At 44.9% G+C, this 72089-nt stretch overlaps 2 protein-coding genes across 3 annotated transcripts in view; one reads left to right on the forward strand and one right to left on the reverse strand.

Annotated features, from left to right (window-relative positions):
- Window positions 1-687: 687 nt before the first annotated feature.
- LOC133485264 (uncharacterized) lies at window positions 688-53717 on the reverse strand. Of its 2 annotated transcripts, XM_061788695.1 has the most exons (7): window positions 53530-53717; window positions 51769-51882; window positions 44759-45951; window positions 39442-39978; window positions 34233-34337; window positions 984-1356; window positions 688-900 (listed from the first exon to the last, which is right to left on the reverse strand). In XM_061788695.1, exons 2-7 carry the CDS (start codon window positions 51869-51871, stop codon window positions 722-724), a joined length of 2490 nt encoding a protein of 829 aa, XP_061644679.1. In that variant the 5' UTR covers window positions 51872-51882; window positions 53530-53717; the 3' UTR covers window positions 688-721. The 2 variants fall into 2 exon arrangements, with proteins under 2 accessions (XP_061644679.1, XP_061644680.1); XM_061788696.1 differs by lacking the exon at window positions 39442-39978.
- A 17932-nt stretch (window positions 53718-71649) lies between these two features.
- The window catches only part of LOC133485120 (equilibrative nucleobase transporter 1-like), a 16992-nt gene continuing 16552 nt past the window's right edge, over window positions 71650-72089 (forward strand). Inside the window, exon 1 of the mRNA XM_061788494.1 lies at window positions 71650-71864. The gene's annotated coding sequence lies outside the window, so the exon portion shown is untranslated. The remainder of the gene's footprint in view (window positions 71865-72089) is intronic.

Consider the following 72089-nt stretch of genomic DNA (forward strand, 5'->3'; position numbering starts at 1 on the left):
AATTTATCGGTTCGGGAACAAACTTTCATGTTCATTTTATTTATCGAACGATAACCCGCCGTACTCTGCCTCTGATTGTCTAGCAGCTGTTGGTCGGACACATACTTTTGGATTACTCCTTGGAATTGTTGTGCATGGAAGCACTTCAACAACACACACATATATACGTAGGGCTAGTCTTAAGCCATGCTTTGCGCCCATGGACACATATCGATCATACATTATGAGTCCTTGCTAATTTTTGTGCATCGCAGAAGCAGGACGCACATCAAACGAGATCCCTGCAACTGTGTCGCTAAATATGGGTTAAAGTTTCCCTTCATGTACACACTTTTGCCTGTCAATTTTTTTTTTGATAGGTAACATACTTTGCGCCGTAAGTTGCGATTGCATCTTTCAGGTCCTTTTTTGTGCATATGCAGCGTTGATAAATGATGCCCCAGAGCAGGGAATTGAGCTACAGTACTTTCCATAGCTGACATGTTCTTCAAATTACGACAATCAACAGCGCTTATACTGGTTGCAGCCAATCAATATATTCCATTCCATTCTGCCATAGTTCCATTGTTCTAAAAAATGACAATGTGATTCAAACAGCTACTGACTCATAAATTTATAAACAAAAGTATCAGAAATCAATAGTACCTCTATTTCTAAGTGGTGTGTGGGTACAAAATCAAGCGTGAGGAATCAAAGAGAACTTTTATTGTAGCAAAACTGGTCAGATAGAGATAGAAGTTAAGTTTGCCTCTCCTATTATGTCGATCTCCTCGTCGACCTCCTCCTCCTCGCTCACTGAAGACAGTGACCAGGTGATGGAGACCGGATCGGGGATGGATTCCAACCCTCCAACCACGTCGATGTACTCCTCCTCTTCACTTCCTCTTCCCATGCTGACCTCTGTTGATGAGAATAAAGACAAAACGTCACTCTGCTCTGAAAGCTTCCTTTTTCTGCATCTTCCCTGCAGTCCGAGTAAGCACCTGTGTTGGTGTTGGTGTTGGTGAGCTCTTTGTTTTGTTCGATCACCCTTGTCTCTTCTATGTATACTGTATCTCCTGCGCTTGCCGGCATGGCGGTCTCTTCAGACGACTTCACAAGAAGCAGAGCCTTTGGCTCAAGGTGTTTCTTCTTGACTTCACTGCCAATATCCTCGGTCTCTTCTTCTGGCTGGGCTCGCCTCTTGGCCGCCCTCTTCACAACCTCCTCCTCCTCCATTGCATTGTTTTCACATCTCTCTTGATTCTCCTCAAGTGGGTCACCATCATCTGCAGGAGTTCCAGACATTGTTGAGATTGGACTTTCACCATGAAGCTGTGTCTTCGTCTTGGGTCGTTTTGCCGGGAGAGGCTGATCCTTTAGAAAAGACAATGCCATTTCATTTAAGTGGTCAAAAAAATATTTATTCACTACAAATAATATATCTTTGTTCATCGATATGTGCCACTGGTATACAGTGTAATGCAAATGCTCTTCCACTAGAGCAGTGATTCTCAAAGTGTGTTAGTGGTAGGTAGTATGTGTCAGAATAAAAGTATATAAGTTATCCTCTAATCCTATTTCAAAGCATGCGTTTAGCGTTGACCCGACTATTTTAGTTTATAGGACCTGGACTAGGCGGCACGGTGGCCGACTGGTTAGAGCGTCAGCCTCACAGTTCTGAGGACCCGGGTTCAATCCCCGGCCCCGCCTGTGTGGAGTTTGCATGTTCTCCCCGTGCCTGCGTGGGTTTTCTCCGGGTACTCCGGTTTCCTCCCACATCCCAAAAACATGCATGAATTGGAGACTCTAAATTGCCCGTAGGCATGACTGTGAGTGCGAATGGTTGTTTGTTCCTATGTGCCCTGCGATTGGCTGGCAACCAGTTCAGGGTGTACCCCGCCTCCTGCCCGATGACAGCTGGGATAGGCTCCAGCACGCCCGCGACCCTAGTGAGGAGAAGCGGCTCAGAAAATGGATGGATGGATGGATGGACCTGGACTATGGACGACGTCAAAAAGACCGTAGAAGGACTGACACCACATAAAGCAGACATAAACCAGTTTGTGGAGGCGAAAATTTAAGGCGATCATATTATTTAAATGGTGCGGAAATCCAACAAGTGTGGATGACGGCCATGGGTCCAGATTGGCATAATATTAGAGGACCATGGAATCCAAGAGATGAAAATGGGATTTTGGCCCATGATAGTCGCAAATTGGGACACCGGGTGCAAGGATTAATTAACAGAGCAACCCAGCGTTTCAGACAGAGAGTAAATTACACTGAAATAGCAAGAGTAAAACAAAAGGATGATGAGCCTTTTGAGGAATACAGAGTAAGAATGACAACTGTATTCAAGACTCACGGTAGCCTACAGGAGGATGGAGATGTAAATGAGCCATTTCAACAGCAGTTGAAGAATGCTCTCCATGCAGGTTTAAAAGACGCAATTCGCAGCTGGGTTAACAAACATTACATTGGCCTGCCTACAGGCACCTTGGAGGAGTACGGAAATCACGCCCTCCATCCTGAAAATAAATAAATAAATAAATGAAAGATAAAAAGAATCAGTAACAGCATTAATGACTGAAGGGAAAAAGGTGATCCCCAAATTACAAGACAAAATGTCAGAGAATGATTTGCATATTACACTCTAGTACAAAGGTACACCTGGTCCAGATGTGGAATATGAGAGAAAATTGGCAAAAATAACACCAGCCAGAGTCACTGTGACTTATTTATACACTGATACAGAAAGTAGAGCAGTTGCAGGAGTGACATTAAATGAAAAGATGGAAGCACTGTTTAGAATGTGGACTCCGCCCCACATCTCATTGTACAAAAATAGACATAAAAAATGGAAAGACTTAGGGAGAATAGTTGAACAAGGTGAGGAAGCAACTGATTGGGTTACCTTTTCAACCAATACAGAAATAAGTGCCTCAACATGATTAGAAAGAAAGGTACTATTTTGGACAATTCAGGCACAAGAAGGGATACACCTACATTCTCAGCAAAAATGAGACTTAATGCTCACTGAGGATGAGGAAGATTTGTTGAAGGAAGTGTCAGAGAAGTTATGGTCTAAAGGTCCTACAGATGTTGGGTTAATAAAAGGAACCTTACCAGTACAAATCAGGCAGAATACTGAATACATGTGTGAGACTGTGTGAGACAATAGCCATTGAAACAGGATGCATATGAAGGCATCAAACCAGTAATTGAAGATTTGATTGCTGCTGGAGTAATAGTAAAATGTGATGACTCGCCATGCAACACTCCAATATTCCCACTAAAGAAAGTGCCACAATCTGTAGGATGCCGCATGGTGCAAGACTTACAAGCAGTAAATAATGCAGTCATTCAAAGAGCTCCATGTGTGCCTGACCCTTACACTTTGTTGAATACACTCAGGCCAGATGCTACAGTCTTTACTGTAGTAGATATCAGCAATGCATTATTTTCTATACCCTTAGATAAGGATAGTCAGTTTTGGTTTGCATTTACATTTGGAGGTTTAAGATACACTTTTGCTAGATTGCCACAAGGCAATAAAGCCCCCACACCTCCAGGCATTGACCACATCCTTAAAAGGTCATGGAATGTGATACCACCTACTCAAGCCTTAATAAAAAGAAGCAGCTGCAGGACATACACATGTGTTAGCAGTAGAAGATAACAAATTATTGTAGTATCTGGGTTCAAAATTATGCGGAAATCACTGCGCACCTGAGTAAAATGATGTATGAGGAAGACCTCAAAATGACATCACCCTTAAAGTGGATTGATGAAGCAGAAAAAGCTTTTTGTGAAATAAAACATGATTGTCAAGAGTTAGCAGAAACAACAGCCAAAAGCAGAAGTGACCTGAAAGATTAGCCTTTAGGAAAAGGAGAGGTCCTATTTGTAGATGGCTCATCTAAGAAAAATGAACTAGGGAGAACACAAACAGGTTATGCAGTAGTGACTAAAGACCCTATAATAAAAGCTGAGCGGTTACCATCAAATTATTCAGCTCAGACAGGAGAATTAGTAGCGTTAACAGAAGTGTGTAAAATAATGAGAGGAAGGGATGTTACTATTTACACAGATAGTCAATATGCATTTGCCACAGTACACACCTTTGGACAATATTGGAAGAATAGAGGCATGATATCATCAACAGGCAAATTGGTTACACATGCAGAATTCTTATCAACATTACAAAAAGACATCTATGTATGACAAAATATAATAAAACTATCCTACCAAAAAATCTATACAAATGGGCTGCTATATTGAGTCACGGTGTAACACGTTTCAACAAGAGGGATGGTGGGGCAGATACATCAATATTATACAACTTATGGTTTTAATTCTTCTTTGTAGGGCATGTTTGACATGTGCAAGGCACAATCCACAAGGTAATTTGAGACTACGTAGAGGACGCTTCCCTACACCACAATACCCGTTTCAAATTATCCATATGGACTTTATTGAATTAAACCAAAGTGAGGGAAAAATATGTTTGGTCATTATATATGCATTTTCAAAATGGATAGAAATCTTCCCAATCAAATATCCAGATGCATTGACAGTGGAAAAAGCACTTTGTAAGGATATCATTCCAAGATATGGTATTCCTGAAAAAATATACAGTGATAACGGTACCCATTTTGTTAACCAAATTGTGAAAAAGATAGGAGTGATGTTTCACATTGAGCTAAAGAATCATTACCACCCTCAGAGCGCTGGATTAGTGGAAAGGATGAATGGAACAATAAAAAACAGACTAAAAAAGTGCATTGAAGAAACAGGAAGGCCGTGGACACAGTGTTTGGAATTAGTAAAGCTGTATATAAACATAACAAGTACTTCAGGCCTAACATCCTATGAAACATTGTTTGGAAGGCCTTATAAACTACGTCAATTTAAGAACCAATGGAAAACAAATGATGAAGCTAATTTAGCTGACTACATGCGTAAAATGTTAGAAAAACAACAACAAGCACAAAAACAAGTAACTCAATGTGCTTTACATGATTAAAAGCATTAAAAAACGAACGAAAAAACAGCTTATAAACATTGAAATCAAAGAGGAAAAAAAGTACAATTATAACAGCGTACAGTGCAAGAAATATAATTTAAAAGAGGAAATGCTCTAAAAAGCATGAGAAAAAGAGAGTTTTTAACCTGGATTTAAAAACATTCATACTTGGGGCTGACGTCACTTCTGTTGGGAACCTATTCCATTTGTGTGCAGCATAATAGCTAAATGCTGCTTCACTGTGTTTCCTGTGGACTCTGTGTTCCACTATTTGACCTGAGTCTGTCAATCTCAGAGCCCTACTGGGTTTATATACCATTAGCATTTCTGTCATGTATTCAGGATCTAAACCATTTTGTGATTTATAGACCAGTAGCAGAACTTTAAAATCTATTCTACAGCTGATTGGGAGCCAGTGTAAAGACTTTAGAATTGGAGTAATATGCTCTGACCTCTCTGTTCTGGTCTGCAGCATTCTAAATGAGGTGCAGCTGTTTAATGCTGTTTTGGGGGAGTCCAGTCAGAAGACCATTACAATAGTCAAGTCTGCTTGAGATAAAAGGATGGATGAGCTTCTCCTGGTCTGCTTGGCACATGCAAGCCTTGACTCTGGATATGTTCTTCAGATGGTAGTAGGCAGTTTTAGTAAATTATTTGATATGACTGTTGAAAGTAAGGTCGGAATCTATCAGCAAGGTTTCCGACTTGGTCTTTGATTTTTAAAGACAGTGACTGCAGGTATTTACTAACAGCAATCCTATTTTCTTTATTGCCAAAACCAATTATCTCAGTTTTGTTGTGGTTTAACTGAAGAAAATCATGGCTCATCCAGTTATCTGTTTTAGACAGTGACACAACATCTCAATTGAACTGTAGTCATCTGGAGACACTGCTAGATATAACTGTGTGTCATCTGGATAGCTATGATAGTCAAAATTAAAGTTCTAAAGAATTTGACCCAAGGGTAGCATGTGCAAGCTGAACAGGAGGGGTCCAAGAACTGACCCTTGAGGGACCCCATAGGTGATTGCCATTCGATGAGATTGAACACTTCCAATGGTTACAAAATAACTTCTTTCCTCCAGGTAGGACCTGAACTATTTTAGGACTGTTCCATTTAGTCCTACCCACGTTTCCAACTTGTTCAGCAGTATATTACGATCTACCATATCAAAAGCCGCACTGAGATCCAAGACCGGAATTGACACCTTTCCCGAGTTAGTATTCAACCTTATATCATTTAGCACTTTGATAAGAACAGATTCTGTACTGTGATGAGTTCGAAAACCTTATTGAAATTTGTACAGTGTTCCCTCGCCACTTCGTGCTTCACGTTTTACCGCTTCAGTGCTTCGCGGGGTTTTCCAAAATATTCATTAAAAAAAAAAGAAATAAATACAGCCATATCGCCACAAACATCCGCAAAACTCCTTCAATAACCTTCAATAAGGAAGCGAAACGTGTGGTAACTCCGCATAATAAGAGAATTGTGAAAATGGAAGCGGCATTGGCATTGTGGATTGCTGATTGCAGGGAAAAGACAGTGAGTTTGGACACTAATATTATCAGGACAAAATTACTGTATAATAAATGTTAATTCCTGTATAAGGTTTTATAATTAAAGATTTAAGTTAATACGTGTGCTGTTGTAATCTTTGTCTCAATTATGTAAAGTATAAATTCTAATGCAGCCCTATGAGGGGCACAAGTCAGTGCAAACTGTAGGCCGGTCCCAAGCCCGGATAAATGCAGAGGGTTGCGTCAGGAAGGGCATCCGGCTTAAAACCTTGCCAAACAAATATGAGCGTTCATCCAAAGAATTCCATACCGGATCGGTCGTGGCCCGGGTTAACAACGTCCGCCACCGGCGCCGTCAACCTGCAGGGCGCTGTTGGAAATTCAGCTACTGTGGGTCGAAGTCGAAGTCGAAGAAGAAGAAGAGGTGGAAAGCGGGTTCTTCGGCAGAAAGAGAAGAGGAAAACACAGAGCCTAGAACTGAATGTGGGGACTTTGAATGTTGGGACTATGACAGGAAAATCCCGGGAGTTGGTTGACATGATGATTAGGAGAAAGGTTGATATATTGTGTGTCCAGGAGACCAGGTGGAAAGGCAGTAAGGCTAGAAGTTTAGGGGGAGGGTTTAAATTATTTTACCATGGTGTAGATGGGAAGAGAAATGGAGTCGGGGTTATTTTAAAAGAAGAGTTGGCTAAGAATGTCTTGGAGGTGAAAAGAGTATCAGATCGAGTGATGAGGCTGAAATTTGAAATTGAGGGTGTTATGTGTAATGTGATTAGTGGCTATGCCCCACAGGTAGGATGTGACCTAGAGGTGAAAGAGAAATTCTGGAAGGAGCTAGATGATGTAGTTCTGAGCATCCCAGACAGAGAGAGAGTCGTAATTGGTGCAGATTGTAATGGACATGTTGGTGAAGGTAATAAGGGTGATGAAGAAGTGATGGGTAAGTACGGTATCCAGGAAAGGAACTTGGAGGGACAGATGGTGGTAGACTTTGCAACAAGGATGCAAATGGCTGTAGTGAACACTTTTTTCCAGAAGAGGCACGAACATAGGGTGACCTACAAGAGCGGAGGTAGAAGCACACAGGTGGATTACATCTTGTGCAGACGATGTAATCTGAAGGAGGTTACCAACTGTAAGGTAGTGGTAGGGGAGAGTGTGGCTAGACAGCATAGGATGGTGGTGTGTAAGATGACTCTGGTGGTGGGGAGGAAAATTAGGAAGACAAAGGCAGAGAAGAGAACCATGTGGTGGAAGCTGAGACAGGACGAGTGTTGTGCAGCTTTTCGGGAAGAGGTGATACAGGCTCTCGGTGGACGGGAAGAGCTTCCAGAAGACTGGACCACTGCAGCCAAGGTGATCAGAGAAGCAGGCAGGAGAGTACTTGGTGTATCTTCTGGCAGGAAAGGAGAGAAGGAGACTTGGTGGTGGAACCTCACAGTACAGGAAATCATACAAGGAAAACGGTTAGCTAAGAAGAAGTGGGACACTGAGAGGACCGAGGAGAGGCGAAAGGAATACATTGAGATGCGACACAGGGCAAAGGTAGAGGTGGCAAAGGCAAAACAAGAGGCGAAGTAAAACAGAATATATGTGCATGAATGAGAGGGGTGGTGGGGGAAGAATGAGGCTACAGGGAGAAGAGATGGCAAGGGTAGAGGACTTTAAATACTTGGGGTCAACCGTCCAGAGCAATGGTGAGTGTGGTCAGGAAGTGAAGAAACGGGTCCAAGCAGGTTGGAACGGGTGGAGGAAGGTGTCAGGTGTGTTATGTGACAGAAGAGTCTCTGCTAGGATGAAGGGCAAAGTTTATAAAACAGTGGTGAGGCCAGCCATGATGTATGGATTAGAGACAGTGGCACTGAAGAGAAAACAGGAAGCAGAGCTGGAGGTGGCGGAAATGAAGATGTTGAGGTTCGCTCTCGGAGTGACCAGGTTGGATAAAATTAGAAATGAGCTCATCAGAGGGACAGCCAAGGTTCGATGTTTTGGAGACAAAGTTAGAGAGAGCAGACTTCAATGGTTTGGACACGTCCAGAGGAGAGAGAGTGAGTATATTGGTAGAAGGATGATGAGGATGGAGCTGCCAGGCAAGAGAGCTAGAGGAAGACCAAAGAGAAGGTTGATGGATGTCGTGAGGGAAGACATGATGGCAGTTGGTGTTCGAGAGGAGGATGCAGGAGATAGGCTCTCATGGAAAAGGATGACGCGCTGTGGCGACCCCTAACGGGACAAGCCAAAAGGAAAAGAAGAAGAAGAAGAAGATAAATTCTGTTTAGATATTTTAAACATTCTGGTACCCACATACACATCCACGAAAATTCCTGGGGGGGCAAATCCTACTTCGCGGTTTTTCACCTTTCGCGGGGGGTTCTGTTCCCCATCAAAAACGAGGGAACACTGTACATTTAAGTTCTAGAAATTGCTGAGTTGATTAAAAATAACTTTCTCATCAATCTTGGCTATGAAAGGGAGATTTGAGATGGGTCTAGAGCTTGCTAACATGGAAGCGTCCAGCATTCTATTTTTTAGCAGAGGCTTAATTGCAGCTACTTTAAGAGCTATAGGAAACTCGCCTGACTAAAGTGAGCGATTGATTATTTGCTGCAAATCAGCTAGCACAGATTTCACAATAGCTTTGAAAAAAATCTTGTATTGAGTCAAGACAGCTCATTGATGGTTTCAACATCAATTGATCAATGATCAATGAGGGAGGGGGGGTGTTGTGACTTTGTCAACCACAGCAAACAGAGTGCGAGTATTGTTGCAGTTCTTACTGATGATTTCAGAAAAGTGTTGCTGTCTAGCCCTGAATGACGCTTGGTTAAAATTACAAAGTCTGTTTTTAGAGGTCGTAGTCAATTTGGAGTTTAGTTTTTCTCCACTTACTCATACTTATTTATTTCTATGTTTATTTATTTAAATTTTTCTTTATTTATTTATTTTTTATTTTGGGCACTCGTGGTCCCGTGCGCATCATGAAATGTAAATGTATAATGTGTCTGTCATTCTCTGCCATCAAACTCAGTGGGCAGGAGATAGGCAGGACTATCGCCGATTCAGATCCAATCAAATCGCTTGTTCCAGCATGAGCTCTTCTCTGGGGCCGGTGTTCTGTCAAAACAAATTCAGTGCCAGCCCTCCCAGTTAACGTGCATATTTGAGGTACTGTATATAGTATGTTTCATGCGCCTTCTGATTGTCCCCTTTGAAAGCCCAAACAAGACACGATGCTCTAGAACAGCCGTGGTAATGTCAAAAGCTAGGCACAGTGGTCCATTGGTATGTGTGTGTTTGTTGTGCTCCAGTACGGGTGAAGCGCTGGAGAAGTTCCTCTGCAAAAATTCTTCAGTCAATATCTTGGTCAGATAGATATACTCCGAGTCTATAATTTTTGCAAGGCCTAAAATGTTTGTTATTAACTCGCACATGAACTGCATGAAACATACTGGTCTAGAGTCTGCCACACACTGCGTGAGGTGGTCGAACACGACTGGACAGGACCATTGCATTAAAATAAGAGTTGCCGACGCATCCCCACACATTGAGTGATCGTTTACGTGGACGCCCTGAACAGCAAGCCTGTATAGGTGTTTCATGCTGTATATACAGTGTTTTGTACTTTATCACATTTCTTAAACCATAAAAAGACATTAATGGAGAGAGAGTGTCGACAAGAATTGAAGCCTCAATAAAATTGAGTCTGCCTGATCCTGGAGGTGACGTCAGACACCACTCCAGACGCTGCTCCAGTCACATGACGCTGTGAATGTCCGAGAGACGAACTCTTCACCCATTCCCCTCATTTAATTACCATCCATCCATCCATCTTCTACCGCTTATCCAAGGTCGGGTCGCGGGGGCAGTAGCTTTAGCAGGGACGCCCAGACTTCCCTTTCCCCAGCCACTTCATCCATCTCTTCCGGGGGGATCCCGAGGCGTTCCCAGGCTAGCCGAAGGATGTAGTCTCTCCAGCGTCTCCTGGGTCGTCCCCGGGGTCTCCTCCCGGTGGGACGTGCCCGGAACACCTCACCAGGGAGGCGTCCCGGAGGCATCCGAATCAGATGCCCCAGCCACCTCATCTGGCTCCTCTCGATGTGAAGGAGCAACGGCTCTACTCTGAGATCCTCCCGGATGACCGAGCTTCTCACCCTATCTCTAAGGGAGAGCCCGGACACCCTGCGGAGGAAACTCATTTCGGCCGCTTGTATCCGGGATCGCGTTCTTTCGGTCACGACCCACAGCTCGTGACCATAGGTGAGGGTAGGAACGTAGATTGACCGGTAAATCGAGAGCTTCGCCTTTCGGCTTCTTTACCACAACGGATCGATACAAAGTCTGCATCACTGCAGACGCTGCACCGATCCGCCTGTAGATCTCCCGTTCCATTCTTCCCTCGAACGCTGAATGGTTGACACAGATGTCTGTGATACCGTCGTACCTCGACCGGTAAATTGAGAGCTTTGCCTTTCGGCTTAGCTCCTTCTTTACCACAATGGACCAATACAAAGTCTGCATCACTGCAGACGCTGCACCGATCCGCCTGTCGATCTCCCGTTCCATTCTTCCCTCACTCGTGAACAAGACCCCAAGATACTTGAACTCCTCCACTTGGGGCAGGATCTCATCCCCGACCTGGAGAGGGCACGCCACCCTTTTCCGACTGAGGACCATGGTCTCAGATTTGGAGGTGCTGATTCTCATCCCAGCCGCTTCACACTCGGCTGCGAACTGCTCCAGTGAGAGTTGGAGGTCACGGCTTGATGAAGCCAACAGAACCACATCATCAGCAAAAAGCAGCGATGCAATACTGAGGCCACCAAACCGGACCCCCTCTACGCCTCGGCTGCGCCTAGAAATTCTGTCCATAAAAGTTATGAACAGAATCGGTGACAAAGGGCTGCCTTGGCGGAGTCCAACCCTCACCGGAAACGAGTCCGATTTACTGCCGGATATGCGGACCAAACTCTGACTCCGGTCGTACAGGGACCGAACAGCCCGTATCAGGGGGTTCGGTACCCCATACTCCCGAAGCACCCCCCACAGGACCACCCGAGGGACACGGTCGAACGCCTTCTCCAAGTCCACAAAACACATGTAGACTGGTTGGACGAACTCCCATGCACCATCGAGGACCCTGCCAAGGGTGTAAAGCTGGTCCACTGTTCCACAGCCAGGACGAAAACCACACTGCTCCTCCTGAATCTGGGATTCAACTTCCCGACGGACCCTCCTCTCCAGCACCCCTGAATAGACCTTACCAGGGAGGCTGAGGAGTGTGATCCCCCTGTAGTTGGAATACACCCTCCGGTCCCCCTTCTTAAAAAGGGGGACCACCACCCCAGTCTCCCAATCCAGAGGCACTGTCCCCCGATGTCCACGCGATGTTGCATAGGCGTGTCAACCAGGACACCCCTACAACATCCAGAGCCATATAATTACATTTTGACATTTTACTTTTACCTTCGTTTTAACTTTTTGAATTTTTGAGAGCGGAGTAGCCCCATTTTCAAGTTTCAGTTGCACCACTGCAGGACACCAAGGAGGATCTTCGGCTGTCCCACAGACTTCGCCTTCCAAACTCCGACCAAAATAAACATGCGTATGGACTCATGCACCACTTGCATCCTTCTCCTTGAGAGGCTTTCCCTCCTAGAGGGACGTATCCGCCAACTACAGCAGAATAGTTTGGTAACTGTAAATGTGGCAGGCACACCTGATAGCCACCCTACTAGCCCTGTTAGCATTAGCCTCAAGTGGCTAGCTAACCATAGTGAGCCTATTCAGACACAACAGATTCACTCTTTTAGCTAGTACCATTTCTACTCAGTCTACTGGCTCCTACAAGTTAGTCATAGGTGACTTCATCACTCATAACATCAAGTTTAAAAAACCCAGGCACTGTAATGTGTATTTCTGGGGCCATAGCACTCAACATTGAAACTAGCCTTAGAGAGCTGACTCGCATTAGACCGAGACACCAGCGTGGGGCTACCAAAACTAGCTAATCGGATATAGTGATACATATCGGCTTCAATGGTACAAGCCACCCAGGAAAAACTCTATTGTCAGAATTTGATACAGTCGACCAAAGAACCGTCGAGAAAACAGTTCAGCAGCTGAAACCATCAATGAGCTGTCTTGACTCAATACCATCTGACTTTTTCAAAGCTATTGCGAAGTCTGTGCTAGCTGATTTGCAGCAAATAATCAATTGCTCACTTCAGTCAGGCGAGTTTCCTAAAGCTCTTAAAGTAGCTGCTATTAAGGCTCTGCTAAAAAATAGAACGCTGGCCGCTTCCATCTTCTTCTTCTTCTTTTCCTTTCGGCTTGTCCCGTTAGGGGTCGCCACAGCGCGTCATCCTTTTCCATGAGAGCCTATCTCCTGCATCCTCCTCTCGAACACCAACTGCCATCATGTCTTCCCTCACGACATCCATCAACCTTCTCTTTGGTCTTCCTCTAGCTCTCTTGCCTGGCAGCTCCATCCTCATCATCCTTCTACCAATATACTCACTCTCTCTCCTCTGGACGTGTCCAAACCATTGAAGTCTGCTCTCTCTAACTTTGTCTCCAAAACATCGAACCTTGGCTGTCCCTCTGATGAGCTCATTTCTAATTTTATCCAACCTGGTCACTCCGAGAGTGAACCTCAACATCTTCATTTCCGCCACCTCCAGCTCTGCTTCCTGTTTTCTCTTCAGTGCCACTGTCTCTAATCCATACATCATGGCTGGCCTCACCACTGTTTTATAAACTTTGCCCTTCATCCTAGCAGAGACTCTTCTGTCACATAACACACCTGACACCTTCCTCCACCCGTTCCAACCTGCTTGGACCCGTTTCTTCACTTCCTGACCACACTCACCATTGCTCTGGACGGTTGACCCCAAGTATTTAAAGTCCTCTACCTTTGCCATCTCTTCTCCCTGTAGCCTCATTCTTCCCCCACCACCCCTCTCATTCATGCACATATATTCTGTTTTACTTCGGCTAATCTTCATTCCTCTTCTTTCCAGTGCATGCCTCCATCTTTCTAACTGTTCCTCCAGCTGCTCCCTGCTTTCACTGCAGATCACAATGTCATCTGCAAACATCATGGTCCACGGGGATTCCAGTCTAACCTCATCTGTCAGCCTATCCATCACCACTGCAAAAAGGAAGGGGCTCAGGGCTGATCCCTGATGCAGTCCCACGTCCACCTTAAATTCTTCTGTCACACCGACAGCACACCTCACCGCTGTTCTGCTGCCCTCGTACATGTCCTGTATTATTCTAACATACTTCTCTGCCACTCCAGACTTCCGCATGCAGTACCACAGTTCCTCTCTGGGTACTCTGTCATAGGCTTTCTCTAGATCTACAAAGACACAATGTAGCTCCTTCTGACCTTCTCTGTACTTTTCCATCAACATCCTCAAGGCAAATAATGCATCTGTGGTACTCTTTCTAGGCATGAAACCATACTGTTGCTCGCAAATACTCACTTCTGTCCTGAGTCTAGCCTCCACTACTCTTTCCCATAACTTCATTGTGTGGCTCATCAACTTTATTCCTCTATAGTTGCCACAGCTCTGCACATCACCTTTGTTCTTAAAAATGGGCACCAGTACACTTTTCCTCCATTCCTCAGGCATCTTCTCACGCACTAGAATTCTATTGAACAAGCTGGTCAAAAACTCCACAGCCACCTCTCCTAGATGCTTCCATACCTCCACAGGAATGTCATCAGGACCAACTGCCTTTCCATTTTTCATTCTCTTTAATGCCTTTCTAACTTCCCCCTTACTAATCATTGCCACTTCCTGGTCCACCACACTTGCCTCTTCTACTCTCCCTTCTCTATCATTTTCCTCATTCATCAACTCCTCGAAGTATTCTTTCCATCTACCTGGCACACTGCTGGCACCAGTCAACATATTTCCATCTCTATCCTTAATCACCCTAACCTGCTGCACATCCTTCCCATCTCTATCCCTCTGTCTGGCCAGCCTGTATAGATCCTTTTCTCCTTCTTTAGTGTCCAACCTGCCATACATGTCATCATATGCCTCTTGTTTTGCCTTTGCCACCTCTACCTTTGCCCTGTGTCGCATCTCAATGCATTCCTTTCGCCTCTCCTCGGTCCTCTCAGTGTCCCACTTCTTCTTAGCTAACCGTTTTCCTTGTATGATTTCCTGTACTGTGAGGTTCCACCACCAAGTCTCCTTCTCTCCTTTCCTGCCAGAAGATACACCAAGTACTCTCCTGCCTGCTTCTCTGATCACCTTGGCTGCAGTGGTCCAGTCTTCTGGAAGCTCTTCCCGTCCACCGAGAGCCTGTATCACCTCTTCCCGAAAAGCTGCACAACACTCGTCCTGTCTCAGCTTCCACCACATGGTTCTCTTCTCTGCCTTTGTCTTCCTAATTTTCCTCCCCACCACCAGAGTCATCTTACACACCACCATCCTATGCTGTCTAGCCACACTCTCCCCTACCACTACCTTACAGTTGGTAACCTCCTTCAGATTACATCGTCTGCACAAGATGTAATCCACCTGTGTGCTTCTACCTCCGCTCTTGTAGGTCACCCTATGTTCGTGCCTCTTCTGGAAAAAAGTGTTCACTACAGCCATTTGCATCCTTGTTGCAAAGTCTACCACCATCTGTCCCTCCAAGTTCCTTTCCTGGATACCGTACTTACCCATCACTTCTTCATCACCCTTATTACCTTCACCAACATGTCCATTACAATCTGCACCAATTACGACTCTCTCTCTGTCTGGGATGCTCAGAACTACATCATCTAGCTCCTTCCAGAATTTCTCTTTCACCTCTAGGTCACATCCTACCTGTGGGGCATAGCCACTAATCACATTACACATAACACCCTCAATTTCAAATTTCAGCCTCATCACTCGATCTGATACTCTTTTCACCTCCAAGACATTCTTAGCCAACTCTTCTTTTAAAATAACCCCGACTCCATTTCTCTTCCCATCTACACCATGGTAAAATAATTTAAACCCTGCCCCTAAACTTCTAGCCTTACTGCCTTTCCACCTGGTCTCCTGGACACACAATATATCAACCTTTCTCCTAATCATCATGTCAACCAACTCCCGGGATTTTCCTGTCATAGTCCCAACATTCAAAGTCCCCACATTCAGTTCTAGGCTCTGTGTTTTCCTCTTCTCTTTCTGCCGAAGAACCCGCTTTCCACCTCTTCTTCTTCTTCTTCTTCTTTGACTTTGACTTCGACCCACAGTAGCTGAATTTCCAACAGCGCCCTGCAGGTTGACGGCGCCGGTGGCGGACGTTGTTAACCCGGGCCACGACCGATCCGGTATGGAATTCTTTGGATGAACGCTCATATTTGTTTGGCAAGGTTTTAAGCCGGATGCCCTTCCTGACGCAACCCTCTGCATTTATCCGGGCTTGGGACCGGCCTACAGTTTGCACTGACTTGTGCCCCCCATAGGGCTGCATTCCATGTTAGCAAGTTATAGACCCATCTCAAATCTCCCTATCGTAGCCAAGATTGTTGAGAGAGGTATTTTTAATCAACTCAGCAATTTCTTGAACTTGAATGGACTTTTTGACAAATTTCAATCAGGTTTCCGAACTCATCACAGTACAGAATCTGTTCTTATCAAAGTGCTAAATGATATAAGGTTGAATACTGACTCGGGAAAGGTGTCAATTCTGGTCTTGTTGGACCTCAGTGCGGCTTTTGATACGGTAGATCATAATATACTGCTGAACAGGTTGGAAACGTGAGTAGGACTAAATGGAAGTCCTTAAATGGTTCAGGTCCTACCTGGAGGAAAGGAGTTATTTTGTAACCACTGGAAGTGTTCAATCTCATCAGAATCAGAATCAGAATCATCTTTATTTGCCAAGTATGTCCAAAAACACATAAGGAATTTGTCTCCGGTAGTTGGAGCCGCTCTAGTACGACAACAGACAGTCAATTTACAGAACACTTTGGAGACAGAAAGACATTGACAAAAAAAAAAAAACAGTCACTGAGCAGTAAAGGGTTGTTATCTGGTAATGCCGGAACATCTTTTTTTTTTTTGACAATTTCTGCAATTAAACCACAATAAAACAGATAATTGTTTTTGGCAATAAAGAAAAGAAGATTTCTGCTCGTAAATAATAAATAAATAAATACTAAATAAAGAGTCACTCTCTTTAAAAACCAAAGATCAAGGCCGAAACCTTGGTGTTCTGATAGATTCCGACCTGACTTTCAGCAGTCATATAAAATCAATTACTAAAACTGCCTTCTACCATCTGTAGAACATATCCAGAGTGATGCCTTGCATGTGTCAAGCAGACCAGGAGAAGCTCATCCATGTTTTTATCTCAAGTAGACTTGACTATTGTAATGGTGCTACTGGTGTATAAATCACCAAACGGTTTAGGTCCTGAATACATGAATTAAATACAAACCCAGTAGGGCTCTGAGATCGACAGACTCAGGTCAAATAGTGGAGTCCAAAGCAAACATGGTGAAGCAGCATTTAGCTATTATGCTGCACACAAATGGAATAAGTTGCCAACAGAAGTGACGTCAGCCCCAAGTGTGCATGTTTTTAAGTCCAGGTTAAAAACTCTTCTTTTCCCCCATGCGTTTTAGAGCATATCCACTTTTAAATGATATTTCTTGCACTGTACGCTGTTTTATTGTACTTTTATTTTTTTCCCTCTTTGTTTTAAATATGGCGGCACGGTGGCCGACTGGTTAGAGCGTCAGCCTCACAGTTCTGAGGACCCGGGTTCAATCCCCGGCCCCGCCTGTGTGGAGTTTGCATGTTCTCCCCGTGCCTGCGTGGGTTTTCTCCGGGTACTCCGGTTTCCTCCCACATCCCAAAAACATGCATGAATTGGAGACTCTAAATTGCCCGTAGGCATGACTGTGAGTGCGAATGGTTGTTTGTTCCTATGTGCCCTCCGATTGGCTGGCAACCAGTTCAGGGTGTACCCCGCCTCCTGCCCGATGACAGCTGGGATAGGCTCCAGCACGCCCGCGACCCTAGTGAGGAGAAGCGGCTCAGAAAATGGATGGATGGATGTTTTAAATATTTATAAGATTTTTTTTTCTTTGTTTTTAAATGGTTTTAATCGTGTAAAGCACATTGAGTTACCTTGTGTATGAAATGCGCTATATAAATAAATTTGCTTTGCTTTGCTTCCCCGGTTTGTTCTACCTATGACAAGTCGAGAAATAACTACCAGATTCCTGCAGTATTAATCTCTCGCCACGCCCACAGCAACTCGAAATATGGGGTCTCGATAACGCAATTTTTATTAATATTACTTCTACGAATAGGCGGCATGGTGATTGACTGGTTAGCACATCTGCCTCACAGTTCTGAGGACCAGGGTTCAAATCCTGGCACTGCCTGCGTGGAGTTTGTATGATCTCCCCGTGCCTGCATGGTTTTTCTCCAGGTAATCCCTTTTCCTCCCACATCCCAAAAACATGCATGGTCAGTTGATTGAAGACTCTAAATTGCCCGTCGGTGTGAATGTGAGTGTGAATGGTTGTTTGTTTATATGTGCCCAGTGATTGGCTGCCGACCAGTTCAGGGAGTACCCCCCCTCCTGCCCGAAGATAGCTGGGATAGGCTCCAGGACGCCCGCAATAAACGGTATAGAAAATGGATGGATGGATGGACTACTACGAATACTTGGGGGCAAATAGCACCGATCAGCCCACTTGAATGGAAATCGGTCTTATGAATATTAGATCACTTTCCTCAAAAGCTTTGCTCATCAATGATCTTATCAGAGACCATAATCTTAAACTTTCAAGACAGCCATTATTTTACCCTTACTCAAAAAACCCAACCTGAGTAACCGTGCAATTCATGGTAATGTGACCTCTGAGTATTGTAATGTCACTTGTGGAGTCCTGCAAGAACTCGACCCTGTTTTGTTCAGTATTTATATCCTGCCACTTGGCGATATCATACGCAAATAAAAGATTCGATTTCACTATTATGCCGACGATACTCAGCTATACATTCCATTAAAACTAATTGTCCAAGCGATTGTTCTAATCTGGAGTCGTGTTTTGCTGAGATTAAATAGTGGATGTCCTGTAACTTTTTTCTCCTTAACCCTGAGAGAACTGAGGTGTTTATAACTGGCCCTGCTAAACATAGCCACTTGTTTAAGGACACCACTCTGACTTTTTACAAAAACGCCATTACTCAAAGTGAGTCAGCAAAAAATCTCGCCGTAATATTTGACTCAACTCTCCCCTTTAAAAAGCACATTAAAGGTCAGATGACAAAGATGTTATGGGCTTAGTTAAAATTCATATTTGCATTGTTTATATGTTATGCAATACATGCACGTAACTTCCAGCAAGTTTTCAACTATAGTTTTGCTAAAAATTACTTTTTTATTACGCGTATTGAGCACTCCCTGAACATACCCGAAGCGCAAGCGCACCGGGGTGGGGTTACTCTATCCACCGCAAGGGCTACCAGACGTGACGTTGCAATTGACAAACACAGCGCGCTACACTCTATACGCAATGGCGGGAAACGTGCTGGAATATGAGGAGGAGGATTTCGACGTACAGGAGCACCCGACTGAAATTGGCAACATCAAACCGTACATGTTTGAGACGATCAGGAGGTCGAAACCTGACAGTGACGACGACAAGCAGCCAAGTAGCAGCTGCACAACAGAAAAAGAGAGCGGCCACTGGGTCGATGTGTGACAGTATGTCAAAAACCTTTTTATAGTCATGGATATACGGACACTGTCACATCCTATATCAGTTTCTGTGAAGAGGTCTGTGTACCAACAAAATCATTTCGCACATTCAACAACAATAAGCCGTGGTTCACTGCTAAACTTAAGCAGCTTCGCCAAGCTAAGGAGGATGCATATCGGAGCGGGGACAGGGCCCTGTATAATCGAGCTAGAAACCAGCTGACCAAAGAAATTAACATTGCAAAGAGGATCTATACAGCAAAGTTGGAAAAACAGTTTAGCGCAAACGACTCTAAATCAGTCTGGCATGCATTCCAATCGCTGACTAATTACAAGCGACGATCCCCCCAAGCTGAGAACAATAGCACACTAGCCAACGACTTGAATACCTTCTACTGCAGATTTGAAAAGGACAGTTTCACACCACACACCAAGCCGGCCGCACCCGCGACCACAATCACACCTCTGACCTCTGCGTTAACCATCCATGAACAGGATGTGAGACGCATCTTCAAACAACAAAAGATTAACAAAGCTGCAGGCCCGGACCACGTGTCCCCATCCTGCCTCAAAGTCTGCGCGGACCAGCTCGCTCCAGTCTTCACTCAGATCTTCAACAGATCTCTGGAACTGTGCGAAGTTCCATCCTGTTTCAAACGCTCCACCATCATCCCAGTCCCCAAGAAACCTGCAATCTCGGGTCTGAATGACTACAGGCCTGTCGCTTTGACATCTGTGGTCATGAAGTCCTTTGAACGTCTTGTGCTGGACCAGTGTCACAGGTCCCCTGCTGGACCCCCTGCAGTTTGCCTACCAAGCGAACAGATCTGCGGATGATGCAGTCAACATGGGACTGCACTTCATCCTAGAACACCTCGACAGTGCAGGGACCTACGCGAGGATCCTGTTCGTCGACTTCAGCTCAGCGTTCAACACCATCATCCCTGAACTCCTTTCATCCAAGCTTCTCCAGCTCAGCGTCTCACCTGCCATCTGCCAGTGGATTTACAGCTTTCTGACGGGCAGGACACAGCAGGTCAGGCTGGGGGAGGCCACCTCATCCACATGCAGCATCAGCACTGGGGCGCCCCAAGGTTGTGTCCTCTCTCCGCTACTCTTCTCTCTCTACACGAACGACTGCACCTCAGCGAACCCGACTGTCAAACTCCTGAAGTTTGCAGATGACACCACTGTCATCGGCCTCATCAAGGACGGTGACGAGTCTGCATATCGACAGGAAGCGGAGCGGCTGGAGCTGTGGTGCGGCCGACACAACCTGGAGCTGAACACGCTCAAGACTGTAGAGATGATCGTGGACTTCAGGAGGCATCCTTCGCCACAGCTGCCCCTCATGTTGTCCAGCTGCCTTGTGTCAACCGTCGAGACCTTCAAGTTCCTGGGAATTACAATCTCCCAGGACCTGAAGTGGGCGACCAACATCCACTCCGTCCTCAAAAAGGCCCAGCAGAGATGTACTTCCTGCGCCTTCTGAGAAAGCACGGCCTGCCACCAGAGCTGCTGAGACAGTTCTACACAGCGGTCATCGAATCAGTCCTGTGTTCTTCCATCACAGTCTGGTTTGGTGCTGCTACAAAAAAGGACAAACTCCGACTGCAACGGACAATCAAAACTGCTGAAAGGATTGTCGGTACCCCCCTACCCACCATTGAGGACTTGCACGCTGCCAGAACTAAGACAAGGGCATGCAAAATCCTCTCGGACCCTCCCCACCCCGGTCACCAGCTCCTTCCCTCAGGTAGGCGCTACCGATCAATGCAAACTAGAACTAGTAGACATTCCAACAGCTTCTTCCCTCTTGCAATCAACTGTAGATCATAATATACTGCTGAACAGGTTGGAAACGTGAGTAGGACTAAATGGAAGTCCTTAAATGGTTCAGGTCCTACCTGGAGGAAAGGAGTTATTTTGTAACCACTGGAAGTGTTCAATCTCATCAGAATCAGAATCATCTTTATTTGCCAAGTATGTCCAAAAACACATAAGGAATTTGTCTCCGGTAGTTGGAGCCGCTCTAGTACGACAACAGACAGTCAATTTACAGAACACTTTGGAGACAGAAAGACATTGACAAAAAAAAAACAGTCACTGAGCAGTAAAGGGTTGTTATCTGGTAATGCTGGTACATTTTTTTTTTTTTTGACAATTTCTGCAATTAAACCACAATAAAACAGATAATTGTTTTTGGCAATAAAGAAAAGAAGATTTCTGCTCGTAAATAATAAATAAATAAATACTAAATAAAGAGTCACTCTCTTTAAAAACCAAAGATCAAGGCCGAAACCTTGGTGTTCTGATAGATTCCGACCTGACTTTCAGCAGTCATATAAAATCAATTACTAAAACTGCCTTCTACCATCTGTAGAACATATCCAGAGTGATGCCTTGCATGTGTCAAGCAGACCAGGAGAAGCTCATCCATGTTTTTATCTCAAGTAGACTTGACTATTGTAATGGTGCTACTGGTGTATAAATCACCAAACGGTTTAGGTCCTGAATACATGAATTAAATACAAACCCAGTAGGGCTCTGAGATCGACAGACTCAGGTCAAATAGTGGAGTCCAAAGCAAACATGGTGAAGCAGCATTTAGCTATTATGCTGCACACAAATGGAATAAGTTGCCAACAGAAGTGACGTCAGCCCCAAGTGTGCATGTTTTTAAGTCCAGGTTAAAAACTCTTCTTTTTCCCCATGCTTTTTCCCAAGAGTGTCACAGGTCCCCTGCTGGACCCCCTGCAGTTTGCCTACCAAGCGAACAGATCTGCGGATGATGCAGTCAACATGGGACTGCACTTCATCCTAGAACACCTCGACAGTGCAGGGACCTACGCGAGGATCCTGTTCGTCAACTTCAGCTCAGCGTTCAACACCATCATCCTTGAACTCCTTTCATCCAAGCTTCTCCAGATCAGCATCTCACCTGCCATCTGCCAGTGGATTTACAGCTTTCTGACGGGCAGGACACAGCAGGTCAGGCTGGGGGAGGCCACCTCATCCACACGCAGCATCAGCACTGGGGCGCCCCAAGGTTGTGTCCGCTCTCCGCTGCTCTTCTCTCTCTACACGAACAACTGCACCTCAGCGAACCCAACTGTCAAACTCCTGAAGTTTGCAGATGACACCACTGTCATCGGCCTCATCAAGGACGGTGACGAGTCTGCATATCGACAGGAAGCGGAGCGGCTGGAGCTGTGGTGCGGCCGACACAACCTGGAGCTGAACACGCTCAAGACTGTAGAGATGATCGTGGACTTTAGGAGGCATCCTTCGCCACAGCTGCCCCTCATGTTGTCCAGCTGCCTTGTGTCAACCGTCGAGACCTTCAAGTTCCTTGGAATTACAATCTCCCAGGACCTGAAGTGGGTGACATTCCAACAGCTTCTTCCCTCTTGCAATCAACTTCTTAAACAGCTAATTTATAATTCCATTACAACAAGCTGGCAATTTTTAGACTTGAGTTCGTTGTCACATTTCTGTGGGGCCAATTATGTATTACTCGTGCACTCACTGTAGTTGTCTCGCCGTGCTGCACTATTTGCATATACTGGCCACTCATGCCAGAGTAGCATCTGCTCCATTTGCACACTGATTGAGGAGTATCTGTAACATTTGCACAACCATTGTCCCAGATTATCGCACTACTCGTCACTTTAAACCGCATACACTCCTTGAAGTCTCAGTGCCCTTTTCACAATGGTCATTGCACCGGACTATTGCGATATTAGCCATTCGAACTGCTCTAAGTGCTAGAGGACTCTGCATCTTTTTGCACAATTGTTTTTTGTCAATGTCTTTATGTCTCTAAAGTGTTCTGTAAATTGACTGTCTGTTGTACTAGAGCGGCTCCAACTACCGGAGACAAATTCCTTGTGTGTTTTGGACATACTTGGCAAATAAAGATGATTCTGATTCTGATTCTGGGTAGAAATAATGGCACCCCGAGGGGGGGGACAATATTTTTAAGCATGACTGTAAGTATTACATATTCATATATGTTTCAGTGACACGGCACAAACTTTTACATAGTATGCAGTATTCCTATATATTCTGTGCCCCTCGCTCAAGTAGCTTTATAACACGCCACACAGAAAGTCTTTGCCATGTCTGTTGGCTTGTCATATAGGCAAAAGTACAGACGAGAGTCTGTACTTTGTGGGTCTTTTTTAACTACTGCCCAGTGCATAATAACCATAACAGAGTCGTAGGTATATACAAGGAAATCCTCACCTCTTGTCTGAGCCGCTTCGCCGCTGCACCGTGACGGCTGCGAGTTTTAGTTCTCTTGCTGGCTGTTGAGGTCCCGATGGCTGTAGGAAAAATAGTTGGCACGGCAGCTGGTTTCAGCGTCTGCCAAACTACACTTGCTTATCCAATGCTTTCTGCTAAATGTTTCTCAAAACACGCTGGTTCAAAGTGATCAGCACAGAGTTTGGAATGCTTGCTAGGCATCCATACCCGACCACGTTTCTTCCCGTCGATTGACATTGCCTATCCACTGGTCACGTATTACTTTTTCACTTGGAAAGCCAATAAACTCTTGCTTAAAGTCCTGAACCATTTGTACAACCTAATGCCACACAATAAACCATCGTGACATTGCTAAATCATACGACAAGGACGGGAACAACAGCATGGAACAATAGCACATAACGCCGAATGAACAGGCTGTTTGGCTCGTGTTACGTCACAGCGCCGGATAGACCCGAAGGCCGGAAGGCGCTCGATGCAAAAAGCAGAAGGCGCATTCTGAATCATATTTATCGATTTAATTGCTGTGTAGCTGCTATATAACCACTTTGAAATGGCAGCTGTGGTTTGTAAAGGGTTTCTAGAGTTATCAAGAAAATTTCAAACATCTTTGTCCTCTGACCTTTAAGAATATTACCAAAACTCCGTTTTTTTTCATCTTCGCAATATCAGTAAGATATGGCCCATCCTATCAGCTAGTGACGCAGAGATCATAGTCCATACATTTGTTATGTCTCACCTTGACAATTGTAATGTGCTTTCTGGTCTTTCCATGTCTAATATTAAAAGCCAGCAGTTAGTACAAAATGCTGCAGCAAGACTGACGAGGACGAGAAAGTTTGATCATATTACCCCCATTCTGGCAAACTTGCATGGGCTCCCGGTCTACTTGAGATGTGATTTTAAGGTCCTGTTATAAAATATTACACGGGTTAGCACCCTCGTAGCTCGCTGAATTAGATGTACTGTATGTTCCGTTCCGAAACCTACGCTCGCAAAACGCTGGTGTTTTGGTGACTCCGAGAGCCAGAAAGGGGTCCGCAGGCTCTCGAGCATTTTCTATTCACGGACCAGTGCTCTGGAATGACCGACCTGCAGATATTACAGCTACTACCTCAGTAGAAATGTTTAAATCAAGACAAAGACTTATTTCTACTCTTTGGCATTTAGTTAAAGTACATGTAGGCCTGTTTTACTGCCGCTTGTCCCATCTACTCCATCCTCATCTACTGCTCGGAGAGAGGGTCATTACCGAATCTAAGGGTGTTACTGTTAGGGTTCTGCACCGACCAAGTGGGACAAGAGCTGAGGTGGACCTCCTCCCTCAGAGTTGTTGCCATGGAGGATTCCGCTCTGACCGACAGGCCCAGGTCTTGAGGCAGAACCACCAAAGGAGTTTACCCTGTGGCGCCTTTTCTCTTTAAATTGACTCTTATGCATTTCTTAATGAACATTGTACAGCATCTTTCATCGTAATTAACATTGGAGAGCACCAGACTATGGGATAAATCTTGCCCAGTCGACATCCATTGCAGCCTGGTCATCCTTGTAGGGGGATCTCCCCCATCTGCGGTCCCTTCTCGAGGTTTCTTATTTCCCGAAAGGGGGATTTGAGTTTTTCCTTGCCCGATTGGGAGGGTTAGATTAGGGGATGTCGTCAATCACTGCCAACTGTGGGCCTGTGAAGGCCCTTGAGACTCTTTTGTGATTAAGGACTATACAAATAAACTTGACTAAAAGCGAAAGTGTGGATATTTGAAAGGAGGCTCGCATTTGAACATACCCAGCGTTTACGTACACTCGTGTACATTCTGGTCACAAGCTTCGCTTTTTCATCCACAGGCACATTATACATGTCTATAGTTAAGTAGTGATGTAAAACACAATATTTGATGTTTTATATAGTATTTACATGGCTTGAGGCAGCGCGGAGGACTCATATTTGGAAATGCTGTCGTAGCAGCCAACCAGGTAGTAAACAGAACGTTTTTTTCTGCTGAAGAAATAGCTTGCACCTCGGCAAGATGTTGCTGTCTTTTTCGCATCATTTTCAAGAGGAGGAGGAGACGAGCTGCAGGAAAAAAAAGGATATGGGTTCATCCCATTGTAGTGGCTCGTCGGAACCTCAGAGAGTTTCGGCTTGTTCGAGAGCTACAAGTTTACCAAGACTTCTTTGAGGTATATTTCAGGCTGAGCAGAGATTTCGGGACAAAGAGAAACCACATGTATTAGAGCGTCCTCCATTTTCCTCTTGTCATTTACAGTACAAGTCCACCAAATAAGCACTCAGAAATCACTCTGCCAGCCTCTCTCCGATTGAAGGCGCTTTGTGATGTCGCCGTGTCAACTTGGCAGAATAGAAAATTTTTCTATCCGATAACGTGACGCAAAGTGTCAGACGCCATCTACATTGACACTCGGTGTCACGTCAAAACGCGCTGACGCCCCCTCAACACACACACAATGATTGGGAAAGTCGAGGGCATCAGTGGCTTTGCCAAATGCAGTGTGAAAAGGACTTTAAGGCGGGGATACAAATTTTTAATCGCAGCAAAACCAGTGGCAGATTGATCGGCCACTCATGAAAACAGTTGTCAAACCACGCACGCTGCCCAACAGTTCTGTCAGGTTTGGCGACTTTGCTCGGTGTACAGCAGGCTGCAGCCATAAGTATTGATGATTAACTCAGGAAGCGCTCATGCAGGAACAAGCAATTTGATTGGAGCTGAATCAGCGCGAGTCCGGCCCACTGAGTTTGATGGCCGAGAATGACAGATATACGTTTACAAATTTGTCTGACTTTCCATGTGTTTTTTAAATGATGTCAAAGAACATTACTATGGAGGACCAAGAGTGCCAAAAATAAATACAGAAAAACTGAAATAAATGAACAAAATTGAAATAAGGGACGACTGGTTAGCACATATGCCTCACAGTTCTGAGGACCTGGGTTGAGTTTGTGTGGAGTTTGTATGTTCTCTCTGTGCCTGCATGGGTTTTCTCCGGGTACTCTGGTTTCATCCCATTATTCCCAAAACATGCATGGTAGATTAATTGAGGATTCTAAATTACCCATAGGTGTGCATGTGAGTGTGAATGATTGTTTTGTCTGTAAGTGCCCTGCGATTGGCTGGCGTCCAGTTCAGGGTGTACCCCGCCTCTCGCCCAGAGTCAGCTGAGATAGGCGCCAGTACACCCGCAACTCTTGTGACATATGCTGCTATCCAAGCAACATCTTTTTAATGGACGCCCCTGCTTATTTCAGTAAGACAATGCCAAGCCACATTCTGCACGTGTTACAACAGCGTGGTTGCGTAGTAAAAGAGTGCGGGTACTAGACTGGCCTGCCTGCAGTCCAGACCTGCGTCCCATTGAAAATGTGTGGCGCATTAAGAAGCGTAAAATACGACAACGGAGACCCCGGACTGTTGAACAGCTGAAGCTGTACAAGCAGGAATGGGAAAGAATTTCACCTAAAAAGTTTCAACAATTAGCGTCCTCAGTTCCCAAACGTTTATTGAGTGTTGTTAAAAGAAAAGGTGATGTAACACAGTGGTAAACATGACCCTGTCCCAGCTTGTTTGGAACGTGTTGCAGCCATAAAATTCGAAGTTAATGATTATTTGCTAAAAACAATCAAGTTTATCAGTTTGAACATTAAATATCTTGTCTTTGTAGTGTAGTCAATTAAATATAGGTTGAACATGATTTGCAAATCATTGTATTGTTTTTATTTATGTTTAACACAACGTCCCAACTTCATTGGAATTGGGGTTGTAGATGGCAGGAAGTACATACAGTAATTCATTATTCACTTTTTGTGAAAGTTTTGTTTGTTGGTGTGCCGTGAGATTTTTCAATTGTAAAATATGTCCATAAAGGTTGGAAATCACTGCTCTATTCAGATCATATATTCTAATGCAGCCCCATGGGGGGCACAAGCCAGTGCAAACTGTAGGCCAGTCCCAAGCCCGGATAAATGCAGAGGGTTGCGTCAGGAAGGGCATCCGGCTTAAAACTTTGCCAAACAAATATGAGCGTTCATCCAAATAATTCCATTCCGGATCGGTCGTGGCCCGGGTTAACAACGTCCGCCACCGTCGCCGTCAACCTGCAGGGCACCGTTGGAAATTCAGCTACTGTGGGTCGAAGTCGAAGAAGAGGTGGAAAGCGGGTTCTTCGGCAGAAAGAGAAGATAAAAGCACTGAGCCTAGAACTGAATGTAGGGACTTTGAATGTTGGGACTATGACAGGAAAATCTCGGGAGTTGGTTGACATGATGATTAGGAGAAAGGTTGATATATTGTGTGTCCAGGAGACCAGGTGGAAAGGCAGTAAGGCTAGAAGTTTAGGGGCAGGGTTTAAAATATTTTACCATGGTGTAGATGGGAAGAGAAATGGAGTGAGGTTATTTTAAAAGAAGAGTTGGCTAATAATGTCTTGGAGGTGAAAAGAGTATCAGATCAAGTGATGAGGGTTAAACTTGAAATTGAGGGTGTTATGTATAATGTGATTAGTGGCTATGCCCCACAGGTAGGATGTGACCTAGAGGTGAAAGAGAAATTCTGGAAGGAGCTAGACGAAGTAGTTCTGAGCATCCAAGACAGAGAGAGAGTCGTGATTGGTGTAGATTGTAATGGACATTTTGGTGGAGGAAATAGGGGTAATGAAGAAGTGATGGGTAAGTACGGCATTCGGGACAGAAACTTGGAGGGACAGATGGTGGTAGACTTGCAAATGGCTGTAGTGAACACTTTTTTCCAGAAGAGGCACAAACATAGGGTGACCTACAAGAGTGGAGGTAGAAGCACGCAGGTGGATTACATTTTGTGCAGACGATGTAATCTGAAGGAGGTTACCGACTGTAAGGTAGTGGTAGGGGAGAGTGTGAGTGTTAGACAGCATAGGATGGTGGTGTGTAAGATGACTCTGGTGGTGGGGAGGAAGATTAGGAAGACAAAGGCAGAGCAGAGAACCATGTGGTGGAAGCTGAGACAGGACGAGCGCTTTGCAGCTTTTCGGGAAGAGGTGAGACAGGCTCTCGGTGGACAGGAGGAGCTTCCAGAAGACTGGACCACTGCAGCCAAGGTGATCAGAGAGGCAGGCAGGAGAGTACTTGGTGTATCTTCTGGCAGGAAAGGAGAGAAGGAGACTTGGTGGTGGAACCTCACAGTACATGAAATCATACAAGGAAAAAGGTTAGTTAAGAAGAAGTGGGACACTGAGAGGACCGAGGAGAGGCGAAAGGAATACATTGAGATGCGACACAGGGCAAAGGTAGAGGTGGCAAAGGCCAAACAAGAGGCATATGATGTATGGCAGGTTGGACACTAAAGAAGGAGAAAAGGATCTATACAGGCTGGCCAGACAGAGGGATAGAGATGGGAAGGATGTACAACAGGTTAGGGTGATTAAGGATAGAGATGGAAATATGTTGACTGGTGCCAGCAGTGTGCTAGCTAGATGGAAAGAATACTTCGAGGAGTTGATGAATGAGGAAAATGAGAGAGAAGGGAGAGTAGAAGAGGCAAGTGTGGTGGACCAGGAAGTGGCAATGATTAGTAAGGGGGAAGTTAGAAAGGCATTAAAGAGGATGAAAAATAGAAAGGCAGGGAGTTTTTGACCAGCTTTTTCAATAGAATTCTAGCGGGTGAGAAGATGCCTGAGGAATGGAGGAAAAGTGTGCTGGTGCCCATTTTTAAGAACAAGGGTGATGTGCAGAGCTGTGGCAACTATAGAGGAATATAGTTGATGAGCCACACAATGAACTTATGGGAAAGAGTAGTGGAGGCTCAGGACAGAAGTGAGTATTTGCGAGCAACAGTATGGTTTCATGCCTAGAAAGAGTACCACAGATGCATTATTTGCCTTGAGGATGTTGATGGAAAAGTACAGAGAAGGTCAGAAGGAGCTACATTGTGTCTTTGTAGATCTAGAGAAAGCCTATGACAGAGTACCAAGAGAGGAACTGTGGTACTGCATGCGGAAGTCTGGAGTGGCAGAGAAGTATGTTAGACTAATACAGGACATGTACGAGGGCAGCAGAACAGCGGTGAGGTGTGCTGTAGGTGTGACAGACGAATTTAAGGTGGAGGTGGGACTACATCACAGATCAGCCTTGAGCCCCTTCCTGTTTGCAGTGGTGATGGATAGGTTGACAGATGAGGTTAGACTGGAATCCTCGTGGACCATGATGTTTGCAGATGACATTGTGATCTGCCGTGAAAGCAGGGAGCAAGTGGAGGAACAGTTAGAAAGATGGAGGCATGCACTGGAAAGCAGAGGAATGAAGATTAGCCGAAGTAAGAGAATATATGTGCATGAATGAGAGGAGTGGTGGGGGAAGAGTGAGGCTACAGGGAGAAGAGATAGCAAGGGTGGAGGACTTCAGATACTTGGGGTCAACTGTCCAGAGCAATGGTGAGTGTGGTCAGGAAGTGAAGAAACGGGTCCAAGCAGGTTGGAACGGGTGGATGAAGGTGTCAGGTGTGTTATGTGACAGAAGAGTCTCTGCTAGGATGAAGGGCAAAGTTTATAAAACAGTGGTGAGGCCAGCCATGATGTATGGATTAGAGACAGTGGCACTGAAGAGACAACAGGAAGCAGAGCTGGAGGTGGCGGAAATGAAGATGTTGAGGTTCGCTCTCGGAGTGACCAGGTTGGATAAAATTAGAAATGAGCTCATCAGAGGGTCAGCCAAGGTTTGATGTTTTGAAGACAAAGTTAGAGAGAGCAGACTTCGATGGTTTGGACACGTCCAGAGGAGAAATAGTGAGTATATTGGTAGAAGGATGATGAGGATGGAGCTCCCAGGCAAGAGAGCTAGAGGAAGACCAAAGAGAAGGTTGATGGATGTTGTGAGGGAAGATATGAGGGCAGTTGGTGTTCAAGAGGAGGATGCAGGAGATAGGCTTACATGGAAACGGATGACGCACTGTGGCGACCCCTAAAGGGACAAGCCGAAAGGAAAAGAAGAAGTCAGATCATATATTATAATCAGTCAGGTCAAACCAACATTACAACATGACAGAAACAATGGGTTCTAACTTACTGTAATTAAATTATTTTATTGTAATTAAATTACTTCACACACACCAAAACTTTATAGAGCATGGTTCAGAACGCTTGCATGTTCGCTTACAACCGTTAGTGCTAGCACTAGCTTGCTAGGATACATAACGTTTTGTTGCCTGCTTGCGAGCGATATCGTATTAAAAGTATGTGAACATACCCCTAGCAAGCCTTAAATGAACGTAATCTCCCGAACACCGGTGACCCCCAACACACGGTTTTCCCCATTTTGTTCTTATAAACACACAGCATGATCCATTGTTGTTGTTGTTATTGTTGTTGCCTTGGTAATGAGTGTATACGGTCACTTTTGAATTGACAAGATGTCAGATGACAAGATGACAAGATGACAAGAAGAATGACTGACAATTGACAAAAAACGGGATGTGGTGGTATTGGAATACAAGATTTTATTGCAGTAGTCTGACATAGTGCCATTGTGAAAGAGCAAATTTGTCTTGTAGTCTGATCCAGGCATTACATGTTGTCTGTCCCACACCGCCGACATGATTTTTTAAAATAACTTTATTGGTGGTCAGATATTTACAGTTCTACGTCAAAAGACATGCGACAAGGTTAAAAATAATATAGCTTTTAGATTCAAATATACTGTGCACGATAGTGACGCGGAGTAAATGTCTTTTGCGGAGCCGATCAATGACGTCATTGATCAGATTGGCGATTTATGACATTAAAGCCTATCAGCATAAAATATTAATTATCGGCCGATACCGATCAGGCCGATCAGAATCAGTAAAGTCTATTAGGGATGTCCCTATCCAACTTTTTCACTTCAGATCCGATACAACATTAGAGCCTTGAGTTTTGGCCGATACCGATATCGGTCTGAGCCGATATTATATCACCAATAATCATACAGAATTTACTACTTTTGTAGAATGGAATGTTAGAAAAGGCTTCGTCATGTCATGATCGGTGCCCTGCAGTTCCTCTTTTGGAGCTTGGGTGGACCTTTGTGCTCTGCTCTCCCCTCTCTCTCTCCCTCCAGCAATTACCACCTCCTTGCCTGCGCACCTGTTCCCAATCAGCACTCATCACTGCCCGTATTCAAGCCTGCCTGGCCCAGGGATGCGGCACCAGAGTATTCTCGCTCCCACGCGGTACAACGGCCTACGCATTGCTCCTTGACAGTAAGATTGATTAGCTGACTCCCGTGCTTGTACTTGCTCCCTGTTGTTTCTCCTCCTTCAGTGCCTTCCTGTGTTCCCTGCCACGACGCTCACTCCGGCCGCTTTGCCAAGTTCACTCACCTGCTCACACCCCAGCCCTCCGCACGATCCCTGCTCCTACAGACCACCATGACGCCTTGGAATTCCTGACATCGCACTTATCCCAAATGAACCATTACCAACTGCTTCCGCCGCCTCCGTCTGCTTTTGGGTCCAGTCCAAAAACCGTTTGATACAAGTCATGACAGGTCAAGTGATATTACTCAGACAGAGAACAATAATAAGAAACAGTAGGTATGAGAAAAACTGAACCATTTATTATTAACCAATGGGTTACATGAAGTAACTTTAAAAATAAGAATGTACTACAATTGAATAAAATAAAAATTATATTAGAAAATCCTGAAAAATAATTTCAATAAAACCAATAACAAAAAATAGATATATTTAAATTGCAAAATAACCATTACTTATCTTAAACATAAGCATATTCTAAATTTAAATAGATAAAATTAAAAAAATGTGAAAACCATGAAAAATAACCTCAATAATTAACAAATAAAAATTATACTTTAAAAGTACAAAATAGTTCAATTCAGTAATTTTTTTACTGTCAGTATATGGTGGGAACAGCATTTCCTTTCTCCACAGGTGCAGCAATACACTTTTGAACTTCTTGATGCATTGAAGTTTAGTTTTACTGACATGTCATGGCGGATAAGAAATTAGGAATCATGTATTGAGTCAGGCGGCACAGTGGACGACTGGTTACTCACAGTTCTGAGGACCGGGGTTCAATCCCCGTCCCCGCCTGTGTGGAGTTTGCATGTTCTCCCCGTGCCTGCGTGGGTTTTCCCCGGGCACTCCGGTTTCCTCCCACATCCCAAAATCATGCATGGTAGGTTAATTGACAACTCTAAATTGCCCGTAGGTGTGAATATGAGTGTGAATGGTTGTTTGTTTATATGTGCCCTGCGATTGGCTGGCAACCAGTTCAGGGTGTACCCCGCCTCTTGCCCGATGATAGCTGGGATAGGCTCCAGCAGCCCGCAACCCTAGTAAGGAGAAGCAGCTCAGAAAATGGATGGATGGATGGATGTATTGAGTCTCGAGGTGCTTAGCTGTCTCTGTGTGCCTTGTCGGGAATCACTGTTTGGGCTCTGCACGTCTTGACCTCTGAGGGGCAGTGTGGTGCACGCAATGAGATACACACTTGCAGTAATAAAGTAGAAGTCACGATCGAATATTGCTAATATAACTTGGTTTTCAGTTTGAATATATGCCAAAGAGTATTGTTATACTTCCTGTTTGTATGTATTTATACTGCGTTTGTGTACCAATATTCATTATTTTGAGAAATATAAGTAATGCGAGTTCTATACTAATTTTCGTTAGCTCCTCAATGGTGTTTTTCATTTCAACTGGAGTGTCAATAAATGACCTTAAGCAAGCAACATACACGCTTACTCCTTGCTACTATGTTAGCACCTTAGCAACCTGTTGTTGTGATCACGTGGGCTCTGCATGCTGTCCAGGTGCTGCTAAATAGAAGTGCTGGAGTGGAAAATTGAATGGACTGCTTGTACAAGAGTGGTAAAATCAGTGACTTTACAACCAGTCCAGTTTTTTTGCTGACATTGGACCGATTTCCGATGTCAAAGATTGGGTCGGGACACCCGTAACGATTATTGCTGATATCGTATTGGACCTATAAAAGTATAGGTCAAAACTCAAGGCTACATTAACGGTATCGAAAAAGAAAAAGTTGGATCGGGACATCCCCAGTATTGAGCTCACACTGCCATCTATTGGCTCACACATCCAAAAGCAGAGTAACTAAAAAAAAAAAAAAACATAAATGCCACAGAATCTTGGACCAGATAAATGAAAATTGGACCAGACAAAAGAAAAATCCTGGGTATATTTTACTACATTAACAACAGTGTTACTATTACTCAAATGAAACGGTTACATTAAACATTACTTTCTTATTGAAAAGAGCTAGAAACTTGCCAAATTGTGTTAAATCTTCCTTTCCTCTTGGATGGAAGACTCATACTGGTGTGATGAGTTCAACTGAGGTTAAAATGTTACAAAAGATCTGTGCTTTTCTGACAAGAAACAAAACTGTTAAAAGTGTACAATGTTTTGGATCGATAGATTGATTTATTATTATTTATTATCTATTTAGATATCAGACATCATAATTTTCGGCTCTCCCCCAAAGCACCTAAAATGCAGCAGAATGTAGGAAATCACATCCACAATATTGCGTCAGGCCAACGCTCCCCCCAACCCTCACCACGTCATGTACCCCTCTGGCTGCCTGTGGGGCTGAGCCCCCCTCCAAAAGTCCGAACTTGGAACTGCACCCCCGCACTGCATCACATCCCTTCCTCAAACAAAGATCATTCACTGCAACAGCACAGGTAAAAGTAGGTGATAAGCCAGCTCACCGTGATGTGGGGTATTTTGGATCGACTCCTGATAGGATATGTCTTTCTGATAATTGAGACTTGCTGATGCGCTGATGACGAGCTTGTCTTCGATTGTGCAGGATTCTAGAGAGAAATCACACCTTGATCAATTAAAAAAAAATGTTTTCACATGTATACCGTATAGATATCTATCTATATATATAGAGAGAGATACACACATACAGTATATACACACACATACAGTATACACACACACACATTTATATAAATACATATATACACACACACATACACAGCGGTTGAAATAAGTATTTAACATGTCACCATTTTTCTCATTAAATATACTTCCAAAGGTGCTTTGCTCTTGGACAACTCTTCTAATTATTCTTTGCACTCCTCTGTCAGAAATCTTGCGAGGAGCACCTAATCGAGGCAAATTTATGGTGGTATGATTGGCTTTCCACTTACGTATTATGGCCCCAACCATGCTCACTGGAACGTTCAGAAGCTTAGATATGCGCCTGTAACCAATGTTATTGTTATGTTTTGCAACAGTTAGTTTGTGATGGTCTTGAGACAGCTCTTTCATCAGATGTGTCTTGACACACTCCTTGGCAATGAGACGTTTTTTTAGGCCATCAATTAGGACTGATGTATGTATTGATTACTTGGGTTGTTCCCAACATCTGGTGAAAGTTTTATGTCAATAGCACCTTTGGAAATATAATTGAGGAAAATAGTGACATGTGGGAGGAGACCCCGGAGACGACCCAGGACACGCTGGAGAGACTATGTCTCTTGGCTAGCCTGGGAACTCCTCGGGATCCCCTCGGAAGAGCTGGAGGAAGTGGCTGGGGAAAGGGAAGTCTGGGCTTCCCTGCTGACGCTGCTACCCCCGTGACCCGACCTCGGATAAGCGGAGGAAAATGGATGGATGGATGGAAAAATAGTGACGTGTTGAATACTTATTTCAGCCGCTGTATATATATGGAACTGTGGCGCAATACAGGCAGAGAATGGGATTGACGTCTTTCAAACACAGATATACAATATAACTAGATGCAATTCCAAAAGACGTGCCTCCCATGCCTACGTGTCGGCCATGTTGAATGTGGGGCATTGACATGGCGGCCATGGTGACGATGATTATATCTATTGTCTTTTGTGTCTAGAGCGCTAAGCAGAGAGAGAGCAGCATGGCATTGGTGTTACCTCTGAGGAATACGAAAGTATCTGGAGTCTGCAACATGCTATTTTTGGTAGAGTAATTTTTTTTTGTCAAGCCACTCATCTGTGGCATTGGATTCGGAACTAGGAAGAACACTAATTCCTTGTGGCTCATGAAAGCTACTCGCCTATGATGAGTACTGTACGTCAACATCCCCAGTAAGTTTGGATAAAATTTAAAACTTTTGAAAACTAACATTTTCAAGCTTTTTTATATTCACGATAACTTTGTGCTGTACTGGGTGTTTTAGGCCATGAAAATAAACACCACAAAACAATATTTACTGTAGAGTAATATGGGTGCATATGGCCACAAAAAAAAAACTGCTTCAATGTAACGGACAATCGGCTATAACGGACCCCCGCCCCCCCAGCTATAACCCCCCCCTTTAGTATTAGTTGAGGTTCCACTGATAATATACAGTATCGTGTGTCCCAAAAAATTTACTCACTCTTTGACTGCCCATTACTCATGTATTTTTTGTTCGCGTTCATGTGCAAATAACCGTGAATAATGGCAAACATACAATTAACTTAAGTACAAATGTACTTACGGAAATACAAAAACAAGTGCAAAGACGGAATGAGGAAAAGTTTGGCTTGGATCGAGGTAGCGTTGAATTCCCTGCATGTTCTCCAGACCTCACGTCAAAGTTTTTTTTTATGGGGATATCTCAAAGATATTTGCACCGCAAAACCAGCAACAGTCAATGAGTTAAGGGACAATGGGCTCTATTTTCGTGACTAGCGCAAATCCAGCGCTGCAATTGACGTAACGGCGAGGAGCCGGGCGAAACAGGGTTTTGGTCATTTCATGGACTGGCGTAACCCCAGCATATTTCAAAATGGGACATCTGCACTGGTGTGGGCATTACTATAGCCGACTTTGCAGATCACGCCCATTAAAAGCAGCGCAATAGTCTCGTATGAAGACCTCTCTGTAAAAGAAGGACTAGGTGATCTGTGCATGACTGGAGCATTACCACTGCTCTTGGCTGATGTGGCAACAGGCAACATGATTAAATGCAGTGTGAGCTTGTGATAACCGTGGGTGACATACATATCAAATCAAATCAATCTTTATTGATAGAGTGCTTTTATAAGTGCTTTACATAGTTAAAATCAATCCCCTGGCTTCCACCACTCATCTGCACACACACACACACACACACACAGGGTTAAAAAATAAGAAAATAATAATGACCTATGACTGAGAACAGAGAAACTAATATGTCCACAGACCTCATGTACAGTATCTATCCCCACTCATCGTTTGTTTATCCCCCATAGCAGCATGCATTCCAGTGGGATGGTTTCCTTCCATTATTCCCAAGACATGCATGGTAGATTAATTGATGATTCTATCTTGCCCGTAGGTGTGAATGTGAGTGCGAATGGTTGTTTGTTTATATGTCCCCTGCGATTGGCTGGCAACCAGTTCAGGGTGTATCCCGCCTCTTGCCCAAAGGTAGATGGGATAGGCTCAGCACGCCCACAACCCTAGTGAGGATAAGCGGTACGGAAAACTGTAATAATGATGATAATAATAATAATGGGCGGCACGGTGGCCGACTGGTTAGAGCGTCAGCCTCACAGTTCTGAGGACCCGGGTTCAGTCCCCGTCCCCGCCTGTGTGGAGTTTGCATGTTCTTCCCGTGCCTGCGTGGGTTCTCTCCGGGCACTCCGGTTTCCTCCCACATCCCAAAAACATGCATTAATTGGAGACTCTAAATTGCCCATAGGCATGACTGTGAGTGCGAATGGTTGTTTGTTTCTATGTGCCCTGCGATTGGCTGGCAACCAGTTCAGGGTGTACCCCGCCTCCTGCCCGATGACAGCTGGGATAGGATCCAGCACCCCCGCGACCCTAGTGAGGAGAAGCGGCTCAGAAAACGGATGGATAATAATAATGGGATCACTGGATTCAGAGGGTTCGATGTCGCTGTTCACATATTAATGAATGAAATACATCTATCCACCACACGAGCTTGTTTATCTGCCGGCCTGTACATTGATCAAATTCACTAAAATCAAGGTAGCCTAGCTGCGACAAAAGTTAGACGTAGTCTGAACATGTTTAAGTTTAGACTGACTTTGTCACCAAATTATTAATGCGCTGGCCGGATTTCAAAGGACACACCCTCGTTTCATCGATACGCCCATCTTGGTGCAAGCCGGTCGGCCAAATTCACAAACACGCCAGCGAGCCTGACACTTTCCCGAAAATCAATATACTGTACAGTATGCCACCCTTTGCGCTTCGGCGCATGTTGCGCAGTCTACGAAAATAGAGCCCAATGTCTAGCAACTCCAAAACGAATGTTCCATAATGAAACACGTTTGAACATTTGCGAACATGCACAAATGGGTACACTAGACCAGTGATTCCTAACCAGGGTCCTGATTCACATTATTAAAACGTGGGCGATTATAAGGGGTGCTGCTGAAAATTACAACATTTCATGAAATTTCTCAGAAAATTATTTATTAATTAATTTATTTATTTAATTAATTACCTTTGTTCATCTATTTCTTTTATGGCATTAAATGATCTAAGATTGACTGGTATTTTTTTTCATTTAACACATTTGACTTCTCTCTATGCCAATGGACACAGTAATGGCCAGTCAAAGAGTATTTTTTGGGGGAACAACCTGTATATATATACAACCCCAATTCCAATGAAGTTGGGACGTTGTGTTAAACATAAATAAAAACAGAATACAATGATTTGCAAATCATGTCCAACCTATATTTAATTGCATACAATACAAAGACAAGACATTTAATGTTCAAACTGATAAACTTGATTGTTTTTAGCAAATAATCATTAACTTAGAATTTTATGGCTGCAAATGTTCCAAAAAAGCTGGGACAGGGTCATGTTTACCACTGTGTTACATCACCTTTTCTTTTAATAACATTCAATAAACGTTTGGGAACTGAGGACACTAATTGTTGAAGCTTTGTAGTTGGAATTGTTTCCCATTCTTGCTTGATGAACACCTTCAGCTGTTCAACTGTCTGGGGTCTCCGTTGTCGTATTTTACGCTTAATAATGCGCCACACATTTTCAATGGGAGACAGGTCTGGACTCCAGGCAGGCCAGTCTAGTACCCGCACTCTTTTACTACGAAGCCACGCTGTTGTAACACGTGCAGAATGTGGTTTGGCATTGTCTTGCTGAAATAAGCATGGACGTCCATGAAAAAGACGTTGCTTGGATGGCAGCATATGTTTCTCCAAAACCTGTATGTACCTTTCAGCATTAATGGTGCCTTCAGAGATGTGTAAGTTCCCCATGCCATTGGTACTAACACAGCCCCATACTATCACAGATGCTAGCTTTTGAACCATCCGTCCATTACAGTCCGGATGGTTCTTTTTCCTCTTTGGCCCGAAGGACACGACGTACACAATTTCCCAAAACAATTTGAAATGTGGACCACAGAACACTTTTCCACTTTGCATCAGTCAATCTTAGATGAGCTCGGTCCAAAAGAAGCCAGCGGCGTTTCTGGTTGTTGTTGATAAATGGCTTTTGCTTTGCTTAGTAGAGTTTCAAGTTTCACTTGCAGTCATTTCTCCAGATTCTCTGAACCTTGATGAGCATTCCACAACTTTCTCAGTCTTTTTTGCCACCTGTCCCAGGTTTTTTGGAACGTGTTGCAGCCATAAAATTCCAAGTTAATGATTATTTGCTAAAAACAATAAAGTTTATCAGTTTGAACAGTAAATAGCTTGTCTTTGTAGTGTATTCAATTAAATATAGGTTAAACATGATTTGCAAATCATTGTATTCTGTTTTTATTTATGTTTAACACAACGTCCCAACTTCACTGGAATTGGGGTTGTATATCAGTTGAGCCTCATAGCATGAGTTGACTGTCTTCGATGAGGCGTTCAGCAGCAGAGCGTTACTCTTTAGTTCCACCACAGGCATCCGTTGTAACCTCTTGTCTCCTTGGTCATAATCTCTTTTATTCATCATGTCCCTTACTGACTCATGGATCCGCTCCTTAGCTTGTAGAGGACGCCGTTTCTTTCTTCTTCTCTTCCGTGCAGCTTTAACTCTCTTAGTGGCATTGCAAGAAGTTGCTGTTTGCGTGATTGAGCGTGAGGACGTTGATTCCTCTTGTCTATGCTGTGGGGAGTGAATGCGACCATCATCTTGCTTCTCTTGTGCCTTCCTGATAACACAGCTGCCACTCTGTTGCTCAAAGGACTGCAGGAACTCTTCCAACACAGCTTTAAGATCTGCATCCGCCCGCGGCTCCAGAAGGACCAGCTCGCTATTTGCTCGTCCCGTAGCAACAACCTCTGTGGCGCTATGAATACACGAGCCAGCAGGATAGCCAGAGTCACCACCACAGGAGGCGACGGTGCAGCTGCAGCTCTGGGGTGGTGGAGGTGGCTGGTCGTGTGGAGCGCTGCTGCTCGTTCTAACATCCGTGTCCCTCATCACTTCATCGAAGAGACAATCTAAGTGCTCTGGTGAATCCACATGAGACGAAGGACGTGGGGCAGTATGTGGCACCTGGGAAAAAACGTTTGTTATAAATGTCATTGTTTTTACAGCTCTTGTGTTTAATCATATACAACTTGTACAACTTGCTGTTCTCTAACAAGGAGCTGAACAGCAAAATTCCCAACATCTGTTTGATCCATTGAACATTGGACATAAACATTCACACGGAGCAGCGCAGAGTGTTAGATGCTTATTTTTTGTATGATAACTATTAATGAGGACAGGGGAAACAATTACATGCCTGCATTTACTGTATCACTCATCAGAATGTGAATGTATGTCGCAACAGATTATACTTGGGGGGAGCCTCGGCATTATTGAAAGGACAAACTCAACAACACGCTTTGCTTAAACTAATGAAGGGACAAACGTGTACACATCCATCTTTCACCATCCATCCACCCATTTTCAACACCACTTATCCTGGTTAGGGTCGCGGGATGCTGGAGCCTATCCCAGCTGACTTCGGGCGAAAGGTGGACTACACCCTGAACTGGTCGCCAGTCAGTCGCAGGGCACATTTAGACACGGACAACCATTCACACTCACATTCACACCGTCACTGAGTGGGAACTGAACCCACGCTGCCCGCAGTTAACTAATGCACTCAAATATAGAAATGCTAATGCGTATGTTAAAACATAGGGGTAAAATAATACCGTAATTTCTCGTGTATTATGCGCACCCATGTATAATACGCATCCCCCAAAGTTGACCTCAAAATTCTGGAAAACCTTTCTACCTATGTATAATGCATTTTTACAATGCATGATTTTGCTTCTAGCCATATGATCAAAACAAAGTATTATCTGTATTTTGTGAGTTTTTTCTAAGAATTATTCTGAAGTTAAGCACTTTATTTGAACATGTAATTCTTTCTTTTTATTTACTTTCTCTTATTTTGAAATTCACAGCCCTACTTTTATTGAGTAAATTAGAAAACACACAGTTGTGCTCATATATTTGATTACCCAGGCAGAATTTGTAAGATGGGTACAATTATTTAAAGAAAAAATACATTTAATTTTATTTTAATGGGATTCAAATTAAACGGTCAAGCATTTCAGAAAAGCATTATCATTAAACAAAACATAACACAAAGGAAATTAATGATGGTTGGTGTTCAGTCATATATCAGTCATATTTACAAAAAATATATATTTCACAAATTCTGCCAGGGTATGAAACTTATGAGCACAACTGTACATATATGCAATCATACGTACCCCTGTCATGTTGGAATGAAAGTGTACAGCTTTTTCAAAACCACTAGATGGCGGGATACATTTATAAAATGTGATTTTTTTTTTCTCTCTCTCCATTTACCCCTATACCCATGTATAATGCGCACTATTGACTTTTGACAATTTGGGGGAGGGGGAATGCGAATTATACACGAGAAATTACAGTAGACCCCTCTTTGAGCCGTCACCTTGTCGTGGTGGAGGGGTTTGTGTGTCCCAGTGATCCTAGGAGCTAAGTTGTCTGGGGCTTTATGCCCCTGGCAGGGTCACCCATGACAAACAGGTCCTAGGTGAGGGACCAGACAAAGCACGGCTCAAAGACCCCTAATGATGACGACAAACAATGGACTTCGTTTTCCCTTGCCCGGACGCGGGCCACCGGGGCCCCCCACTGGAGCCAGGCCTGGTGGTGGGGCTCGAAGGCGAGCGCCTGGTGGCCGGGCCTGCACCCATGGGGCCCGGCCGGGCACAGCCCGAAAGGGTAACGTGGGTCCCCCTTCCCATGGGCTCACCACCTGTGGGAGGGGCCATAGGGGTCGGGTGCAGTGTGAGCTGGGCGGTGGCCGAAGGCGGGGACCTTGGCGATCCGATCCCCGGCTACAGAAGCTGGCTCTAGGGACGTGGAATGTCACCTCTCTGGCAGGGAAGGAGCCCGAGCTGGTGTGTGAGGTCGAGACGTTCCGACTCGATATAGTCGGACTCGCCTCCACACACACCTTGGGCTCTGGTACCAGTCCTCTCGAGAGGGGTTGGACTCTCTTCCACTCTGGAGTTGCCCATGGTGAGAGGCGCCGAGCAGGTGTGGGTATACTTATTGCCCCCCGGCTCGGCGCCTGTACGTTGGGGTTCACCCCGGTGGACGAGAGGGTAGCCTCCCTCCGCCTTCGGGTGGGGGGACGGGTCCTGACTGTTGTTTGTGCCTATGCGACAAACAGCAGTTCAGAGTACCCACCCTTTTTGGAGTCCTTGGAGGGGGTGCTGGAGAGCGCTCCCGCTGGGGACTCCATTGTTCTGTTGGGGGACTTCAATGCTCACGTGGGCAATGACAGTGAGACCTGGAAGGGCGCGATTGGGAGGAACGGCCTCCCTGATCAGAACCCGAGCGACGTTCTGTTATTGGATACAAGCGGCCGAAATGAGTTTCCTCCGCAGGGTGTCCGGGCTCTCCCTTAGAGATAGGGTGAGAAGCTCGGTCATCCGGGAGGATCTCAGAGTAGAGCCGCTGCTCCTCCGCATTGAGAGGAGCCAGATGAGGTGGCTGGGGCATCTGATTCGGATCCCTCCCGGACGCCTCCTTGGTGAGGTGTTCCGGGCATGTCCCACCGGGAGGAGACCCCGGGGACGACCCAGGACACGCTGGAGAGACTACATCCTTCGGCTGGCCTGGGAACGCCTCGGGATCCCCCCCGGAAGAGCTGGATGAAGTGGCGACCCGACCCGGATAAGCGGTAGAGAATGGATGGATGGAAATTACAGTAGATTGATTAAAAAATCTAATGGTGTTACAAATATGCTGATGAGTCTACAGTATAAATGGGCAGAAATTATTTTAACGTCATGTATGGCTGGACTATTGCTCACCACTATTATAGCGTATATTAGTTGAATAAAAATGTTATTAATTTAGGGCAAAAAAATAAACTGGAAGCGATACCTGCGTTACTTCCGGTTTAGCATAAATTACAGTGTTATAAATCAAGCAATTTTATCTAGTAAAAGGGGCACCACGTCACTTTTTACGTGGCTAAAATTTAGGGAAAGTGACGAGAAACCTTTTTATCAGTCTCGTAATCTGAAGGTTGCTACACTTTCTGAAATTTTGATAAGAGACGACCAGAGGTTTCTTTCCTCGAAACCAAAGACACACAACAATACAAGTTGCGAATTTTATGGAAATTTTAATGGTCTAACATGAGGAATCTACAGGGAAGCTATACAGAAAAACACAAAACAAAGTACAGACGAACATTGGTAAAGGAAACTGACTTGTGATGTGAGGGTGGAATGAGCATGTAGTGACAATGCATATAGCTAGGGATTCCTGTTCGCGTTAAGTTAAACCCAAATATGCACTAATCTGTATTTTTACTCAACCGCAATGTTGGATTTACATGTCTTGAACACGATTGTGGCAAGCAGGTCGAGCTTCCGAGTGTTCGGCCGGCCCGGTCCGCAGGGGGAACAGGTGGATTTGTCGGAAAGGAGGAAGAAAAAGGAAAAAGGGAGCACAAAAAACTCCCAGGCAGAACGGCCGGAGCACGGGCGTCTCTGCTCGCAAGACGCTTGGAGCGGACAGGTGGTGCCCGCTTCCGTCCCCACGGGGTGTGCTCAGGCCCCCAAAAAGGGTAGCTCGGAATCCTTGCAGGATGCCCCCCAACTGGTGGAGGGCTGCAGTGATGGTTGACTTTCTAGAAATTTCTCCCATCTCCTGACTGCATCTCTGGAGCTCAGCCACAGTGATATTTGGGTTCTTCTTTACCTCTCTCACCAAGGCTCTTCTCCCCCGATTGTTCAGTTTGGCAGGACGGCCATCTCTAGGAAGGGTTCTGGTCGTCCCAAACGTCTTCAATTTAAGGATTATGGAGGCCATTGTGCTCTTAGGAACCTTAAGTGCAGCAGATTTTTTTTTGTAATCTTGGCCAGATCTGTGCCATGCCACAATTTTGTCTCTGAGCACTTCAGGCAGTTCCTTTGACCTCATGATTCTCATTTGCTCTGACATGCACTGTGAGGCGTAAGGTATTATATAGACAGGTGTGTGCCTTTCCTAATCAAGCCCAATCATTATAATCAATCACAGCTGGACTCCAATGAAGGTGTAGAACCATCTCAAGGATGATCAGAAGAAATGGACAGCACCCGAGTTAAATATGAGTGTCACAGCAAAGGGTCTGAATACTTATGGCTCTGTGATATTTCAGTATTTCTTTTTTAATAAATCTTCAAAAATGTCAACAATTCCGTTTTTTTCTGTCAATATGGGGTGCAGTGTGTACATTAATGAGGAAAAAAAATAACTTATGATTGATTTTATGATTTTAGCAAATGGCTGCAATATAACATTAAGTGTTAAAAATTTAAGGGGATCTGAATACTTTCCGTACCCACTGTATAAACAAACAACCATTTGCACTCACATTCAAACCTACGGGCAATTTATTCTTCAGTCAACTTACCATCCATGTGTTTGGGATGTGGGAGGAAACTGAAGTATCCGGAGAAAACCCACACAGGCACAGGGAGAACATGCAAACTCCACACAGGCGAGGCCGGGATTTGAACCCCAGTCCTAAGAACTGTGAGGCAGATGTACTAACCTTTCTTACCCCGTGCCGCTGTTTATTTCACGGTTTCTAATTTATTATTCACATTAAATCAACATACTGTAAATCACAAATGATCTAATGAGTGTAAAAATATCCAAATGAATTAATATAGTCCTACCTTTGCTACTATAACATCCTCCACTCATGGGTTTGTGTGTGTGTGTGTGTGTGTGTGTGTGTGCGTGTGTGTGTGTGTGTGTGCGCATGTGCCCACATCACCTGTGTATCCTGCTGTATTTTGCTCCTCTTTTCAGGCTTCTTGTTGTCCCCAACCCCCATCCAGCTGGAAATCTGACTTGGTCCACCCAGGCTAAAATCCATCGCTTTGGGCCGCCCTCGTCTCTTCTGGGGGCTCCAGGGCAAATCCAGAATGTGTCTAGTTTTTAGGTACAACTTCCTGCCTGTGGCTCCTCCCCCCTGCCCCGTCCTCATAGTGGTCGGCATCCCGCACCTCTGCAGGAATGACTTGTGCTGCCTACTCACGCCGACTTCCTGCACATCCACTGTCTGCATCCACCCACCTCTCCGCATCCCCCCTCTGCGAGCTCGCGGGCTCCGCGCTTGTCTCTCAGCTCCTCCGCGTTGCCTGGCCCTGCCTGTTCCTCGGAACGTCCTCTTACCTCGCCCCCTCTGTGACGCCTCCTCGGGATCCATGTTTAAAAAGTGGCTGATGAATCCTGGGATGTTGTCACAAAACTGCTCAAACTGCTTGTGCCCCCCTTTTTCACCTCCTAAAATTCTGGCTTCTGCCTGGTGACTGCTGGACAAGTAGCTCTGGGAGTCAGCAATCCACAGCGTGTCTGGGTGTCCAGCCACAGAGGATGTTTGAAGATTTTGGGCTTCATCTCGCGAGCAAATGAGGGGAATTGGAACGTATGGATGAACGAGATGATTGTTGGCCAGTCCTAAGCTCTCAAACTGAGCCATGTCAATGGTCTCATAGGCAGGCACAAGCTGACAGGAGGGGTCGAAGCTTGCTTGGATTTCTTCTGTCTGAGTCAGTGCGTCTTTTTTGCCGGTTGACAGCGTCTCTTTCCACATGATAGTGCTGCCGTCACTAACCTCCCACCTCCGCCATGTGACGTCCTTCTCCCCGAGCTCCACCATATCAGTCTGCACGCCAACCTCAGTGCCCACGCCACCTCTCCCCAACCGCCCCGTGACCTCCACCAGCCCCACGATGCCAAGCTTGGTTGCTGCCGACACAGCCTCCTGCTTCTCACTCTCCCCCTCCCCAGCCATCTCCCCCGAGTACAGCAGTCTGACCACATGGAGCAGCGAGCTGGCGCCCATGGTCCCAAATTCCACCAGCTGCTTTTGTCCAGCTGGGGGCACCGATGAGGAGGACAGAGCAGTGGACAGCTGAGGGCTGATGGCTGAAAGGACACAACTGTGTGCTGGCACTGTAACACCTGGAGGGACAAATTGACGTTGAAATCAGAAGTGCTGGACAAGAGTGACGACCAAATATTTACGGATACTGTCCAACTATTATTTAATTTATGTTAAAAAGGCATTTGGTGAAAATAAATGCTTGTAATATCTGTAAGAATGTGAAGGGGAAAAAAATGCAATTTTGGTCCAGATTTTCTGACAAAACAAAAAGAGCAAATTCATTCCAAAAAATATTAAGAAGACACTTTATTTTTGCTTTAGTAGGCTGAAAAAAAGGATGTGGCGAGCTGGATCTAGCTCCCAGGCCTTGCGTTTTACACTTGTGGCTTAGGGTGTTTGTATTCCTCTTACAGATGGCAATGTGGTCAAAATCATCCCTGTTCACATAAAAATGGACTGAAAATACTCCAATACGAATGCCAGGCCAGTAGGCTCGTTGGTGAGGTGTTAGGAATGGGACAAACTATAAATATTGCGATATATCGCATTATCTTCCAGAGTACAGAATCAACACAGCAGCCGCAGAGGTCTACACTGGTATTATTCGGCATCCAAGTATCGGGTATCATGCGACCTTTTTTCCAAAGTGTGCGAGTGGTCGCACTCTCGCGAGTGCATGTTTTAATGCTGGAAACAAGCCCAATGAATATAAGCATTCATGGTTTCACTAAAGTCAAATGTATTGGATTTCTTTATAATTAATTAATTTATGATTGATTAGGATTACATGTTTTTAAAATACATTAACATGAATCAATAACATTTTATCAAGTGTAACAGCAACCTAGGATCTTGTGCTGTTTGAAATCACCACTGATTTTTGTTTTGTTAAATGTACAGATGTATAGTTTGGCTTTCTATTCTGGGGACACTACTCCTGACTTTTGTGGTTATCTCCTCTAAAGGCTTCTTTATACTCGTGCGGACGGCGACCGCGTTGACGTCACTGCGGCTATCTCGCACGCAGTTTGCCTTTATACGCAACCCACGTGCGCTGTTTTGAAAGTGTGCTGCAGTTCTCCTCCAAGTCGGGGGTGTCGCTACGGTTGATATTGGCTAGGACGCCACAGGGTGGAGTTTCCTCTGCCTTTTGTGGCCATTTCCGGTAGCCGTTTTTACTTTACTTTCCGTAACAAGGAACAAAGCAACAACAATGGCGACCGTGGAACAGAGTCTCCGAGAACAAACGGACCTAGATGAACAGATGATACGTTTAATTATGCTGCAAAATCGATCGAGAAGGCGGCAGCGTAGGTGCTGTGTGGAACCGGGAGGAATGCTGATTACACCATCCCATAATGTGACTCAAAACGGACCAATCACGAGGGATGATCTCCACGGCGTTCTACGCGCAGCAACAATTTTTGCCGTGTGGGCATCAAGCTACACAGAGGAGCCGTGCGGGTCAATTTGTCGGTCACGTGATGCAATGCGGGCGTTGTCGGCCACGCGACAGCGGGAGTATAAAGAGGCCTTAAGTAAGAAAATAAATATAACACCTTGAGGCTAATCAATTGGATCGCTATCTTTCAGACTCTACACACCATGATGGCATCATGCTGTATATCCCTCCGCCTTGTGCTATACACATAATATCGTACCATTATATACACTCCACTGATTGAATTTACTGACAAGCTCCTTTTCGCTGTTAGGCATGGCTCAACGCCTGTCCAATAGGAGTAGTTTTGTAGAGTTCAGATAATGTTGCAGGATTTATATCCAAATTTACTTCCTTCTTGTGTGTCTCCGCGTGGTTGTGCTTGTCAACATTAGTTTTCTTGCGCCTTCTGGCTGCAATACCAACAAACTTCGGCTACTCATTCTGGCAATATTTAATTTGATTTGCATGCTGGCGACAAAGGGAACAATGCAGCACATCTACGGCACCCTCTTTGACTGTAAAAGGAAGCCACGTGTGGCTTTTCGCCCAGTTTTCGACCCTCCGTGGCTTGGCATGTCGCATTTTGTCGTCTGCTCGCTGCCAGCACTGAACGCCGACTGACTTTTGACCAATCAGCGATCGTCTTTCTATTTACCTCTGCCTGCCACACAGCTTTCATTTCTGTTATCAATCCACACTCTTTTCATCGAGTTACGAAAAATAAACAGTTCAATCTTTGTTTTGAGAGTTGCTAAACATTCAGAAAAAGGTTTTATTTACTGCAAACTTTAAAAATATGCATCATGAATCCGTGTCCTTCTTCCCTTACTGAGGTAACATAAGCGCGCTGCCACATTAAAGGTAACCATGGGTGTCCTTGGAGCATTACAGAAATGCCTTGGAGAACCAAAAATGGTTCTCCAAGGCATCCTCTGTATTTTTTTTTTATAGTGGTGCTCCAATTAAGGATTCGTTTCAGCCCTACAGCCCTATATATTGTGGAAATCTTTGCTTGAAAATTGAATAAATGACGATAGAAACGATACAAGACAAATGACACGATAGACAACATCCTCACGATATGCAGTATATCGCCATATCGCCCAGCTTTACTTGGCATACTACCGAATAAAAAATTACGAATGGATATGAACCTTATACCTACCTATATTTCTCAAATAAGCAAATACACGTAACATATGGAGATGTTTCGCTGTAAGAGCCTTTTCCAATCAACAATTGAATGGCTAACACTTGCATGTATGCGTCATGAGAGCTCATTAAATCTTTTGTTCATGCTAAAATTATAAGTTTTCACTCAAACACATCCCATCAGTCAGACCAGGTGGACAGATTTGTGCTTCGTAAGCGTGTCTCTTTGTAGGTGCCATTTTTTGGGGTTCTTAGCCAAACCGATGTTGTTTTGCACAATGCACATAGTGGCGCGGCACGGTGGACGACTGGTTAGAGCGTCTGCCTCACAGTTCTGAGGACTGGGGTTCAATCCATGGCCCTGCCTGTGTGGAGTTCGCATGTTCTCCCCGTGCCTGCATGGGTTTTCTCTGGGCACTCCCAAAAACATGCATGGTAGGTTAACTGACAACTCTAAATTGCCCGTAGGTGTGAATGTGAGTATGAATGGTTGTTGGTTTGTATCTTCCCTGCCATTGGCTGGCAACCAGTTCAGGGTGTACCCCGCCTCCTGCCCGATGATAGCTGGGATAGGCTCCAGCACGCCCGCGACCCTAGTGAGGAGAAGCGGCTCAGAAAATGGATGGATGGACATACCGGCGCTATATACCTACTGGGGGCGTGCCTTTAGCGTCCTTTTTCATGTGCACCCTTCCCCCTTTAACGGACACATGCTGTCCTCAGCCATGTCCGCTTTTCCTCTGTATAAGCAGCGTGTCGGCAGGAAATGCTCCCAGTCAGTCAAGCGGAGCGCTCATCAAACAACAACATTTATAGATTTTGGAACTCAGCGCACACATAAGGCGCGCCGCATTATAATGCGTCCCGTCAATTTTGGAGAAAATTTAAGACTTTTAAGGGCGCTTTATGGTTGTGAAAATACGGTACGGTTACTTGACAATTATGTGACTCCAGGAAAAGTAAAAAGTAGTCCTCCAAAAAAATTACTTGACTAAGAGTAAAAAGTACAAAGTGAAATTATTACTCAAGTACTGAGTAAATAGTGAGTAACTTTACCACAGCATGAACATCAATTTAAAAAAAATTACAAAATAAAATGTGAATGTGCAAATTCTGATGTTGTTGTGTGTAAGTGTGTGTGTGTGGATGCACAGTCAAAACTCCCAAAAAACATCTGCAATTTCCTGCAGGATGTTTTCTCAAGTTATAAGGGAGCTAAAATATCCACGTTTGGGCAGACGGTGCCAGACAAATACTACAATACATTAAAGCTGTTGTTTTTGTTCGTCTAAATGTAAACATGAGTAGCGCACCGTTGCCTTCATGGTAATGACGACCTTCCCAACATGGCCGCCATGTACGCACGACGATCAGCGGGGCAGACTTATCTAGTTTTAATACCTATGTCCGGGAAGCCCAATGGAAGAGGTTGTGTGAAGACATGGGACTTTCTTGAAGTTGTTTGATGGCTGAACTAGACTTAAACGTCAGTCCCGGTTAAACTGGATTGGCGTAAACAGCGCCCGATGCGGACATCAAAGTCATAGTCTCACGCACGAAATAGTTGATAAATAAGCAATAATTGATAAAGAAAAGTAGCGAGGGACATTTAGATAATTGTAACGGAGTAAAAATACCTTTACTTCTTAACAGTAGAAGCGGCGGAAGTTTTTTTCTGGTCTCATCAACTCCTGTGAGTTACCCAAACCAGGTTCCGAGTGCACAGGCAGAACCTCAGGCCGCATATTAGTCTGCCGCGGAGTAATATTCACAATTACATCTGTGTGTGGATGGTGAATGTGTGGAACTGATCTAGCTGCCAGCTTTCAAGGAGTACAAAACAGCCTATGACGTCATCGACGGCGACCCCTCCGCCCCTTCCAGGAAAAATTCATCGGATCTATACGATTCACGTAAATGGCCTATTTTGAGTTCAGAACAGCGAATTGTATTATGCTCATTTTTCCCCCAAATTGTCAAAAGTCAATAGTGCGCATTATACATAGGTATAGGGGAAAATGGGGAAAAAAACATTCCCATTTTATAAATGTATGCCGCCATCTAGAGGTTATAAAATAGCTGTACACTTCCATTCCAAAATGCCACCGCCACCTAGAGGTTATGAGAAAGCTGTACACTTTCATTCTAATATGCCACCGCCACCTAGTGGTTATGAAAAAGGTGTAACCTACACTTTCATTCCAATATGACAGGGGTGCGTATGACTGCAGATATGTACAGTTGTGCTCATAAGTTTACATACCATGGCAGAATTTGCGAAATATTGTTTTTTTATTTTAAATATGACTGAGAACTGAACAACACCCATCATTAATTTCTTTATGGTTATGTTTTGTTTAATGATAATGCTTTTCTGAAATCCTTGACCGTTAAATTTGAATCCCATTATTATTAAATTAAATGTGTTTCGCCTGGCCCTTTGTGTTTTCTTTAAAGAATTGTACACATCTTACAAATTCTGCCTTGGTAATCAAACATATGCGCACAACTGTGAGTTTTCTCATTTACTAAATAAAAGTAGGGCTGTGAACTTTCAAAATAAGAGTAAGTAAATAAAAATAAAGGATTACGTGTTCAAATAAAGTGCTTAACTTCAGAATAATTATTTGAAAATACTCACAAAATACAGATAATACTTTATGTTTTGATCATATGTGTAGAAGCAAAATCATGCATTGTAAAAATGCATTATACATCGGTAGAATGGTTTTCCAGAATTTTGAGGTCAACTTTGGGGGTGGTATTGGGGGTATAATACATGGGTGCACATCATACACAAGAAATTACGGTACGTAACGATGACGTTTCGCGAACGCTCCCATTGCAGTGATAAAAGTATTTTGGTCCGAAAATGCACTTTGGGAGATTTTCAGCAGGCAAAATGTTTTGGTGACTTAGAAATTTGTACTGCGGGCCAGAGTCAATAGGTACGTGGCGACTGACACCGCGCGAGATGACATTATGCTGGAAAATGAAAGCATTGTTAAGGAGAACTGCCATTGTTGGAGGTGTACAACTCCAATGGAATCGGCCACTTGGACCTGGTTTTAAATCAGAATCAGTTTTTGATTCCCACCACTAATCAGCACTAAATTGTACATCTTGATAGATACCCCTCTTCTGAATTTTGTTCTTACAATTCATTGACAACATCATATTAACAGAAGTGCTTAGTAATTGGGCCACAAAAAAAAATAAAAGTGAGAACATAACTTCCTTAGCAAAGAGTAAAAAAAAAAAAGAAAAACTGAAGGTGTATTTTATAGATGGTCATTACCTTCTGCCCGCAGCAGAGTGTCACACAACTGCTGGTGCTGTTGCTGTTTCTGCAACTCAGCCACGAGAAGGGCTTTAAATCCTGGCTTCTGGTAGCGCCACATCTCCACATCAACTGGAGAGGGTCAGACAAGAGGTGAATATTCACATGTAAGCCTTACTGTTCTTGTTGGAATGAATAACACTATTTAAAAGCATTATTTTATACTTTAAAACATATTTTCATTGGTCAGATCCCAATACTTTTTTACAAGATCAAATTTCAAGCTTTCCAGCCCCCTTTACTGACCGCAGTTACCAAAATAAAAAAAAATCACAACACTGCATGCTCACAGAATAAATTGACACGGATAAAAGTAACAATAAATTTAAATAATAATCGAAATTCATTAATGAAAATCAGGCATTTGTATTGTATTTTGACCAACTCATCATGAGCAAACTGCTCCAGCTTTCTCTGTTTCAGCTACTTTTGCAGATGTTCAATAGAATTTACATTAGATGTAGGGCTATTTAGAGAAGTCAGATATTTTCTCCTGAGCTATTCTTATGTTCATTATTTTTAGCTATGTGTTTTGGGTCATCATTATCCTGTTAGAAGACCCACCACCTGCGGCCGAGACCAAGCTTCCTGACACCAGGCAGCAGATTTTGCTACAGAATGCCTTGATAGTCTTGAGATTTCAGTGTATTCCTACACAAATTCAAGACACCCCGTGCCAGATGGAGCAAAGCAGCTCTAGAACAGAGCCTCGTCAATGTTGCACAGTAGGGTCAGTGTTATTATTATGCTAAGTTTTTGCATCTGTAAACATAGAGCTGATGTGAATTGACAAAAAGCTCCAGTTTTGTCTCATCTCCTAGAAGATCATTTACTTTTCAATACGCACTGGCAAATTCCAGTCTGGTTAATATTAAATTACTTAAGTGAAAATTGTGTGCTTTTCTTTCTTTAACGGAAGGGCACAATTTTGTCCACGTGTGGAAATACAATACCAGTCTGAAACAGTAGGTGTTTCCAAACCTTTGACTGGTACTGTAGCTCACACCCAATAATATTATTTGAAGTATTGGCAAATTATTTTCACAATAACTGTTTTTCCTGTCAGGAGTGCACTTCTTACAATGTCTTTCAAGGGCTAAATTAAATGTAGGGGGGAAATGGATGTAATTATGTGACATTCTATTATCTACATACATTCCTGTGTTATGTTACATTCTACTTCTCCATTCATTAAGCATGGCCCTTGGAGGATTTTATAACAAGTGAAATGGCTTCATACAAGAAAAACGGTGTTATTATTAAAAATATGCTAGTGTACACTGCTACTATGTTTATGATGTAGCTCGATACAGCTTTGCAAAACCTTAAATGAACTATTGACTTGGGTAAATACGAGAACGTTGCAATACTGTATTACATATCATATTGAAGACTGACAATATAAAATTTGTACTAAGAAAAATGTTTCAGTGCGTAAATTAGTTGAGAAAGAACTTTTAATGTTATTTAATGCCAAATCACTGTTAGCCTCGCTGCTAACAAACGAGCAGCTTGCTCGCAGCAGTCAGATTAAGCGGGTCTCACATGTCTTGCGTCACTTTATTAACGAGTCATGAACTGAACAAATACGACTTTAGCACCTGGACATGAACTGAAGACTACTGAATGAAGACTACTTAATTCGCATTTTCTTGTGAACTGCACTTGGGATGATACACTAAAGACGTTTGGCATAAACGTGAAAGTAGCATCACTTACCGTTTGTTCTGAGCTCACTAGAAAACCGCGTTATTTAAAATTAATAAAACTAAATATTTTTTAAAAAAAGTATTATAACGACACCAAACGAGCATTTTTTTGTGCCCCGCTGAGTTTTTCCCTCATTTTGATGACGTCAAGCTTGGTCATTTGTTTGGTGTCGTATTCATGCTGACCACTGGGGGGCAGTAGCGTAGACACACTGTGAGCGTACAGGCGGAACAAACAAAACAAAGATGACAGTCAATGAAAACAAGACAGTTGGGGGAAAGAAATCAAAATAATATTTTTTTAAATTATTAAAATTTCAAAAAAATAGTCTAATGTCTGGAGTGCTAAAACAGGTGTCCAGTATTAAGCACAAAAGCAAAATTCATCAGCAGAAAATGCTGAAAGTTGAAACAATAAGTCAAATACAAATTAATGAGATACAATTTGAACTAAGCAATCACTTTTTGTGTATGTGTGTGTGTGTGTGTGTGTGTGTGTGTGTGTGTGTGTGTGTGTGAAGACGGAAGTCTCAATTCAAACTCTACAAAAAAGGAAAAATCCACTAATTTTGAAAGTAAAGTAGCAATATTCTGTTGAATTAATTTCTTGGACAATAGATTGTCACTATCAAATGAAAAGCATGTTTTTTGTTCTTTGTTTTCATATCATTTTCAATCGACAGTAATCAAAGTATTTCATCCCTGAAATACTTTTTTTTCCAATGTGTATTTCTTTTAAAAGGAAACTTGTCTTGTTTTATTGATTTAACTAAAAGTGACATCTTAACCATTTGGTGGAGGCTAATGTTTTTTAAAACTATGGATTTTGGTGATAACAGCCCAACGGAAATACGAACTGCAATTGTTTTTCTTTGCATTGGTTGTTAAATGCCTTCCGCATTGGAGTATGTTAACAATGACGGAAAAACACAAGCGAATGGTATACACAACAAAATGATAGAGTATTCCCCTCTGAGAACCTGTTGATATCAAGCCGGGTTGCAGTAACAGTCCATGCTAGTTTGGGGAAAGAGTGTCTGGTTGGTTTGGAGTGGGCCTGGGCCAGCGCTGGTTGAACTTGACAAAGAAGTGCGGGTCTTTGAATGGGCCCCCGTAGATGATGGCCTGCATCAGGTAGATGAGGGCCACCATCAGGAAGCAGATGAGCAAGAATGGGATAAAGGGCCTCAGATGGTGCCATGCCACACTGAACCCGTAGCACAAGCTGCCGATTCCACCCTGCTTCGTCCTGTGAGATGTGTACCGGAATGAGTCCGGGGCTAGCGAAAGATCAAGTGACATGTCATCTGTGCTGGAAGGACACGGACTCGATGAATCAGGTGAAGCCATCGTGCTGAGAACTCAACTTTTCCACTGGAACCCACGTATCATCCGTCAAAACCCCCACATAATCCCATCAGTGTTTATCCTCCAAGTAGTCTTCTGATCACTTGTGTTTGATATCACTGTATTTGAGCTTAGACGCAAGATGCATATAATGTGAGACCAACTGAAGGAGAGCTCTAAATAGACATGACGAAGAGGGGCGCGGGGAGTATGATCTCAAATATTGGGAAAGGAATGTTTTTACCCCAGCAGAGGCTATAAACATCATACAAACCTAAACACACACACAAGGCATGCAAGACGGCTTTTCTGCAATTTGCTGACTAAGCGGCAGCTGACATACTACGTTGCAAAAGGGGTCATGGAAACACGAAGCGCTATAAATAATGAATGAAAACACAATAATGCCATAATGCCATAATTATAGCAGCACAGTGACCTTAAAAATGGAAACGCTAGAGCCCAACCACTGTGCTGCGGCACTTTCGTGTGGCCTGAAAGATCATCACGTATGCCGCGGGAAATTATCCATTTTCTTAAATGGTCTGAAAATTCATATTTATTCACTACAAATAATATATCTTTGTTCATTTCGCTATGTCAGTCACATGTAGTAACTAGCAGAACAATTAAATGCTCTTCCACTAGATGGCAGAAGGTGAAATTAACCTGTCACAATGACACAACAACACAACTGGTGAGGGAGTTGTGTTCCACCCACGGGAGAAAGGTGCTCCAGGAGGCGGGGTCGGGTGCAGCCACGCAGCGTAGGGCAGACTCCAGATTTTGATTTGCCCCCTCCGTCTGACCGTTATATTGCGGATGGTAACCTGAAGACAGACTGGCTGCAGCGCCCACCGCCTTACAGAACTCCTTCCATACCTGGGAAGAGAACTGAGGACCTCGGTCCGAGACGATGACAACGGGGATGCCGTGGATCTTAAATTCATGCAGGACTAGGAGGTTAGCGGTCTCAAAGGCAGAGGGCAACTTGGGAAGGGTACGTAATGGACACACTTGGAAAAACGATCAATGATGGTAAGAATGAAGGTGTTACCTTCAGAGGGGGGTAGGCCGGTAACAAAGTCCAAAGCGATGTGGGACCAAGGGCAGCTCGGGACGGGTAAGGGTAAGACCAGCTGGGGGCAGATGTGAAGTTTTTCCTTGGGCACAGACGGAGCAGGCAAGGACGAACTCTCGGGTGTCTTTAACCAGGCTGGACCACCAGAAGTGCTGTTGGATGAACTGGATCGTGCAGGTGATTCCAGGATGACATGTCAGCCTGGAATTGTGGGCCCAGAGAAGGACGTCAGAGCTTGCGGAATTGGGTATGAACACCCGGTCTGGAGGTTCAGTCCTGGGATCCGTTTGAGTCCTCTGAGCCTCTTTAACCACTTGTTCAATCTCCCAAGTGGCTGCCCCAACGAAACAAGAGGAAGGAAGGATGGGTTCTGTTTCTACTAGACATGTTGGTGATGTTCCTTGGGGGAGCGAGAGAAGATGAGGATGTCATATAGATAGACAAAGATGAACCGGTTGAGCAGGTCACGGAGGACGTCGTTGATAAAAGGTCTGAAAAACTGCGGGGGCGTTGGTTAACCCAAAGGGCATAACGAGATATTCAAAGTGTCCGAGATGGATATTGAAAGCAGTTTTCCATTTGTCCCCTTCTCTAATGCGGATGAGATGGTATGCATTGCAGTAGATACAATTTGGTGAACATCTGGGCGTCACAGAAAGGTTCAAACCAAGGATCAATAAGGGGGAGCGGGGATTTATTTTGCACAGTGATGTCGTTGAGTCCCCGGAAGTTGATGCAGGGGTGGAGAGTGGTATCCTTCTTTTCGACGTAAAATAACCCAGCCCCCAGGGGGAAAGAAGAGGGCCAGATGAGTCCAAAAGCTACTAATTCACGGATATCAGTTTCCATAGCCTTCTTCTCAGGGCGGAAGAGATTGAAGAGGCGACTGTAGGGGAGAGGGGCTCCCGGCAGGAGGTCAATAGCGCAATCATTGGGGCTGTGGGGGCGGGGTAGAACGATGGCAAGATCTTTACTGAATACAGAAGAGAGGTCGTGGTATTCCTCCGGAACCTGGGAGAGATCGACAGGTGGCTGAGGTTTACTGGAGGGCGGAACGGCCGAGAGAAGACAATGGGAATGGCACCCAGTGATTGATAGGTGGGTCCAATCGATGGCAGGGTTATCCTTCTTGAGCCAGGGGATTCCGAGGACTAATGGTGTCTTAGGGGAGGGAATGACAAAAAGCTGGATGGTTTCCTGGTGATTATCTGATATGAGTAGAGGAAATGGTGCCGTTTGGTGGGTGACAACGGAGATGAGTCGCCCATCTAGGGCTGTAAACGTTTTGGGAGATTGGAGGGGTTCGAGGGAAAGCTGGAGCTGACACGCCAAGCCCTCATGAATAAAGTTGTCATCTGCACTGGAGTCAATTAGGGCTGTGACAGGGGTATTGCGATCAGGGCCAAGGATACACGAGGGAACGGTCATACGGGAGGGAGAGCTAGGAGAGGTGTGGATTTGGCTCACCACTGCGCTCTCGGGTCGTAGCTAGCCCGTTCTTTTGGTTTTATAGAGCAGGTGGCGATAAAATGACCTGTCTGTCCACAAAAAATACATAAACGTTGGTTGAAATGGCACTGACGTTCCTGAGTGTGTAGTTTGGTCTTGCCGAGTTGCATGGGCTCCTTTGATCCAGTCGGGGATGATGCGGAAGCAGCCAGGAGCTCAGGATGTGGTGGAATGGCTAACGGCTCTGTGCCCACAGAGGACACTAATCCTCTCTCTCGTGTTCTTTCCCATAGGCAATTGTCCAATCTAATACATCCATCCATCCATTTTCTGAGCCGCTTATCCTCACAAGGGTCGCGGGAGTGCTGGAGCCTAGCTCAGTTATTAATGGGCAGGAGGCAGGGTACACCCTGAACTGGTTGCCAGCCAATCGCAGGGCACATATAAACAAACAACCATTCACACTCACATTCACGCCTATGGGCAATTTAGAGTCTTCAATGAACCTAGCGTGCATGTTTTTGGGATGTGGGAGGAAACCAGAGTACCTGGAGAAAACCCACCCAGGCATGGGGAGAACATGCAAACTCCACACAGGCGGGGCCGGGAATCAAATCCCGGTCCTCAGAACAGTCTAATATATAACGACAGTAATTCTTCAAGTGATGTGGGCTCGTCTCTGGCTGTGAGCTCGTCTTTGAGCTCTTCTGACAGTCGCTTAATAAAAATACCCCTTAACGCAACGTCATCCCACCCACACTCACTCGCGAGAATTCTAAATTCAATGGAATATGAAGCCACGTAACTAAAGCCGTAAGAGCAAGGAGGCGCAGAGTGGCTTCCCTGCCCTTGACGGGGTGGTCAAAGACCCTTTTAAGTTCAGCCTGAAATGAGTCGAAAGAAGCAAGTACCGGGGAGGAATTATGCCAGAGCGTGGTCGCCCATTTTGTAGCTCTTCGCGTAGGAGGTTGGTCATGAATGCTATTTTGGATTTATCGGAAGGATAAGGATAAGTCAACAGTTGTAGCTAAAATACAAGGGCAAAGAAATTGACTACATGAACCGAGGTTCCCCAAGTAGGGTTCCCGGGGCATTCCTGGGGCCTCCTCCTGGTGGGACATTCCCGAAACACCTCACCAGGGAGGTTAGGTCATGATTAGGATGCCTCCTCTATAGGAGGCATCCTAATCAAATGCCCAAGCCACCTTATCTGGCTCTACTCAATGTGGAGGGGCAGCAGCTCGACTCTGAGTCCGTCCCGGTTGACCGAGCTGCTCACCTTATCTCTAAGGGAGAGCCCGGATACCCTGCGAAGGAAACAAATTTCGGTCGCTTGTATCCGCGATCTTGTTCTTTCAGTCACGACCCACAGCTCATGACCATTGGTGAGGGGAAGAACGTAAATCGATTGGTAAATTGAGAGCTTTGCCTTTCGGCTCAGCTTCTTCTTTACCATGACAGACCAATGCAGATTCCGCATCACTGCAGATGCTACACCAATCCGCCTTTCGACCTCCCGCTCCATTTTTCCCTCACTCCTGAACAAAACCTGAGATACTTGAACTTCTTCACTTGGGACAGGATCTCCTTTTCAGCCTGGAGAAGGCACTCCACCCTTTTTTTCTGACTGAGAACCATGGTTTTAGATTTGGAGGTACTGATTTGGAGTTGAAGATGAGGGCTTGATGAAGCTATCAGAACCAAATCATCTTCAAAAAGCAGAGACATAATACTGACGTTACGAAACCGCATACCTTCAACGCCTTGGCTGCGCCTAGAAATTCTGTCCATGGACGTAATAAACAGAATTGGTGACAAAGGGCAGCCTTGGCTTTCGGTCGTAACCGAAAGAACAAGATCCCGGATACAAGCGGCCGAAATGAGTTTCCTCCGCAGGGTGTCCGGGCTCTCCCTTAGAGATAGGGTGAGAAGCTCGGTCATCCGGGAGGATCTCAGAGTAGAGCCGCTGCTCCTCCGCATTGAGAGAAGCCAGATGAGGTGGCTGGGGCATCTGATTCGGATGCCTCCCGGACGCCTCCCTGGTGAGGTGTTCCGGGCATGTCCCACCGGGAGGAGACCCCGGGGACGACCCAGGACACGCTGGAGAGACTACATCCTTCGGCTGGCCTGGGAACGCCTCGGGATCCCCCCGGAGGAGCTGGATGAGGTGGCTGGGGAGAGGGAGGTCTGGGCGTCCCTGCTGAAGCTACTGCCCCGCGACCCGACCCGGATAAGCGGTAGAAAATGGATGGATGGATGGGCAGCCTTGGTGGAGCCCAACTCTCACTGAAACGTATTCAACCAAACGCGTACCAAACTCCCGGTCATACGGGGATGGAAGAGCCCTTATCAGGGGGTCCGATGCCCCGTACAGCCCCACAAAATCCAGAGCCTTTAGGAACTACGGGCGGATCTTATCCACCCATGGGGCCCTGCCACCGAGAAACTTTTTAACCACCTCAATGACATAGACTCCGGAGATAGGAGAGACCACCTCAGAGTCCCCAGACTCTGCTTCCTCATAGGAAGGCATGTCGGTAGAATTGGGGAGGTCGGTCCACTGACTCACAACGTTCCGGGTCGAGGTCAGCAACTCCCCATCGCCAAAACAACTCCCTTGTTGGTCCACCACTTTCCCCTCCTGAGACGCCGCATGGTGGACCAGAATTTCCTTGAAGCTGTCCGGAAGTCGTTCTCCATGGCCTCACCAAACTCCTCCCACATCAATGTTTTTGCCTCCTGCGACCACCAAAGCTGCATTCCGCTTGGCTAGCCATCAGCTGCCCTCGGAATCCCACGAGCCAAAAAAGCTTTCGAAATAAATGACCAATAACCCGTGTCCCACCCCCACACCCCACCCTTTTCTCCCATTACATCACAGATGCTGGCTTTTAATCTTTACGCTGATAACAACCCAGATAGCCCTTTTTGGCCCGGACTGTTATGGGTGTGTGTTCCGGTTTTTGTCTTCCCCCTGTTTCACACACACCTGCTCCTGAGAGCATCTTCACCACCTGTGCCTCGTTCACCCTAATTACCCCTTGCATTTAACCTCGTGTCTCATTCTTTCTTGTCGCCAGTTCGTTGTACCTTGTCGTCACGTTCCAGCATTCCTTATTTCCACGTCAAAGACTCACAGTAAGACTAGACCCTGTTCCGATTATCGACCTCATATTTTTGCCTCATGTTTTTGGATAATGTTGCCTTTTTGGATTGCCTGCCTCTGTACCGACCTCTGCCCGTATATTAAACCTCTCTTTTTTGAAACTGTCCATTTGTTTTGGAGTCGTGCATTTTTGGGTCATATCCTTTGTTCCGTTCATGACAGAACGAACTGGCCATAACATGGACCCAGCAGACTCAGACCCAGTGCGCAAAGCCCTTCAAGTGCAGGGTCAACGCCTCTCGAAGCAGGATTAGCAACTTGCTGCCCTACACCTTCATCGAGAGGGACTATCAGAATATCAGGACAATATGATGTGACAGGTTGCCTCACAGTTTGAAGTTCTTATGACAATGATTCTAAAGAAGGAACCAGTTGGCACAGCACCCGATACCGCCACGGTACCAACATTTCCATGTGAAGCAGTCACCATGCAGCCACCTGCCACCTCCGCTGCTGTCTGCCCACAGCTCTCTCGACTGGAGAGGTTCTCTGGAGATTCTGGGAATATTAAGCCGTTCATCACTCAGTGCGAACTCCACTTTGAGCTGCAGGCAGCTGCCTTCCCCAACGAGCCGGCAAAAATCACTTTCGTTATTTCCCACCTGACTGGTCGCGCGGAGGCGTGGGCTACTGCTGAATGGAGCCGCAATTCCGCCGTGTGTCATTCGTGGGCTTTTTTCGTAAAGACTATGGAGCAAATTTTTCAGTTTTCCACACCAGATCATGAGGCAGCTCTCTCCCTTGTCACCTTACAACAAGGCAAGCGCATGGTGTCAGATTACACGATTGAGTTTTGCATTCTACCAGCTGAGAGTCAGTGGAATAATAGGGCGCTACTCAATGCCTTTTTTCAAGGACTATTCCCCCGCCGCGAAGGATCATTTAGTCCTGCTAGACCTGCCGACCGACTTGGACACTCTCATCGCTCTCACCCTCAAGATTGACAAAAGGCTTTTGGATCGCGAGCTGGATGGAGATCGGCGGAGGGATGCATCACCGCGCACTTGGAGGACGAGCCTCGGTGACCAGCCAAACCAAGGCAGATCCCCTGTTGCCAGTCTCAATCCACTGGCTAGTGTCACCACGGATGAACCCATGCTACAGGGCAGGTTCACCGGCTGAGGGAAGGGCGGTGCTTCTACTGCGGGCAGTTGGGTCATTCCGTGAGCAACTGTCATGTCAAAGTTGCCGGAGCAAGGGTGCGGCAGCGGTGAGTCTAAATTTCATTAAGGAAGACACTACCCGGGTTCTTCCTAAAGTGACACTATGCTCTCCAGATCAAGAGATTCATACATCTGTATTTATTGACTGATCCTGACTTGTCTCAAGTGCCCACCTGTTACCATGACATTAAAGAAGTTTTTTCCAAATCCAAAGCTAAATCCCTTCCACCCCACAGACCTTATGACTGTGCAGTTGACTTGCTGCCTGGAACCACACCTCCACGGGGGAGGTTGTTCTCTCTTTCAGGGCCAGAACACAAGGCCATGAAGGAGTATGTGGAAGAATCATTGGCAGCCGGGATCATTCGCCCACCTTCAGGGAGCAGGATTTTTCTTTGTGGACAAAAATCAGAATCAGAATCATCTTTATTTGCCAAGTATGTCCAAAACACACAAGGAATTTGTCTCCGGTAGTTGGAGCCGCTCTAGTACAACAGACAGTCAATTTACAGAACACTTTGGAGACATAAAGACATTGACAAAAAAAAATTGTGCAAAAAGATGCGGAGTCCTCTAGCACTTAGAGCAGTTCGAATGGCTAATATCGCAATAGTCCGGTGCAATGACCATTGTGAAAAGGGCACTGAGACTTCAAGGAGTGTATGCGGTTTAAAGTGACGAGTAGTGTGATAATCTGGGACAATGGTTGTGCAAATGTTACAGATACTCCTCAATCAGTGTGCAAATGGAGCAGATGCTACTCTGGCATGAGTGGCCAGTATATGCAAATAGTGCAGCACGGCGAGACAACTACAGTGAGTGCACGAGTAATACATAATTGGCCCCACAGAAATGTGACAACGAACTCAAGTCAAAAAATTGCCAGCTTGTTGTAATGGAATTATAAGTTAGCTGTTTAAGAAGTTGATTGCAAGAGGGAAGAAGCTGTTGGAATGTCTACTAGTTCTAGTTTGCATTGATCGGTAGCGCCTACCTGAGGGAAGGAGCTGGAAGAGCTGGTGACCAGGGTGGGGAGGGTCCGAGAGGATTTTGCATGCCCTTGTCTTAGTTCTGGCAGCGTGCAAGTCCTCAAGGGTGGGTAGGGGGGTACCGACAATCCTTTCAGCAGTTTTGATTGTCCGTTGCAGTCGGAGTTTGTCCTTTTTTGTAGCAGCACCAAACCAGACTGTGATGGAAGAACACAGTACTGATTCAATGACTGCTGTGTAGAACTGCCTCAACAGCTCCGGTGGCAGGCCGTGCTTTCTCAGAAGCCGCAGGAAGTACATCCTCTGCTGGGCCTTTTTGAGGACGGAGTTGATGTTGGTCGCCCAGGAACTTGAAGGTCTCGACGGTTGACACAAGGCAGCTGGACAACGTGAGGGGCAGCTTTGGCGAAGGATGCCTCCTGAAGTCCACGATCATCTCTACAGTCTTGAGCGTGTTCAGCTCCAGGTTGTGTCGGCCGCACCACAGCTCCAGCCGCTCCGCTTCCTGTCGATATGCAGACTCGTCACCGTCCTTGATGAGGCCGATGACAGTGGTGTCATCTGCAAACTTCAGGAGTTTGACAGTCGGGTTCGCTGAGGTGCAGTCGTTCGTGTAGAGAGAGAAGAGCAGCGGAGAGAGGACACAACCTTGGGGCGCCCCAGTGCTGATGCTGCGTGTGGATGAGGTGGCCTCCCCCAGCCTGACCTGCTGTGTCCTGCCCGTCAGAAAGCTGTAAATCCACTGGCAGATGGCAGGTGAGACGCTGAGCTGGAGAAGCTTGGATGAAAGGAGTTCAGGGATGATGGTGTTGAACGCTGAGCTGAAGTCGACGAACAGGATCCTCGCGTAGGTCCCTGCACTGTCGAGGTGTTCTAGGATGAAGTGCAGTCCCATGTTGACTGCATCATCCGCAGATCTGTTCGCTTGGTAGGCAAACTGCAGGACAAGACCCTGCGACCTTGTATCGATTTCTGGGGTCTCAACAAGATAACTGTAAATAACAGGTACCCTCTTCCTCTCATCTCAACCGCCTTTGAGTTCCTGGAGGGAGCCAAGATTTTCACCAAACTAGATTTAAGAAATGCGTATCATCTAGTCAGGATAATGGAGGGGGATGAATGGAAAACAGCCTTCAACACACCAACGGGACATTATGAGTATTTGGTAATGCTTTTTGGACTCACTAACGCTCCAGCTGTTTTCCTAAACCTTGTCAATGATGTCCTGCGTGACATGTTGAATGCGTATGTTTTTGTCTATTTGGATGACATTTTGATATTCTCCCCGGATGAGGAGACTCACATTATTCATGTCCGCTCTGTATTGCAGCGGTTACTGCAGAATCAACTATATGTCAAGGCTGAGAAATGTGAGTTCCACAAGGCGTCCGTTTATTTTCTGGGTTTCGTGCTGGCTCAAAATGGACCCTTGCAAAGACGCTGCCGTGATTAATTGGCCTACCCCCACGTCACGCAAAGGTTCTTAGGGTTCGCAAAGTTCTACAGTAAATCCATCAGCAATTTCAGTTCTATAGCCTCGCCTTTGCATGATCTTACCTCCCCACACAGACCCTTTGTGTGGAACCCGGTTTGTCAATCAGCTTTACAGAAATTAAAATCGAGCTTTACCGCCGCTCCCATCCTCACTTTGCAAGATCTCAAACAGCAGTTTGTGGTAGAAGTTGATGCGTCTGATGCCGGTATAGGAGCAGTGCTCTCCCAGGATTCTCTCAACGATGGTAAGTTACATCCTTGTGCTTATCTCTCTAAAAAACTGACTCCAGCCAAGAGAAATTATGACATAGGTGACCGTGAACTGCTGGCGGTCAAGGTGGCTTTGGTGGTGTGGAGGCACTGGCTAAAGGGGGCACAGACTCCGTTTTTAGTATGGACAGATCCCAAGAACCTTGAGTATATTAAATCTGCTAAAAGATTAAATGCGAGGCAGGCTAGATGGGCTCTGTTCTTGTCTAGATTTTATTTCATGTTATCCTGCCAACCTGGGTCTAAAAATGGTAAGCCAGATGTTTTATCACGTATTTTCTGCCAAGAGAATTCTTTCTCCGACCCTAAGACTATTTTGCCCAAGTCATGTTTTATTTCTGCTTTTGTTTGGGATGTTGAAACTGCGGTTAAAGAGGCTCTGAAGAACACTCTTAGCCCTGAAGATTGCCCTGAAAACAGGCTTTATGTGGTTCCGACCTTAAGGGGAAGAGTCATCCACTGGGCTCACACTAACCGTACTGTATGTCACCCAGGCATTGCCAAAACGCAATCTGTGGTCAGCGCTTTTGGTGGCCTAATGTTAGGAGGGATGATATCGATTACGTCAATGCTTGCCAGGTATGTGCTGCTAACAAGCCCTCTCGTCAACGTACTTCTGGGGAGTTGCGACCCCTGCCAATACCACAACGTCCTTGGTCAGACATTAGCGTAGACTTTGTGACAGGATAACCGGCCTCTAAAGGTAATACCACCATTCTCACAGTTGTTGACAGGCTCTCTAAGATGGCACACTTCATTGCACTTCTGAAACTCCCCTAAGACACTGCCGAGTTGCTGATTAACCAGGTATTCAAGTTTCATGGTTTTCCCAAGAATGTGGTATCTGATAGGGGCCCCCAATTAATTTCACGATTTTGGAAGGAGTTTTGCAGTCTAATAGGTGCTACCGTCAGTCTGTCATCTGGGTTTCATCCTGAAACCAACGGAAAAACCGAGAGGCTGAACCAGGACCTGGAGACTGGGCTCCGATGTCTCGCTTCACAGGAGCCACAATCCTGGCCTCAGAAGCTGTTTGGGTCGAGTTCTCTCACAATTCCCTTCCCTCTGCATCTACTGGTCAATCGCCTTTACCAACCATCTCTATTTCCTGCCATAGCCCCAGAGTCCACAGTTCCAGCGGCATTGACCTTGGTGAGATGCTGCAGAAGGACCTGGGAGCGAGCCCGCCAGATGTTGCTGCGCCAGGGACGGTCCTACAAGACCACAGCTGATCGTAGGAGGACACCGGCCCCGAACTACAAAGTGGGTCAGCGAGTTTGCTCTCCACCAAGCATATTCCACTCCGGTTGGAGTCCTGTAAGCTCGTTCCCAGGTTCGTTGGGCCCTTCCCCATCACAAAGATAATCAACCCTGTCACCGTGAAGTTTAGGCTCCCTAAATCGATCTGGGTTCACCTTGCTTTTCATGTCAGCCTGCTCGAGCCCGCCCGGGAGTCACCTCTGGTCCCGCCTTCCAGGCCACCTCCTCCCCCCAGGTTCGTGGATAGGGGCCCTGTCTTCTCTGTGAGGCGGCTGTTGTCATCTCGTCGGAGGGGGAGGGGTTTTCAATATCTGGTGGACTGGGAGGGCTACGGGCCTGAGGAACGTTCGTGGGTGCCATCTGCGTTTATCGTGGCTGACTCACTCATTCGGGACTTCCACGTTGCGCATCCAGGAGCTCCAGGGCCGTCTGGGGCCGGCCGTTAATGGGGGGGGGGGGGGGGGGGGGGGGTTCTGTCATGGGTGTGTGTTCCAGTTTTTGTCTTCCACGTGTTTCACACACACCTGCTCCTGAGAGCATCTTCACCACCTGTGCCTCGTTCACCCTAATTACCCCTTGCATTTAACCTCGTGTATCATTCTTTCTTGTCGCCAGTTCATTGTACCTTGTCGTCACGTTCCAGCATTCCTTGTTTCCACGTCAAAGACTAATAGTAAGACTAGACCCTGTTCCGATTATCGACCTCACCTTTTTGCCTCATGTTTTTGGATACTGTTGCCTTTTTGGATTGCCTGCCTGTGTACCGACCTCTGCCCGCATATTAAACCTCTCTTTTTTGAAACTGTCCATTTGTTTTGGAGTCGTGCATTTTTGGGTCCTATCCTTTGTTCCGTTCATGACACGGACGACAGGACGTCCATGACTTTGAAAAATAATTTGTAATGTGGTCTTCTCAGACCACAGCACACTTTTCCACTTTGCGTTCGTCCATCTCAAATGAGCTTGAGCCAAGATAAGCCAGCAGCGTTTCTGGCCGTTGTAGATATATGGCTTTCACTTTACATGGTAGAGTTTTAACTTTTGCATTTGTAGATTTCGCGACAAACTGTGTTAACTGAAAAAGGTTTTCTGAAGTGTTCCTGAGCCCATGTTTTTTTAATGGAGCGTCGCCTGAGGGATAGACGGGCACTCACGGGCATTCAATGTTGTTTTTCGGCCTTGCCGCTTCCGTGCAGATTTCTCCATATTCTCAGAATGTTTTGATTATATAATGGACCGGTGATGATCCATCCATCCATTCATTCACTGTACCACTTATCCTCACTAGTTTCGCGGGCATGCTTGTGCCTATCCCAGCCATCTTTGGGCGAGAGGCGGGGTGCACCCTGAACTGGTTGCCAGGCAATGGCAGGGGCCATATAAACAAACAACCATTCACACTCACATTCACACCTACCACGCATGTTTTTGGAATGTGGGAGTACCCGGAGAAAACCCACACAGGCACGGGGAGAGCATGTGAACTCCACACAGGCGGGGCCGGGATTTGAACTCTGGTCCTCAGAACTGTGAGGCAGATGTGCTATCCAGTCGATCACCGAGCCCCACCTCCAGGCCTGGCTCCAGAGGGGGGCCCCCAGTGACGGGCAAGGGAAACCTAGATCCATTTGTTTCTTTCTTCATAGGGGTTTTTGGAGCCGTGCTTTGTCTGGTCCCTCACCTTGGAGCGGTTTGCCATGGGTGACCCTACCAGGAGCGTGAAACCCCAGACGACTTAGCTCCTAGGATCATTGGGATCTGTGCGGTCATCGTTAATGCTCCCTGGTTCACATTCTTCCATGACGCTGCTGTCCCTGTTTTTTTCTCCACCTTATGACACCAAGATTTCGGTCAATCAAGATCTCAACCGTGGTTGACTTTACCTCTCTCCATTTATTTAAAAAAATGTTTTACGTTATTTCATCATTGTTGAATTTGGAAAAAAATAACAGGCCTATTTTGACCAAATTAGGACTAGAATGTACAGATATCTGTTTTCAATAGGGAGCCAAAGTAACAAGTTGACAGAAAATAAATACTCATATACCTGTAAATCTATCCATCCATTTTCTTTACCACTTATCCTCACTAAGGTCGTGGGCTGCTGGTGCCTATCCCAGCTATCTTTGGGCGGGAGGCGGTTCATTGAACTGGTCTAATTAAGTACAAATACAAAATATTTGTACTTCGCTACTCCCCACCACTGGGTTATGTGTGCAAGGCAAAAGGCATCTAGATAAATGCCAGATCTTCAGTTCTGGCTCTGATGCGGCTATTTTGTGGGATCACTGCGTGAAATAGGCTTTTGTCACGTGTTGACCTTGTAAATGACTTGGTTCAATGACTTGGAGCAAGATGAAAGTTAAGTGGCTGTGTTTGGACATCGTCCAGGAAAAAAGTACATTCCAGGACGTTTGTCAAGCAAACAAATGTAGATCTGATATGAGTTTGAAGGATGTAACTTTTTTCGATTATGAGAATGCCAGTTGACAAAAAAACAACAACACATGACAATTGTGCAGCAATTGCAGATTTGTAGTGAAGCGATGGTCTTTATCAAGGAAGAGTGTGAGGCAGTCATGAAGTGATTGGATTTGGGAGAGCATCTGGTGACTTCAGCTGAGGAATTACAAGGTCTGTATCACTTTTTGAGTACATGTGGCAACTTAACCCTGACATACTATTCATTTCGATGCGCACAGTATGTTCTGGCTCAATTTTGACCTGGGTCAAGAATATCCTCATAATAACTTTCAAGAGCAAATTTGAACTACTTATATTTTCAAAATGTATTGTTACCAAATGGATGATTCATTTATTCAATGTTTCACATTTCATTTGATAAAAGGCAGGTAGTTGTTTTTTGAAGGTGTAGATTTCAGCAGGTGGCACGGTGGGCGATTGGTGAGCACATCTGCCTCACAGTTCAAATCACGGACTCGCCTGTGTGGAATTTGCATGTTCTCCCGGTGCCTGTGTGGGTTTTCTCGGGCACTTTGGTTTCCTCCCACATCCCAAAAACATCCGTGGTAGGATGATTGAAGACTCTAAATTGCACGTTGGTGCGAGTGTGAATGGTTGTTTGTTTATATGTGCCCTGCGATTGGCTGGCGACCAGTTCAGGGTGTACCCTGCCCCTCGCATGAAGATAGCTGGGATAGGCTCCAGCACGCCCGTGACCCTAGTGAGGTTAAACGGTACAGAAAATGGATGGATGGATGGATGAAACGTGTATTAGTTTGCCACTCACCAGACTTGGTAGTTTTTAGGTTGGTAAGGTCATAGAAAGTTGTATCCTAACTTCCTTTCTTCTGTCCAGAAATGATTTTAATAATTTCCAATCCGGATTTAGGCTGCCTGGCATGGTGGACGACTGGGTAGCACGTCTGCCTCACAGTTCTGGGGACCCGGGTTCAAATCCGGCCTCGCCTGTGTGGCGTTTGCATGTTCTCCCCATGCCTGCGTGGGTTTTCTCCAGGCACTCTGGTTTCCTTCCACATCCCACAAACATGCATGTAGGTTAATTGAAAAAAACTCTAAATTACCCGTAGCTGTGGATGTGGCTGTGAATGGTTGTTTGCTTATATGTGCCCTGCGATTGGCTGGCGATCAGTTCAGTGTGTACCCCGCCTCTCGCCCGAAAACAGATGGGATAGGCTCCAGCATGCCTGTGATCCTAGTAAGGATAAGCGGTACAGAAAATGGATGGATAGATTTCAGCACCCTATGGCTTCTGCATGGACCCACTTTTGGGTCCCAACCCACCAGTTGAGAATCACTGGTCTAGAGTTTTGTTCCCCCTTAATACAGAGACAAGAGGCTGTGTGAAGCTGTACATCGATGAGAGGGAGGAACACGACCAAAAAGAAACCCCTCTTTTGGAGGTGACAAGGGGAGCGTTCGCGACGGGAATGTTCGCGATCGACATGTCACTACACTGATGAGTTTCATGACATCATATGTTTTGGACTGTTACCAAAATTATTATCTTTAGCTTTTTAACAAGAAATAATGTGGTGGACATGTTTGAGGATGTACAATGTAGAAATGCTCTAAAAATAGTTTTTAACCTGGATTTAAAAATGTTCACACTCAGGGCTGACATCACTTCTGTTGCCAAATTATTCCATTTGTGTGCAGCATAATAGCTAAATGCTGCTTCACCATGTTTGCTTTGGACTCTGTGCTCCACTATTTGACCTGAGTCTTTAGATCTCAGAACCCCACTGGGTTTATATTCCATTAGTATTTCTTTCATGTATTCAGGACCTAAACCATTTAGTGATTTATAGACCAGTAGCAGAACTAAAATCTATTCTAAAGATGACAGGGAGCCAGTGTAGAGACTTTAGAATTGGAGTAATATGTTCTGACCTCTTTGTTCTGATCAGAACCTGAGCTGCAGCATTCTTAATGAGCTGCAGCTTTTTAATGCTCTTTTGGGGGAGTCCAGTCAGAAGACCATTACAATAGTCAAGTCAAGTCAAGGTTTCACTCTGGATATGTTCTTCAGCTGGTTGCAGGCTGTTTTCATAATTGATTTGATATGATTGTGAAAGTCAGGTCGGAATCTATCAGTACACCAAGGTTCCAGACTTGTTCTTTGTTTTTTAAAGAGAGTGACTCCAGGTATTTACTAACAGCAATCCTCTTTTCTTTACTGCCAAAAACAGTTATCTCAGTTTATTGTGGTTTAATTGAAGACAATTTGGCTCATCCGGTTATTTATCTGTTTTAGACAGTGACACAACACCTCAATTGAACTATAGTCATCTGGAGACACTGCAAGATATAACTGTGTGTCATCTGCATAGCTATGATAGTCAAAATTAAAGGCTAGCATACTGTATACAGGCTGAACAGGAGGAGTCCAAGAACTGACCTTTAAGGGACCCCATAGGTCATTGCCATTGGATGAGATTGAACACTTTCATTGGTTACAAAATAGCTTCTTTCCTCCAGGTTGGACCTGAACCATTTAAGGACTGTTGCATTTAGTCCTACCCACGTTTCCAACCTTTTCAGCATTATATTATGATCTACCGTCTCAAAAGCCGCACTGAGAATAAGACCAGAATTGACACCTTTCCCGAATCAGTATTCAACCTTATATTATTTAGCACTTTGATAAGAGCTGATTCTGCACTGTGATGAGTGCAGAAACCTCATTTAAATTTGTCAAAAAGTCCATTTAAGTTCATGAAATTGCTGAGTTGATACTTTCTTGACAATCTTGGCAATGAAGGGGAGATTTGAGATGGGTCTATAGTTTGCCAACATGGAAGCGTCCAGCGTTCTAAAGTCCAGGTTGCTCGCTGTGAGGCTAGCACCCTCTTTTGAGGATTCCGAAGACAGGGTTTTGACATACCCTACCCTTATAAAATACAAGAATTAACATATTTTAATCACATTCACAACAGGGAACCTTTGTCAATACATGATTTCCTAGAAGACTGGTTACACTGACGCACACGTCAGAGCTCGACTAGCAAAATGGAGGAATTGGATGAAACAGCGATGGTAGGACTGATGGAATGGAAATTTCATTAAGTAAAAAAGCTATCCGATGGAAGCTTTGATAAGCCTGGTTCTGTGCAATTTGTGTAAAATCAGAAAAATATATACTCAAGTAAAGTACAGATACCTGTAAATCTAATATAAATACAATAACAAAGTATTTGGACTTAGTACCTTTCCACCACTGGGTTCTGTGTGAAAGGGAAAAGACATTAGATACAGTTCTTGCCAGATCTTCAGTTCTGGCTCTGATGCAGCTAGTTTGTGGGATCACTATGTGAAATACGATTTCGTCACGTGTTGATCTTGTGAATGACGGACTTTGACCGAGATTAAAGTTAAGTGCCTGTGTTTGGACATCGGCCAGGAAAAAAAGGGCATTCCAAGACAGCTGTCAAGCAAACAAATGTAGATCTGATATGAGCTTGAAGTATGTAATTTTTTTAGATTATGAGAATGCCAGTTGACAAAAACAATAACACATGACATTTGCGCAGCGATTGCAGATTAACAAAGAGGAGTTGCTCTGTATAAAGGAAGTGTTTGAGGCAGTGATAAAGTGACAGGATTTAGGAAAGCAGGTGGGGACCTCTGCTGAGGAACGACAAGGTCTGTATTATTTTTGTTTTGGGTTGATGTGGTAACTTAACCCTTACATACTGTTCACTTTCCATGCGCACAGTATGTTCCCTTCCGGCCAGGAATATGCTCATAATAATCTATAATCTATGAAAAGTTTAACTTTTTGAATAAATTATGGAAATAAATAAACTTTTCCATGATATTCTAACCCTTCCGGCCAGGAATATGCTCATAATAATCTATAATCTATGA

The sequence above is a fragment of the Phyllopteryx taeniolatus genome, chromosome 10 (genome assembly GCF_024500385.1).
Source record: "Phyllopteryx taeniolatus isolate TA_2022b chromosome 10, UOR_Ptae_1.2, whole genome shotgun sequence".
Lineage (NCBI taxonomy): Eukaryota > Metazoa > Chordata > Actinopteri > Syngnathiformes > Syngnathidae > Phyllopteryx > Phyllopteryx taeniolatus.

Excerpts from the sequence above, each read along its gene's own strand:
- LOC133485264 (XM_061788695.1), bottom strand. The coding sequence starts at position 51,871 with ATGTGGCGCTACCAGAAGCCAGGATTTAAAGCCCTTCTCGTGGCTGAG. Across the intron at positions 1,357-34,232 it reads CCAAAATACCCCACATCACG|GATCAGCCTCTCCCGGCAAA; the intron begins GTGAGCTGGCTT and ends TCTTTTCTAAAG. Across the intron at positions 901-983 it reads CAACACCAACACCAACACAG|AGGTCAGCATGGGAAGAGGA; the intron begins GTGCTTACTCGG and ends TCTCATCAACAG.